The sequence below is a fragment of the Hyperoodon ampullatus genome (assembly GCF_949752795.1).
Source record: "Hyperoodon ampullatus genome assembly, chromosome: 1".
In the NCBI taxonomy this organism is placed as follows: domain Eukaryota; kingdom Metazoa; phylum Chordata; class Mammalia; order Artiodactyla; family Ziphiidae; genus Hyperoodon; species Hyperoodon ampullatus.
In genome coordinates, this window is record NC_136914.1 from 184,651,444 (window position 1) to 184,723,532 (window position 72,089).

Sequence of the window (72,089 nt, forward strand, 5' to 3'; positions counted from 1 at the left end):
TCAAATACATAAAAATGAAGATGAAAAGGATCAAAATAATGTATATAATCAGTCCTTGGTTCAGAAAGCATTCATGTTACTTTTTGCCATCTATTTCAGAATAGTACTTTAGAGGAGCTAACAATTAGTCATGTTTTCAATTCTAAATCTTCATAATAAAACTCACCTCTCTGCTCAGCCTGCCTATGACATCTCCTGGAGAGACACACAGCAATAGCTCAGTAGTATCCAGTAAAATCTACACAGGGAGGCAATGAAGTACAGAGACCCTGGGATGGAGCTGAATGCACCTGGGTCCAGCCCTGTCACTAACAGCGTGACCTTGGGCATCTCTCCCTACTTTAGTCCTATTTAAAATGTGGAAATGACGGTCTTAGCCTCAAAACATTATGGAGCCAACTGAATGAAAGCTTATATAGTAAATGCTGTTATTAAATACATACATAGAGTTTAAGTCTATCCACACTGGGAATAATTGAAATATTTACCCCCTTTGGGGACTATGTTATAGGTAAAAGCCAAACTTACTCCTTGTAAGTTCGTAAGTATGAAATGCTGTACACGTAAAATGTTTATTAGAGTGTCCAACAATGAGTATATGCACAGTAAATGTTAGCCAATAGTCACTAATGATCTGGGGCTTAAAAACACTATTAAAAAAAGAAACAATTCAAAAGAAGAAATGATTAGTTTGCAAGATTTGTAACTTTTAGGTTATAAGTGAGGGGGCATCAAAAGGGAAGTAGAAGAAGTCTTACACTCAGAAAATTACAGAGAATAATTCTCTGTGTTACTTGGGAGCTTTAACATGCATGTAAGAGAAAGCTCACCTCAACTTGTCTCAAAAACAATTAAAACACATAACTGGAGGTCCAAGAGTTAAGACAGCTCCGGAACTGGTTGACCCAGGGACTCTCTGATGCCATGAAGTTCTAAGTTTCTATCTTTCTGCCACAGCGTTAGCTCCATCTCCTCCTCATGACTGCAGTCTGGTTGCTTGTAAAAACTAAAACTACAGGCTTCTTCATTCTCACCTAAAGGAGGGTGCACTATTCCAACAAACACTTCTGGTCTCCTGCCCCAGAAAGCATGGCCAAGCGAGAGCTAGTGTCAATCCACAGCAAGAACTGGAATGGGTCCTCAGCTTCATCCCAAATGGTAGAAAACAGAAAAGGGGAAAAATTCAAGAGATAATGTGGGCAATAACAAATGCCAAATAGTTAACCACTGGGTCTGCTGTCTCCCTGAGTGGGTTTTTCAGGATGTAAACAACGGATAGCTAATTAACTGTGTCCATTACACACATCCGCTGATTCTTTGAAACACATTCACCACATCCAAGGGGACAAATTTTGCCCAGAGGATGGTCAGTGAGCTATTCTGTCAGAAACCATTTGCTGATCTATTTAAATATCCACAGAGATTAACTGGCTTCTCATGTGATCCCTTTTAGTCCACTGTTTCTGTGCTGGGTACCATGAAAATCCAGTTTGATTATTCCATTGGGCTCAAAATGGAGATATGGCCCAGAAGGCCATGGACTTGCTCTGCCTGAGACTGATATAGGGTCAGGAGGCCCAGTGCTGACCCAGGCCTGGGCTGTACTCCATCTTTTGTACTTCCTCAAATTAGCAGTCCTGATTTCATAAATTACACAGTTTTCTCAGTTCATCCAAAATTCTGACAAAACATTTTTTTTCCAAGCCTGGTTTATTTCCAAAGGTGAAAAAGTCTAAATTATAAAACATTGCCAACGTCTCAACAAAAGTAAACAAGGGAGAATTAGGTGAAAAATCATGGAAGTTTATAAAAACTCCTACACAGAATGAAGAATCCCCAAGGGCAATTTGTCTGGTTTAAATTAATAACTTATGCTATGATTAAAACACCATTTGTACGAATCCTTCAGTGACTCCACATAATGAGAAAGGTCAAAGCTTGACCGCATGCGTTTATGGTTTGGGGCCCTGCTCACATTCTTTCATTTAGAACGAGAGGTCTCCTAACTTTGCCTGGATGCTGTGTGCTATCAGCACAGAAGCATGTACCTCCTGGATTCTCAGGAACCTCGAACTCCACTTCTAGCCTGGAGTGATAATAGCTATGGCCCCTGCACCTTTTTATTTAAAATTCACAAAAACAATATAAATATCTGCAAGATATAAATAAAGAGCTGAAGATAGAGTGAGGTATTTCTTAAATGACAGGCAGAATCACTCAGACAATCAGGGCTTAGAGGAAACATTAATTTAAACCAGAAGCATTTACTACTCTCTTGGGAACAATGAAGGGTCATTGTCACATCTGTTTAGTGGCATCTATTTACCTTTTCAATCACTGCACTCAGTGGCCCTCAGAGAAGAGTTTTACAACTTCTCAAGATTGTGTTTTCTGGCATCCATCCGGGAGATCACAAGGTTACTTTGTTTCCACCTTAGTAACAGGGTGAATAATGTTAACAGATTTTTTTGTTGTTGAGCTATCCTTGCATGCCTTCGTCAGAATGCACTATTCTTTCTTTAAGAACATTGTTTGGGGACTTCCTTGGCAGTCCAGTGGTTAAAGACTTTGCCTTCCAATGCAGGGGATTTGGGTTCAATCCCTGGTTGGGGAGCTAAGATCCCACATGCCTTGTAGCCAGAAAAAACAAAACACAGAATGAAAGCAATATTGTAACAAATTCAATAAAGACTTTAAAAATGGTCCATGTTATTAAAAAAAATCATTGTTTGATTTGTTAACATTTCAACTGAGATTTTGCACCTTTGTTTATGAGTGAGATTAACCTATACATTTTCCTTTTAATGCTGTTCTTTAGTCTAATGTAGGATCAGGATTATGTTCACTGTTTAGAAAAAGATGAGGACTGCTTCATTTTTTTTCTGTATTCTGGAACAGATTAAACTACAGAAATTATCCATCCCTTGAAAGATAGTGACTATTTTAGCAGTATATTTTGGACCACTTTTTCAATTTCTTCCATTATTTGGGGGGAATTTTTGGACCCTTCTTGAATCAAATTTAGCAACTTAGTTTCCCAGAATTTGTTCTTTCCATCTAGATTGTTTAAAAGCTTTTATAAAGGATTTCTTCTTTTTATTTTTTTATTATTATTTTTTTATTTCTTTTGGCCATGCCGCACGGCTTGCAGCAGAAGCACACAGTCCTAACCACTAAAACACCAGGGAATTCCCATGGACTTCTTCTTTTTAAAAACACCTTAACTTGGGACTTCCCTGGTGGTCCAGTGGTTAAGACTGTCCTCCCAATGCAGGGGGCCCGGGTTCAATCCCTAGTCAGGAAACGAGATCCCACATGCCCACATGCCGCAACTAAGACCTGGAGCAGCCAAATAAATAAATAAATAAATAAATATTAAAATACCTCACCTTTCATGAATCACACTGAGTTTCTCATTCTTCAGTGCTAATATTATTGGTTTTCTCTTTTTCTCTTGACTACTGTCAAGTTGGCCTATTTTGGTATTTTCAAAGAATCATCTTTTTTCTTTCATTTCTCAATCTTCATTAATTTGTGAGTTATTGTTGTTTAATGAGTCCTTCCTACTACTGTATTTTGTTAAATTTGGAGGTTTTTTTTTTTTTTTTTTTTTTGCGGTACACGGGCCTCTCACTGTTGTGGCCTCTCCCGTTGCGGAGCACAGGCTCCAGACATGCAGGCTCAGCGGCCATGGCTCACAGGCCCAGCCGTTCCGCGGCATGTGGGGTCTTCCCAGACCGGGGCACGAACCCATGTCCCCTGCATCGGCTGGCGGACTCTCAACCACTGCGCCACCAGGGAAGCCCCTACATTTGTTTTTTATTTTATTTTACTTTATTCTTTTACCTCCTTGACTTTTTGCCTTATTTTTTCTTGTCTAATAAATACAATTAAAGGCAGGGGGACTTCCTTGGCAGTTCAGTGGTTAGGACTCCACACTTCCACTGCAGGGAGCATGGGTTCGATCCCTGGTCAGGGAACTAAGATCCCACATGCCGTGTAACATGGCCAAAATAAATAAATACATACATACATAAGTAAAAACTAAAAATAAAAATAAAGGCAGGAACACTCTTCTGAGTTACATTTGGACACAACATGTCATGCTGTTGGTAGTTTTCACTTTTAAATACTCTGTACTTTCTAATTGATATTCTCTATAGTCAAGAGTTGTTTAGAGGTGTGGCCAGGATGGCAGAGTAGAAAAACCCTGAGTTCACCTCCTACAAGCACACCAAAATCACAACTGTTCACAGAGCTACTATTTATGAGAACAATCTGAAGACTAACAGAAAAGATTTTCCACAGTTAAAGATATAAAAAAGGAACTATAACTAGAAGAGTAAAGGGGGCAGAGATGTGGTATAGTCAAGAATCATACCCCTGGGTGGGTGACGCACCTATGGGAGATAATCACAATTGCACAGGTTCTCCCCAAGTAGCAAAGAGTCTAAGCCTCATGTCAGGTTCCCCAAGCCTGGGGCTCCTACACCACAATACGAGCCCCCAGAATGTCTGGATTTGAAGACCCACAGGACTTGTATATGAGAGAGCCAGAGGGCTATAGGAAACAGAGACTTTGCTCCCAAAGGGCACACACAAAAATCTCACACACCAAATCCCAGTGCAGAGGCAGTAATTTAAAAGGTGCCTGGGTCAGATCCACTTGCTGATCTTGGAGAGCCTCTCGGAGAGGCAGGAGACAACTGGGACACCCCCTGTGGATACATGGTGGCAGCCATTTGGGGGAACCTATTCTACCACAAGGATACTGGTGTTGACAAGGGCCATTTTGGAGTCTTCTCTCTAGCCTATTAGCACCAGAGGGCCAGCACCAGTCCCAGAATCCCCAGGCCAAGGAGCCAGCCTCTCAGGGACCTGGCCCCTTCTACCAGTGGGCCAGCACCAGCCCTGGGACCCCAGAGCCCTGCAGCTAGCCACCCCAAGAGCTGGTCCCATTCACCAGCAGGCCAGCACTAGCCTGGGGCTCCCCAAGTCCCACAGCCAACCACCCTGGGACAAGGACCCTCCCACCAGTGGACCAGCACCAGCCCCAGGATCCCCTTGGCCCTGCAGCAAGCCACCCTGGGACCTAGCCCTGTCCATCAGTGGGCCAGCAGCCACCACACAAGACAAGGCCTGGCAAGCAACCGAGCCAGGGGCCAGCCCCACCTACCAGTACACCAACAGTAGTTGGCCCCACCATAACAGAAGGGACCACACAGCCCACATGGGGGAACTGCTAGAGAATACGGCTCTGGTAACCAGACTGGAGTATGCTGCTGAGCCCCATAAGAAGTCTCCTAAATAAGGCCACTTCTCCAAGATCAGGAAACATAACCAACCCACCTAATATACAGTAATAAACCCAGAGAATTAGGCAAAATGAGGCAACAGAGGAATATGCTCCAAAGGAAAGAACAAGATAAAACCTCAGAAGAAGAACTATGGGAAGTGGAGATAAGAAATCTACCCAAAAAGAGTTCAAGGTAATGATCATAAAGATGCCCAACAAACTTGGGAGAAGAGTGGATGAACAGAGAGAAGTTTAACAAAGAGTTAGAAAATAGAAGGTAGATACATATATACAATGGAATACTACTCAGCCATAAAAAAGAATGAAATAATGCCATTTGCTGCAACACGGATGCAACTAGAGATTAGCATACTAAGTGAAGTAAGTCAGTAAGACAAATAGTATATGATATCACTTTATGTGGAATCTAAAATATGGCACAACAACTACTGAAGCCCGCGCACCTAGAGCCCATGCTCCGCAACAAGAGAAGCCACCACAATGAGAAGCCCACGCACTGCAACGAAGAGTAGCCCCCACTAGCTGCAGCTAGAGAAAGCCCGCGTGCAGCAACGAAGACCCAACGCAGCCAAAAATAAATAAATAAATTTATTTAAAAATAATAAAATAAAATAAAATATGGCACAAATGAACTTATTTACAAAACAGAAACAGATTCATAAACATAGAGAACAGACTTGTGGTTGCCAAGGGGGAAGAGGGGAGGGAAGAGGGATGGACTCAGAGTTTGGGGTTGGAAGACGCAAACTATTACATTTACAATGGATAAACAACAAGGTCCTAATGTACAGCACAGGGAACTATATTCAATATCCTGTGATAAACCATAATGGAAAAGAATATAAAAAAGAACGTCTCTATGTGTATAACTGATTCACTTTGCTGTACAGCAGAGATTGGCACAACATTGTAAACCACCTATACTTCAATAAAAAAAAAAGAAAAGAAAGAAAAGAAAAGAAAAGAGAAAGAAGAACCAAAGAGAGCTGATGAATACAATAACGGAAATCAAAAATACACAAGAAGGGGCTTCCCTGGTGGCGCAGTGGTTGGGAGTCCGCCTGCCGATGCAGGGGACGTGGGTTCGTGCCCCGGTCTGGGGGGATCCCGCGTGCCGCGGAGCGGCTGGGCCCGTGAGCCGTGGCCGCTGGGCCTGCGCGTCTGGAGCCTGTGCTCCGCAGCGGGAGAGGCCGCAGCGGTGGGAGGCCCGCGTACCGAAAAAAAAAAAAAATACACGAGAAGGTATTAAGTAGGTTAGATGATACAGAGATCAGCAAACTGGAAAACAGTAGTGGAAATCACTCAAGCAGAACAGAAAAAAGAAAAAGGAATTTTAGAAAATGAAGATCATTTAAGAGACCTCTGGGACAACATCAAGCATACTAATATTCACATTATAGGGGCCCCAAAAGGAGAAGAGATAGAGAAAGAGGCAGAGAACTTATCTGAAGAAATAATAGCTAAAAAATCCCAAAACCTGGGAAAGAGAACAGACATCCAGGTCCAGGAAACACAGAGAGTCCCAAACAAGGTGAACCCAAAGGGGTCCTCACCAAGACACATTATAACTAAAATGGCAAAAATTAAAGATACAGAGAGAAGCTTAAAAGTAGCAAGAGAAAAGCAACTAGTTACATACACAGGAATTCCCATAAAACTGTCCCCTGACTTTTCAGCAGAAACATCGCAGGCCAGAAGGGAGTGCCACAATACATTCAAAGTGATGAAAGAAACAACCTACAACCAAGGATACTCTACCCAGCAAGGCTTTCATTCAGATTTGAAGGAGAAAGAAAGAGTTTTACAGACAAGAAAAAAACTAAAAGAGCTCAACACCACTAAAGCAGCTTAACAAGAAATGTTAAAGGGACTTCTCTACGTGGAAAGAGAAGGCCACAACTAAAAATATATAAATTACAAAAGAACAAATTTTATTGGTAAAGGCAAACATAGGATAACCTTAATAGTTAGTAGGAAGGTTAAAGGACAAAGTAGTAAGATCATCTACATAATAATTAAGGGACACACAATACCCAGAAATGAACCCATACTCATATGGTCAATTATTCTATGACACAGGAGAAAGAATATACAATGGGGAAAAGGCAGCCTCTTCAATAAATGGTGTTGGGAAAACTGGACAGCCACATGCAGAAAAAAACCGAAGTGGACTACTTTCTCACACCATCTACAAAAATAAACTCAAAATTAATTAAAGACTCAAATGTAAGGTCTGAAAACATAAAACTTCTAGAAGAAAACATAGGTAGTGCACTCTGTGACACTGGTCTTAGTAATATTTTTTTTGGATATGTCTCCTCAGGTAAGGGAAATAAAAGGAAAAATAAACAAATTGGACCATATGAAACCTTTGAATAGCAACATTTTATCAACAACAAAATGTGCTGATAAAGAACGTGGCACTGGAAAAGAACATGCGTGTATCTTGTTTATTAAATATTATAGTAAATCAATAATATTAATTATATTATTCAAACTATTTGACTTCTTACATATTTGTTGTCACTATTCTGGCAATTTTCTGAAAGATGTGCAAAAATACTCATGATTAATGCACCTTAATAGGTTTTTCAACTTTTGCAATATGAACAATGGCCCCGATAATTATAAAAATGCAAAAAAAGTTAAATAAGATGGATTTATAGATGGACAGTAGAAAGATTGATAAGTTTTAATAAAGCAAATACAGCAAAATGTTCATTGTAGATTCTAGATGGTTTATATACAGGTGTTCACTGTATAATTCTTTCAACTTTTCTGTTTGAACATTTTCATAATAAAATGTTCAAAAGAAACAAAATTTTAAAACCAACTTCACGAATGTGTGCTTTAAGAATGGCCACCAGCTAAAGTCCTCAAAGCAAGTTAACTTGTCTTCATCACCCACAGACATTACAGAATGAAATTGATGCAAGAAAATGTAACATCACTGTCTTGCAATATAAACACTCAAACTCTGGACAGGGACATGTAAAAGTATGAGATTAGATCATTCCCTAACACCATACACAAAAATAAGCTCAAAATGGATTAAAGACCTAAATGTAAGGCCAGAAACTATCAAATTCTTAGAGGAAAACATAGGCAGAACACTCTATGACATAAATCACAGCAAGATCCTTTTGGACCCACCTCCTAGAGAAATGGAAATAAAAACAAAGATAAACAAATGGGACCTAATGAAACTCAAAAGCTTTTGCACAGCAAAGGAAACCATAAACAAGACCAAAAGACAACCCTCAGAATGGGAGAAAATTTTTGCAAATGAAGCAACTGACAAAGGATTAATCTCCAAAATTTATAAACAGCTCATGCAGCTCAATAGCAAAAAAACAAACAACCCAATCCAAAAATGGGCAGAAGACTTAAATAGGCATTTCTCCAAAGAAGATATACAGACTGCCAACAAACACATGAAAGAATGCTCAACATTATTAATCATTAGAGAAATGCAAATCAAAACTACAATGAGATATCATCTCACACCAGTCAGAATGGCCATCATCAAGAAATCTAGAAACAATAAATGCTGGAGAGGGTGTGGAGAAAAGGGAACACTCTTGCACTGCTGGTGGGAATGTGAATTGGTACAGCCACTATGGAGAACAGTATGGAGGTTCCTTAAAAAAATAAAAATAGAACTACCATATGATCCAGCAATCCCACTACTAGGCATATACCCTGAGAAAACCATAATTCAAAAAGAGACATGTACCAAAATGTTCATTGCAGCTCTATTCACAATAGCCCGGAGCTGGAAACAACCTAAGTGTCCATCATCGGATGAATGGATAAAGAAGATGTGGCACATATATACAATGGAATATTACTCAGCCATAAAAAGAAATGAAACTGAGCTATTTGTAATGAGGTGGATAGACCTAGAGTCTGTCATACAGAGTGAAGTAAGTCTGAAAGAGAAAGACAAATACCATATGCTAACACATATATATGGAATTAAAAAAAAAATGTCATGAAGAACCTAGGGGTAAAATGGGAATAAAGACACAGACCTACTTGAGAATGGACTTGAGGATATGGGGAGGGGGAAGGGTAAGCTGTGACAAAGCGAAAGTGAGGCATGGACATATATACAGTACCAAACGTAAGGTAGATAGATAGTGGGAAGCAGCCGCAGAGCACAGGGAGATCAGCTCGGTGCTTTGTGACCGCCTGGAGGGGTGGGATGGGGAGGGTGGGAGGGAGGGAGATGCATGAGGGAAGGGATGTGGGAACAGATGTATATGTATGACTGATTCACTTTGTTATAAAGCAGAAACTAATAAAAAAATAAAATTAAAAAAAACCACTCAACCTTAAAATCTAGCTAGAATAACATCAGCAATTAACACTTATTTAATGTTTACTCTGTGCCAGAACATGTATTATCTCATTTTTATCTTCACGACAGCCCCATGAGGTAATAACTAATATCACCATTTTATAGGTGAGAAAACTGAGGCTCATAAAAGTGAAGGAGGTTTTCTAAGTCTGGACAGCCTATCAGTGGCAGAGCCAGGATTCACACTCAGATCCATGTGACTCTATGACCAACATCGTTCAGCCATAGACTCTGAAGACCTGCTGTGTCAATACAGCAGCCACTAGCTACAAGCAGCTGCTGAGCACCAGAAATGGAATAAGTCTGAATTGACATGTGCTCAGAGTATAAAAGACACACCAGCTTTCTAAGACTTGGAACAGAAAAAAGAAAATAAAATATTTCTGATCATTTTTAATGTTATGTGTTGAAATAATATTTTGTATATATTGGGTTAAACAAAACGTTATTTTTTTAATTTTTTTTTTAGTATATTTATTTTATTTATTTATTTTTGGCTGCATAGGATCTTTGTTGCTATGTGCGGGCTTTCTCTAGTCGCAGCGAGCGGGGGCTACTCTTCGTTGCAGTGCGTGGGCTTCTCATTGCGGTGGCTTAGGCACACAGGCTTCAGTAGTTGTGGTAGGTGGGCTCAGTAGTTGTGGCTCACAGGCTCTAGAGCGCAGGCTCAGTAGCTGTGGCGCACGGGCTTAGTTGCTCCGCGGCATGTGGGATCTTCCCAGACCAGGGCTCGAACCGTGTCCCCTGCATTGGCAGGAGGATTCATAACCACTGCACCACCAGGGAAGCCCCAAAAACATATTTTTTTAATTAATTTTAACTACTAGAAATTTTTAATTGTATATGTAGCTCACATTAAATTTCTACTGGACAGTGCTAGTCTAGACCCATCTGACTCTGAAATGAATTGTTTTGTGTTTCTTTCCTCTGATTTAAGTCAACAGCCTCCTTGTGACAAAAATAATACAAAAGGAGGGAGTGAAAAGAATCACCTTAAGAGCACGTTGTGCCAGCCTGAACCCCAAGGAAGGGGGACAGTGTTGTCATATGAGGGACAGTGGAGGCAAGCATGTTTGGACTGGCAGGCAGGTGACATGGAAGGACTTGTTTTACCTACAGGAGGGGTTCTCGTGTGAAGATCAAATAGACCAGCATACATGAGGCATCTCCTACATTACAAAACATCACCCAGTGTGGAATTTGCTGGTTACTGAATGCCTGCTACATGCAAGCTTCTCTAATGTTGGCTGGATTCACAGAGGCTCACAGTTGTTTAGTAACATTGACTTCCCCTCCCTGCTCATCACCACCTCCACTGCACTGAAGTGTGAAAAGAAGAAAGAGTAGAACCCCAGAGCACATAAGATAAGGCAATGCCTCCATTGATACATCTGGCCCCTTGGCTCCGGAGCCCCAGCACACTGTGCCCCGTGCCCCGTCTCAGAAATCTGAGCTCAGAAATCTGAGGCCAGCACTGGGACAGAGGACACATGAAGGGAAGTAACAGCCTTAGGTATATTGGTGCCAGATTGTGCATTTCTTTGGAGTCTATCCTGAAGGAAATAGGAAACCACTGAAGGTGCAGCAATGAGAGGCAAATTAACATCGGATGGCAAGAGGAACACCATCATGGAATTTAATTGAAAAAGACTGAAAACTTTGCTAGTTTTCCAGGAGTGTATGCCAAATGTGACACTTTAGCAAGACGGGAGACTGCTGCACACCGCCAGAAAGGGCCTCCGGTGAGACTGCTAAATCCTTCCTCTAGATGTTGAATTTCACCATAACCCCATTTCTAACATCCTTTCCATTTCTAAAATTCCCTGACCCCCTCATGCTGTAATGTCGTGGTTGTTTTTTGTTCATTTTTCCCTCATGTTTCTGAAGAAGAACAAATGATAGAATATTTACTGATTATATGTAAGCCACAGAATATACACACAGGTGAGTATATTATAATTAAAATAACCATCTAAATGCACACTAAATATTTCTGTTCCAATTATATATCATATAGAAAATAGCATTACTTCCATTCTATGTTTCAAATTAAATGAAATTGTCCAAAATATTGCGGCTGTCATGGTTGTCATGCTAAACAAAATTGGGTTTTTTTAAATCTCTTTTTTTTTAATTGAAGCATAGTTGCTTTACAATGTCATGTTAGTTTCAGGTGTGGAGCACAGTGATTCAGTTATATTGGGTTGGCCAAAAAGGTCATTCGCGTTTTTCCATAACATCTTACGGAAACATCTTACATACATATATATTCTTTTTCAGATTCTTTCCATTATAGGTTATTACATAGAGTATAGTTCCCTGTGCTATACAAAAACTAAATTGGCTTTAATGAAATCAAATAGCCAAGACTGGAATGATGGTATATGTCACGTCCTCTAACCTAAGTCCTTGAAACCATCCTAATTAAGTTGCCAAAGTGGTTTTCCAGACTTGTAGATTGTCGTCTTTATCACTATTTCCTCACCACCACATTCATGGTAGAAGGCATTCACGGGGTGTAAGGAGTTCTGCTGGGTGCCTTTCATAATGACTTTCCAACACAACTCTGAAAAGTGGGTCTTAATGGGCCCTCATTGCACTGATAGGAAAACTCAAGTTCAGAGACTTTTGCCCAGCCTAAAATGGTATCTCTCCAGATCCCATGCCACCTCTTAAGACCTCCACATAGACACCCAAGTATCAAGAGTTTTCATATGCCCCTACCCTCACCCTGAATTCTCTCAAGACTAAAAACACTCTGCTCCTTCCACCATTCCCCACGATTCTGAATCCTTTCTTGATCCCAGTCATCTTCCAGTGAGCTTTCCCCACTCACATCCCACCCTCCACACCAATTTCTACTATTCTTGATCTAATTGGCATCCACTTCATATCTTTACCCAATTTATTGACAAGAACAAGGAGCAGAACACAAGGCAGCACAGCACGTGTATCCAGCTGTGGAGTGTGGAATTCCTAGGTTCCAGGGTCAGTTCTGCCACCTACTAACGCTGTGATTAGAATCACGTTACAGAAAACAGCCAGGCCTCAGTTTCCCCACTTGTAAAGTAGAAAATTCTCTGTGCTCCCTCCCAGAAAAGTGGGGATACAGGAAGGGTTCAACTAAGAAAAAAAGCCAAATAGGGCAGAGGCAAGAAGTGACCTTGTCTGGAGAGAAGACAAGTTAAATTCCAGTGCACTAGAGGAAAGGTAGTATAGTATAGTGTTAAAAACATAGACTCTCAAGCCAACACCCTGGGTTCAACACCTATGGCTGCCTTGGTTTCCTCTTCTATTTAACAAGGAGAATAAGAGTATCTACCTCACTTAAAGAAGCTGCCTCATGGATCCTGACCAGGAGCCCCATTAAGACAATACCCAACATTTTTCAGATAATTTGTTAGTGGAGGAGGTACCTATAGTTCAAACACAAGCTTCAGTACTTGGGAAGGCTTGCTTCTTAAGGATTCGTTTATCTATCAGTCAAAAAATATATGTTGAGCACCTGCAATGTGCCAGATATTATTCTAAGCCAATGCACAAAACATGCCTAAACTCATGCAGTTTACATCCCAGGAAGAATAAGCAGTAGATAACAAATATGCAAATCATACACTGTGCCCGACGGGATAAGTAAGTACTATAGTGTAAGAAACAGAGCAGCACAAAGGGAGTGGGGAGATAAGCTGAGTATTAAGGAGAGTCAATTCAAGCTAGACCTCATTGAGAAAATAACATCTGAGCAAAAGTTTGAAGGAGAACATCTGGGAAGGAATATTCCAGCCAGAGTTACCCTGCAGTGTGAATGTTCTCGATAGATATGTGCCTGGTGCCCCAGAGGGATAGCAAGGAGGCCAAGGAGGACAGATTGGAATGAGGGAGGGATAGAAGGTCAGAGAGATACAGGTGCCAGACTGTGCAGGGACCTGAGGACAACTGGACGAATTTTAGCCTCTGCTCTAAGTGAGCTGAGAGGCAGTGCAGGATTTTGAACAGAAGAGGGCCTTGAGCACTCTGACATTTTAAAAGGATCATTCCAGTTGCTCCATTGAGAGTAGGCTACAATACAGCAAGGGTGAAGGAGGGGAATCTTTAGGGGAATCTCAGAATAATCCTTAGGAATGAAGTAGCAGTCAGTGTCTTGGACTAAGTGACAGCAGAGAAGGAGGTAAGTGGTTGGATTCTGGACTTTTGTTTTGCATTTTTATTGTGGTAAAATACACATACCATAAAATTTACCATCTTAACCTTTTTAAGTGTACAGTTCAGTGGTATTAAAAACATTCATATAAAATACTGTTGTGCAACTATCACCACCATCTATTCCCAAACTCTTTTCATCTGAAATTTGGACATCTTTTTAAAGTGAAAAGAGCCAGACTTCCTGACGGATGGCAGATATTTGATCAGATATTATAAGCATATCTTTTTTGAACAGAACGTGGCCCAGGAAGTCAACCACTGGGCTGTGGAAATTACTTTCTCTACATTGATCTGTTGAAGATGTTTCTACAGGGAACCCAGGGGCTGCAAGTTTAGTTTTTTTGACCTTTGTCTATATCCAACACTACCCCATTATCCAGAAGGTCACAAAAGATTTCCCTTACACATTGGTGGAAATCAGCTGGGAGTTTAGGCAGGGTTAGGATATCAATAGATGCTCAAATTGTCACCAAAGGAGTTCGAAAGGCTGGAAGCCTTCTGCTAGGTCCAGGGGTCATAGCTGGTGCATGGACAGAGAGGGATACTGAAGCAAAAATGAATCTTTGCAACTAGGGCTCCACTGACTGGGGCCAGGCCTGGGGCTGAGAGAAGATCACTTTTCCCCAAAGCACTGCACCATCTGGATAGGGTGCTATGGCCTAGAATAGGCATCCATAACCACCAACTCCCAGGGTTCTCAAGAACTCACTGTGCCATCAGCAGCCCCTGGGTCTTCCACTCCATCCTGGCCCTAGCTCACCCTCTGCTTAGGTATGCATATTCCAAAATATCGTGATAGTTTGGAGCCAATGCAAGTCCCAAAGGACTAATCCAGGGGTTGGCAACACTTTTCTGTAAAGGGCCAGAGAGTAAATATTTTAGGCTTTGTGGCATCTGTCACAACTTCTCAGCTCTGCTGTTGTAGGTCAGAAGCAGCTACAGTCAATATGTAAGCAAATGAGCATGGCCGTGTCCCAACAAAGTTTCATTTGTGGACACTGAAATTTGAATTTTGTATAGCTTTCATATGTCTCAAAATATTATTTTCTTTTGATTTTTCTTCCAACCATTTATAAATATATATATTTTTTAATAAATTTATTTTATTTTATTTATTTTTGGCTGCATTGGGTCTTCGTTGCCACACGTGGGCTTTCTCTAGTTGTGGCGAGCAGAGGCTACTCTTCATTGCGGTGCATGGGCTTCTCATTGCGGTGGCTTCTCCTGTTGTGGAGCATGGGCTCTGGCACACGGACTTCAGTAGTTGCGGCACATGGGCTCAGTAGTTGTGGCACACAGGCTTAGTTGCTCCATGGCATGTGGGATCTTCCCGGACCAGGGCTCGAACCCGTGTCCCCTGCATTGGCAGGCGGATTCTTAACCACTGCGCCACCTGGGAAATCCCCATTTATAAATATAAAAACCATTCCTGCCTTTCTGGCCAAACAAAAACAGACAGTGGCTGGACTGGCCCACCAGCCATAGTTTGAGGACCTCTGGACTAAATCATGTGTCTTAGAAGAGCCCTCATGGCCACCAGGACAGTCCTGAGTGCCAGGCGTCACTGCCCAGTGCCCCAGCTGGCTGCAGTGGAAGGGAGGTCCCTGCACCCTGCTCCCTCAGGTGCAGCCCAGCTGGGCACCAAGGTCTGACGTCATGCTCAGCGTGGCCATCTTTCTGCAGTGGCACCAGCTCAGTCAGATGTGCCAAGGGCAGGTCTGCTGCTAACTCAGAGATGCCGCACAAGTGACAACAAGGCACCTGCTCTTCATGACACTTCCCTGCCACCTGCTGGAAAACTGTTATAATGATAAACAGATCCACCCAGACTATGAATTAGCATAGTGCTCACCTGAAGTTCTGAAATGATCATTTGCTCAATTTAAGCAGTGGCCCTGGGTTTGGGAAATATAGAAGGGGAAGCAACTAACTCACAGGAGTCCCAGAAATGTCACACAAACAACAAAAAGATCTCTCTTCCACAACTTCCTAGTATTTGGGGGAGGGGAGGCGGAAGGAAGGAAGGAGGAGATCTCATCTCTGTTCTCATCCAGTCTCTGAAGGATTCACCTATGCTGAAGGTGTTCTACAAACAGAAAGCCTTTCTCAGGTAAATGGGAGTCCCACCAACTTGCCTCAAGAGACCCTGGAGAGACAGAGAGGGGAAGAGGTCATCAGCACCTGCCCACTCGAGCATGTGGCATGACAGCCCTTCTAAGCCGCAGTCAGTCCACACAGCACTGTGGTTCTATTAATTCTGAAAGGACTCAGAGCTGCGAGCCAGAACTTGAGTGAGGTTCAGCTTTTCCGCTATGACCTTGGGCCAAAAACTGGTCTCCTCCTGCCTTGGTTTCTCTGTTCCTTTGATGAGAACACTACAAGATGTTGCTACGCCATAGAGGTTGTGTGACAGTGAAATGAACACCTTTTGCACAGCATTACAATTAGAATGTGCAATCCCCTGACCAAAAGGCTGCAGTGAGAACAGGAGGTGAAAGAAAAAGGGCTGGTTCTACTCATGTAAAGTATAATAGGAAAACCATGAAACACTAGAAGATAGTCGATAACACAGCTCCAGGCTTTCAGGACTTAGCAACAAATCCCCGGGTGTCAAAATGAAAAAGGAAAAGGGTCAGAGAATGAGATCATGGGATATTTTCAAAGACTATAAGGTCCACCATCTCCAATTTAAAACCAAAACCTTTGCTATTTACTCTAGGGAAGCAGGGAAAAAAGAAACAGGGGGTGATCTGTTTCTCCCTGCCCCCAAGTCTCCTGACATTTCCAGCACTCCCAGCCAGGTTGAGAATCCAGTTCACCAGTTCCCACAGCAAAACAGGTGTGGGCACAGCAAAGGCTTGGGAAGCCTAAGGTGCACGTCAGCTGGAACTCAGGGGACCTGGGATGCAAAGAGCCCCTTGTCAGGCTAGGAGTGGGGGTCGAGCATGAAGTGCAAACATCAGACCCAGATCTGGTTACGAAACTGTCCAAGGAAGAGCCAGCGGATCCCAGTGTTATGACAGCTGCACAGGGGCAGCTCGGCACCAGGACGCTTGTGTAGAGACAATGGGTCCTTTGTGGGCGCAAGGTGGGCGTGGGGAGTGCGGCGTGGGGAGTGCAGTGTGGGGGTGAGGGGGGCTCCTCAGCACACTCTAGGACCCCCAGAGGGGAATGCTGCATGGGAAGGGCTGAGTTCTATGGCTAACCCAACCCTGTGTCCCCCATGAACTGACAAGACCCTCGATCAGCTTTAAAAACCAGTTTCCATCTCCTCATCTCATGACTAAACTTCCATGTGGAAGCTTCTAGCCAGGAACAAGAGGTATCTCTGGGAAAGCATGCTGTGGAGACTGCCTTCTTCAAGCACAGAAGGGCACCTGACATAACACCTCTGGCACAGAAAACACAGGCCAATGTTCGAATCCATTCTGACCCAAATTAGGAAGGCAGGAGCCCCCCCGGCTCACCCACCAGCACTTTCTACAACTACCTCAGAAGGCTCCAGAGCGGGACTCTCAGGCCCTCCTCCCCTTCCCTTCGCCACGCTCCCATCCATCCCACAGGAGTCCCACGAGCGGGTCCACAAGGCACAGCTGCCCTTGTCCTCCGTGCAGGCACGGCTCTCCTCAGGGAGTGGGCGCTGGGCCCGGTGCTGCTCACCGAAGCCACAGGCACAGAATCCTCTCCACTCCACGCCCCACCACAATCGGAGCTCAGACTGTAGCTTTTAGCGGGGATTTCCTGAAGACCTGGGGGTGAGCTAAGGGAAGTGTAACAGAGGATAATTTAGGAACAGGCCTCAGATCTGTCCAGGAAGCCCCTGACTGACTAACTGCTTACCTCACTGGAGACAAGCATGGCACGGCCAGAGGTGACTACCTACCAGCATTAGTAAGGCCTCCATCTGACACTTCTATGGAATATTTCTCAATTTGTTCAGAACTCAGATATTTGGGTGTTTATTTACTGAACCTGTTCAGAGACCCCAACACATCCCAAGTCCCAAGTCCCACCCTAGGATCCACTATTTCTCAGAATGATTGACAACAAAGACCTATTCCCTTTAAGAGAAAGCCCCTCTACTCAGGAAGTGGTCAGGTCTTGGGGTCTTGACCTGACAACACCCCATGAAGCACAGAGCATGGAGTACAGATATGGATGATGATGCTGGCCTGCCACCTCTCTTCTCTGCAGTGTTCCTTCTGGCCCAAGGCCCTTTCTCTTCCCCAGACAGGTAGACACAGACTCACCCGATGCTTTGGGGAAAAGGGGTCACTGTGGAATCAGAAAATAAAGAAGATACATCTTTACTTTCTCATTTCAAAAAGTACCATCCAGGTATGAGACCAAAGACTTGAAAGGGGATGAAATAGAAAAATACAGAGGTTTGTCATCCACCACCACTACCATCCTCATTCACAACATACCAATATATGTGAAGTTAGAAGCTAATATGTATCATCTAATGCATGTATCAGTGTGTCTCTGTATGTGTGTCTCTGTGTGTCTGTCTGTGTGTGTGAGTGTGTGTGCACCCTCCAGGCTGGGTAGAGGAAGGAACTGTTGGGAGAGGAAGCATGGGGCTTAGGCCCAGCACCAAGGCCATGCTCTCTCCCCCTCCCACCTCAGGCTGAGTACATGAGGGCTGGGGGATGGACAAACAGTGGACTCTACCTTGAAGTCTGAGAGTCTGATCTAGAATTGAGACCAGGCAACAGCCTGGAACACACAGCAGCGAGCCTCTTAGATAGGCCTGTGTCTCAGGGAGTAGCGGGTCTGGGTGTACCTAAGCAATAGAGGACCCATAACAGCCCCACCTGTCCCCCACCTGAAAAGCATGGGAGGGCATCTCTAAGTTCCCAACAGCCCAAGTGGGACCTGGAAGTTAAATAACCCAGGTGGATCTACTCAGTCTTGAAACTGGAATGTGGGAAACTGCATCAAAGGAAACCACTTGGACAGTCTCCAGTGAGGCCCTGCCTAGAGATTCTGCTACTATCTCAGCAGATCTCTGTCCCAGGGAGCCCAGGGATCACAGATGCCACTCCTGGAGCCCTACCTGGTCCTTCTGCAGATGGCCCCAGAGGACATGAAACATACACTGGGAACAGGCAGAGGTCAGCAGAGGCCCAGGAAAGACTAAGGCCTTAGAAGGGGCCAGCCGCCCCATGCTACCAGGTATGCAGTGGTATCCAGCCCTGTTCTCCCTACCTAGAATCAACCCAAGGGTGAGGTAAGGGGGAGCCAGCCAGTTTTAAACCTAAAATGGCTGAGCCATCACTAACTCAGCAGAATTAACCAAGAAGTGGTTGACTTATCTTTATCAGGCATAAATGAAAAGAAATTAGACTGGAATTATGGAAAATACTGTTACATTTCCTACCTACCCAAATCTAACTGGGAGCTCTGAACCACTACAAAGGCATTTCCCTCAATCTGCGAGTCTGTTTAACCAACACCCTCAGTCTCCACCGAGGGTCTGCATCAGGTGGAATCCACCTCCCCTGCCGCTCCCCACCGCCCGACCCCAGTTGCGGTCGGTTGTCACACCAGTGTGATGAAAGTCCAAAGCAAGGTGAGAAAGCAAGCTCCATCGGTTCCACTTGATTGTAACATATGCTGTTGCATTTTAAAAGGATTCCTTCAGGATGGGATGATCCCGTTTGGAGTGGAAGTTAGTAAGCTTCAGATTATAAACAAAAACCAAGCCTTCCAAACTTTTCAACGATTTTGCAGCGTAAAGCCTGGTGCAGTCAGGAAAGAGCGTGCCCGCACTGCCCCCTGCTGGAAGCTTCCAGCAGCGACGCGCCTCGGTCCGCTGCGGGCCCTCCTGCAGCGGTCAGCGAGTGCTCAGAGCCTGCCTGGCGTCCGCGCTTCCAGGGCTAATATACCTGTCTTCATAAAACACTCGCTAGGCGACCTTGCAAGTCACATCGTTCTTAATTCTTGTAAATCACTGCGTGACAGACGCTGACTTGGACGCAGCGAGCTCCCCTAGGACCTCCAAAGGGCCTGCGGACCACGAGATGCCCAGAGGGCAGACCAACCTGCAAACTGTGGGCCCCAAATCTGAGCCAAGAGGCTGCTCAAGGAGGTGACGTGTGTCCCTATGTGGCGACTCGTGGTCTACTGCTGCTGGGGTCTCCTGTGGCTGTCCCCTCTGCCATCCACTGGCATATGAGTAGAAGAGCCTTCCATGGCAGAGGAGGGGGTCTGATGTGACTTCTGAGCCCCAGGAAGTCTTTGCGACCAGCTTACCGAGGGGATCCAAAATCTCTAAATGGTCAGGAGTACCTCTGAAGGACCTCCGGAGGGGAGGGGCAGCAGCTGAAGCTGCCCAATAAAAGAGAATAGTGTAAAATTATCCTAATCAGGAAAAGAAAAACCCTTTAGAACAACACACAACATTAAATTTCAAATTTGAAACACCCTATATGTCCAACAGTGTGGGAATGGTTATGTTACAATTAATAATATCCATTTAACTGCGGGGACAATTTTTATTTACTATTATGACAACTTTGTGCCTTTCAAATGCATCCAAAAAACCCCAGAAATGTTCACAGTGATTTTCTCTGATAGAATTAGTAACAAATTCTTCCTCTTTTTATTTTTCTGTATTCTTATATTACAAGTTGTATTGTTCTTATCCCAAAACATCTTTTCTTTAAAAAAGAAAGAACATTTGGAAACAAGAGAGGATATATCAAAGAACAAGTTTCCCAAGAAGACAAGCAGGCTAGAGTGCTTGACCGTCCATCTGCTTCCAAGAGAAGTGTCAGGTGGCCCCATGAGGGCTGCTTTGGCAGCAGTGGCACAGAAGTGCTAGGGGCTCAGACCTAATGTGATCACTTCCTCAAAACAGGACCGAATTCTGTCTGCTGTGGAAAGGGCTGTGCATGAGAAGAGGACAGCAAATACCTGAAAGGAGAGCCTGAGAAGTGGCAGAGCCTGAAAAGGGATGTACAGGGGACAGTGGTCAGAGGTATGAACTTGGGCCTGGACCAGGGGGGCTGGTGGCTCCACTTCCTGCCTTTGGGGCCATAGACAAGCTCATCACCATGGCTCCCCTGACTAACCCCCTCTCTCAGGAGGGTAATAACGGTTACCTCCCTCCAAAATTGTGGAGAGGGTACACAAATCGACACTCATATAGCACTTGGAAGAGGGTCCACACACAGAGCAAGCACCCAGAAAGTGTTAGATGACTGTGTTTATTTGCAGGCACCTCTGAGGAACTTTGGAACAAGCTGGGGGTGTGCCATTTAAGAAAATCAGGGACTTCCCTGGTGGCGCAGTGGTTAAGAATCCGCCTGCCAGGAAGATCCCACATGCCGCGGAGCAACTAAGCCCGTGTGCCACAACTACTGAGCCTGCGCTCTAGAGCCTGCAAGCTACAAATACTGAGCTCGCGTGCCACAACTACTGAAGACCTCACGCCTAGAGCCCGTGCTCTACAACAAAAGAAGCCACTGCAATGAGAAGGCCGTGCACCGCAACAGAGTAGCCCCTGCTTGCTGCAACTAGAAAAAGCCCACGTGCAGCAACAAAGACCCAACGCAGCCAAAAAATATAAATAAACTTATTTATTTAAAAAAAAAGAAAAGAAAAGCATTAGCCTCTGCCGTGTCCTTTAGGTGCATCACAGAAGTTGTGGCTTGCCTTTGCCTTCACAACTTCTGTGATGGCAAGTCTGTACACAGTGGTAACGAAAAAAAAAATTATTTTTACTCTTTTTTGTTATTGCAGTAAAATATACATAACATAAAATTTACCATTTTAACCATTTTTAGATATACAGCTCAGTGGCATGAAATACATTCACATTGTTGTGCAACCATCAGCACTATCCGTCTCCAGAACTGTTTCATCATCCCAAACCAAAACTCTGTACCCATTGAACAATAACTTCCCACTCTCCCCTCCCTGCAGCTACTGGCAACCACCATTCAAATTTCTGTCTCTATGAATCTGACTACTCCAGGTACCTCACATAAGTGAAATCATACAATATTTATCCTTCTGTGACTGGCTATTTCACTTAGCATAATGTCTTCCAGGTTTTTATCTATGTTGCAGCATGTATTAGAACTCTTTCCTGTTTAAGGCTGAATAATATTCCATTGCAGGTATATAAACATTTTGTTTATCCATTCATCCGTGGATGGACATTTGGGTTGTTTCTCCTTTTGGCAATCGTGAATAATGCTGCTATAAACATTGATATTCAAATCCCTGTTCAAGTCCATGCTTTGATTCTTTTGCATATATACCCAGAGGTGGAACTGCTATATTTAATTTTTTGAGGAGCTGCCATACTGTTTCCATAGTGGCAGTGCCATTTTACATTCCCACCAACAATGCACAAGGGTTCCAATTTCTCCACATCCTCACCAAAACACTTGAGATAAATATATATATAACGGCCATCCTATTGGATGTGAATTAATATCTCAATGTGGTTTTGATTTTATTTTCCCTAATGATTAGTGATGTGAGCATCTTTTATGTGCTTATTGGCCATCTGTATACCATCTTCGGAGAAATGTCTATTCAAGCCCTTTGCCCATTTTAATAGAAATATTTTATGAAGGCTAATTTATTAGTTTTTAATGATTAGTGGGTTTTGTGCCCTACCTAAGAAAACTCTGCCTACTCCAAAATCACAAAAATAATCTCCTATGTAATCTTCTAGAGGCTTTATGGTCCTAGTTTTTATTTTTAGGGCTATGATTCATCTTAATTTTTGTGTACGTAGTAAGATAGGGGTTGAGTTTCTTTTTTTTCAGTATGATTAGTCAGTGTTTGAACGCTACTTGTTAGACCTTCTTTTCCAATTGGGTTGGTTTGGTACCTTTGTAGAAAACCAGTTGACTGTTTGTGTGAGTCTATTTCTTGACTCTCTATTCTGTCCCACTGGTTTGCCTATTCTTGTGCCAATAAGCACTGTCCTTATTACTTAGTTCATAATAATTCTTGAAATCAGGTTAGGTAAGTTCTCTAACTTTGTTCCTCTTTTTAAAGATTGTTTTAGCTATTCTAGATTCTTTGCCATTCTCTATAAATTTTAGAATCAGCTGTCTATGTCTAAAAAAGTCTTGTTGGGACTTCCAATAAGTCTATAAATCCATTTCAGGAGAAATGCCACCTTAAATAAATCTTATAATCCATAAACATCATATACCTCTCCACTTATTTAGGTCTGCCTTAATTTTTCTCAGCAATATTTTACAGCTTTTAGCATAGAGATCTTGTTTGTATTTTGTTAAATTTCTTCCTAGATATTTGATGTTTTTGACACTATTACAGAAAGTACTTTTATTTCATTTTCTAATTCTTCATTGCCATTATGTATGAATACAATTAATTATTTATTGACTGTGTCCTGTGACCATACAAAATTCAAGTAGTTTTCTACTGGTTTTATTTTTATATTCCATAGGATTTTCTACATACACAACCATGACAGTGACTAATGACAGTTTCACCACTTTTTTTCCAATCTGTATGCTTTGGCTACTCTGGGGGTTAGAATGAAGATGGGAGGCATTGGGATTACTGAACAAATATTCATGTATTCCCTTACTAAATATTCCTTGAGAATCTGCTACATGTATGACACTGCTCAGTAATGAGGAGGGTTCACAGATGCACTGGGTCAAGATCTTGCTCTCGTAGTCAAGAGGAGACATGTATATAATTATTGCTAATGCGGCATAGAAAGGTACGAGGATCATAAACTGCATACTGACAGCGCCGTGGGAGGTCTAAGGGAGAGAGACTAGTTCTAGGACCACTGGGTAACATGAAACCCTTACACACAGAGACAGTCTTATGTTTTCAAAAAGTGAAACATTACTACCAGAATTAACCTTTGCAGCTCCATGGCGCAGGCAAGATCATTGTCATTATTTGAGTCATTTAAAGTGATCTCCCCAAAGTCGCAGAAGGATGGGTTTATGCCAGGTGTATGATTTCTATATTTGTACAATTTCCACCATGGGGCCAAAGATGGCCCTTGGAAGTTATTTAATGATAAAAAAAAAAAATCTTTGGGCTGGAAAGGAACTTTGACAAACGTCTTCTCTAATTTAACGCTACTATTCTGGAAGGATTGCTTGCCCTCTTGGGGCATGGACAAGTTAGGGGCCAGTTAATTCTGCCCTTCTGAGTTTCCGAAGCACTTTCAACACAAAGAAGAGAGGCAAAGTCCCTCACTCTCCAGTGCTCCTGGAGTGGACTTTAACAGCAACCTGAGCTAGCATTTTCTTCCTGTTCAGAAATCCATTATTTTTTTTCCTGGAAACTATATGAATTTACCAATTCATGCTATAAATTCCATGTCTTTTTCTTTTCCCTCCAGGGCCCTAGGATCTTCATTTTGATGTTCCCTCCAAAACAAGGTGGGCAAACCCGAATCTCTTTGATCTCTTCTGAAACTAACACTTAAGCTTCAAGCAGACTGGCTCCTCCTCCATCCCACCCCCACCACCACCAACCACCCCCCCACCCCAGGACTGCTGCTAAAATAAACAGCCCAGAACTCATCCAGGACTTCCCAGGAAAGAAAAGGGAAGGAAAAAGAAATTTTAAAGTTACTGTGCCCTCTGGTGGTCATAAGTGAAACCAAAGACACCAAAATATCTATTAAATTTCCCAAAAGTACTTGAGTTACAATTAATCATAATATTTGCTTATAATTTTACAAAATAAAGTATATCTTTGCCACACTCTTTCTTGTTTTAATTTATTTATTTGTTTTCCAAATGCCTTCTTAATTATAGTATTGCTTGTACATATTGATCTGCTTTTCTTGATCAGATTTTTTAGTGAGTTGTGTTTTTTGAGGTTTATAATTTTCAGCTTTTGTGTTTTCTAATTTATTTCTCCTTTTATTAATAGTATTTTTGTCTTATACATCTCTGAATCACCCTTTCCAAGAAATATAAATTGAATGTTTTCTTTTTTTCTTTATTGATGATAAAACACTTTCTGTGAATTTTCTTTTGAGTATTGCTTTGATAAATATTACAGAATTTTATATGTAGTGTTGTCATTTAATAAATAGTATGTTGCTATATTCTTTAGTTTCCCACTTTAGCCAATTATTATTTAAGAAAGAATTGAGCAAGTTTTAAGTGGCACAATTTTGTGTAACTATAGAAACATTCATTGTTAGTAATTTTGCTAAATTGGGAAAGGGGTTATTGCCTGTAAGCCTTCATTTTTTATAATGTATTGATTCCCTTCATATCATAATGAATTATAATACTTTGTAAAGATTTCAAACTCTGGAAAGGCTCTAGACTCTATCAATTAATTCTATTTTATTGTTTTGTAATCTATACCTATCTTTTGACTTAATATAAACTGATAATGGTAAATTCAAGTTTCTAAAGAGCATAGCTTGTCAAATATTCCTTAACTCTAAATGTTATGTCTTTATGTCAACTATAACAAAATTCATAAAGTTTTTAAAACAGTGTATTTAATATTGATCGTAATTTTTGTTAAATGCTGCATATATATATATATAGTCACTTGTTGTTGACCAAAAAAATGCTTTTTAATATTAGTATTAATGTCAGTGCCTCTGTTCAGATTTGATAAAGCCTTTCTGGGTTACTTTGTTCCAGGTGCAGTCAATGCACATCCCATGAAGACAGCCCAGTGAGTTGCAAGGAATAAGGGCGCTTGGAGTCAGACCTGGGCAGAATCCCAGATTGCCCACTTAATAGTTGTGAGGCACTGGGCACGAGATAGACACCTCTCTAAGGTGGAGGAAATGGCAATCCCTGCTACATCAGATTGCTGTTAGGATTAAATTTTATGTAATAAACATAAATGTCTGCACAAACACATCTATTCCTAAGAGCATCAGACTTGGAACTGTTCCCAAGTCCATTCTTGGGCACTTCTGTGTATTCACTATGACTTAGTATTTATCAGGTACCTAAAATGCACAATGAATTGTATTTTTTAGACAAACCAACATTTAGGAACCTATCCTGGAAATCCAGAAGAAGAAAAAAAACTCATATGATGGAGAGGGAAGAGTGGAAGAGTTAGAGCCAATAAATAGTTAGGAGTAAAACGAGGAGGGCAAGTGTTTGACAGAACATGGGAGGGGAGAGGGAATTCTTCACCCTCAGAGGACACATACTGTAGACTCTGGCAATCCAAGCCCAACTTTTTATTCTTCCTTGTCTGTCTGTCTTTAGATGAGTGAATGTATTCCCATCTGCTTCCATCTTTTACTACGGTTAAGCAGGAAGACAACCCAGTTTTGATGCTATGGTTGTCATCCTAAAACAGTATTGGCCTCATTTTTAACACATCTAAAACTAGCAATAAACACACCAAACTTTATTTGCTCTTTAAGGAAGTGCTAAGACTTTAATGATTTGGGGCTTCTCTCAGCCCACTTTCCCATCCCTTCCTATTCTTTTACTATTCAGTCTGTGATCATAAATGCTGGTTTAAAATGATACTGTCTTCTCTCCGTGTGTGTGTGTGTGTGTGTGTGTGTGTGTGTGGTGTTGCATCCATTTCTCTTGGTCCATCAGATTTGTTCGTAATATATCCTCTCTCCTACTGGGGGTTACTGATTTGTTTTAATCCCACATTCCTTCAAGTAACTTTGAAGAGCTTTTTACCTCCCAATAAGACAGATGGTTCTGCTTTGCTGTTTTCTGTTGGGTTCCCCAGAAAGTACACCCTGAGACAAAGACTTGAGGGCAAGTCGTTTGGGAAGCACAATCAGGCAGTAGGAAAATGAACCAGAGACAGAAGGAAAAAATCAATCCAGTGTGCATGAAAGGGTGGGTTACCACTGTGGGCAAGTGGGACGCAAGCCCACTGGGGCCCTCTGAAAGAACATGGAACACACTTCAGAACTGTCCTGCTGAGAACGGGGCAAGATGAGCTATTTCTCCATGAATTCCTAGTCCTCACTGGTTGAGGTGGCTCCCGAAAGCATTAATCCCCTTGAGGCCTGCCACACTCAGAGGGCCAGGCTAATTCCTGTGGCCAAACAAAGTCCTCAGGCAAGGAACTCAAGTTTTTGAGGTGAGAGTCCTCCACACATGGAAACATTGTCCACTGAAGCTTAAGGTGAGCTCAGGAGAAATGAGAGGGGCACCAACAGCATCTGCTAAATATGTTTATTTTATAAAGTCTCACAAAGAGCGTCAGGGGCTCTGCCAAGTGAATGTATTTGAGAGTGACTGCGTCACAGTGCTGCTTCACAGGCATCTTTGGAGCCTCTGCCATGAGAACCACATGTGAATACGAACGAGGTCCCAAAATTATAGCAACCTCTCCTTTAGTTGTAGAAAGATTACAGAAAAATATTGTGTCACTAATTTATCAGCGAGCACTTTTAAATGGAAAATATTTTCCAATTAAATATTTTAAAGTTTTATCACTGAGGACAGTTCTAAAAATGTTATTCAGAAAAACACAGGAAAATAGTGCCCAGCAGCTTATTTTATGGGTTAAAAACAACTCATTTCAACTCCTAGTCCAACACATTTTATTTTTAAAGCATTCTAGTTAATAAACTGGCAGGTTCAAACTCAAATACTGGGAAAGTCATAAATAAAAGTTTCCCAACATTTGAAATGCTAAGACTACAGTATTTTTTAAAACTTGGAACTTTTAAACAGTTGGAAGGATTTCAGAAATAAAAAGGGCAAAAGCACAAAAAGTGATGTTAGTATGTGTCCACTGACATATTTGCATATATTTAAACTTTTAAAATGACAAATATGTTCCAAAATGTCATAACATAAACCATCTCCTCAGTTAAAGTCTATTTTCATAGTGCTCTGAAAACAGCAGTCTTTGAAAATGTGAAGCATCAGTTCAGCATTCACCCTATAATTTATCTTTTCTCTTTTTAAGTAAGCACTGGGACTTCTGTCTTCAGAAACTTCATAACCATCAAGGTAAACTTGAGTGCCTGAAAAATACTCTGCACTTGGAGGTACCTGGCTCCCATAATGAAAAGACACGCTCAACTCAATTCTGTTAGATTTGAATATTTGGAAAGATACTCTTGTTGCCAAACTATGTGCCACCATCCCCTCCACTGGAATTATATAAATGTACGTAGCACTAAGATGGAAATTTCTAAAAGAAAACAAGTCTACAAAGCTGTTCTTCAGTCCTGAGGAACTTAGATAGTGGTAAAACACACATGACATTTTTTAAAGTTCCATAGTCTAGACAGATACATGTGTGGCCTCCAATAAAAGGCTGCCACAGGTCATGATCAGAGTCTTTCAAGATAGTGGTTCTATGCTGGGTTTAATCTCCACTGTATTTAGAAGAACTCTAATATTTGTTATAAACCCTCATTAAAAGTGAGATAACTTCAGGTCTGAAACTGACCAGTTCTATTCTGTTGTATTCTCACAAATGAAACACACTGAAATATAAGGAAGGAAACTTTAGTTGAAATGTATCTGCTAAATATAAAATGACACCTTACTGGTAATAATCTCTTGTCTTGGGAGAAGATTTTTTTTTTTTTTTTAATTTTTGGCTGCGTTGGGTCTTCATTGCTGCACACGGGCTTTCTCTAGTTGCGGCGAGCGGAGGCCACTCCTCATTGCGGTGTGCAGGCTTCTCATTGCAGTGGCCTCTCCCATTGCGGAGCACGGGCTCTAGGCACACAGGCCTCAGTAGTTGTGGCTCGCGGGCCCCAGAGCACAGGTTCAGCAGTTGTGGCGCACCAGCCCAGTTGCTCTGCAGCATGTGGGATCCTCCCGGACCAGGGTTCGAACCCGCATCCCCTGCACTGGCAGGAGGATTCTTAACCACTGCGCCACCAGGGAAGCCCCGAGAAGAATGATTTTTATCTTCAAGTGCAAAGACTCGTGGGTTTCAGATTCAACTTTTAAAGTCATTGCAAATTAGGCCAATTGCAAAGCTGGGGGAATAGTCAACAAAACCACCCTCACTTCTGACATCAATTTCAAGCTTGGGGGGTCTCCCCAAACCACCTTCAGCTTTGATAACTTGCTAGAAAGACTCACAGAACTCACTGAAAGCTGTTGTGCTCAGGGTTATGGTTTTTTTTACAGGGAAAGGATAGAAACTAAAATCAGCCACAGGAAGAAGCTCATAGGGCAGAGTTGGGGGAAAGCACCAAACATGGAGCTTCTGGTTGTCTTCTCGCCATGGAGTCAGGTCAGCAATGCTTGCCAAATATTAATGTGTGATCATATGCACAGAGTACTGCCGGCCAGGGAAGCTCCCTAGAGCCTTGGTGTCCAGAGTGTTTACTGGGCTCCATCACATAGACATGATGAATCATGCATGTGGCTGGACTTAATCTCCAGTCTCTTTTTTTTTTTTTTACAAGGAGAACACCAAACGTACTTTATTAGCACAAAAAAGCAGCCGTAACAAGGCACAGCAAGTGGAAACATACATTATCAGTCAAAGGGTTAGTGTTGCATACAAATATAGCTTTTCTTTTTTGTGGCCTTGGCAATAGCCATTGGGATGTAAAAGAACTTTCTGTAGCAGCAGGTAAGGAAACTAAGGAGCACTCACCAGTGGTACAGAGCACGTTAACAAAAAGACAGAAGAATGGATTCGACTACTTTAGTGCAAAATGTCCAGGACGGAACTGTAAATTCAGTCCAATACTAAGAAGCAAACACTAGAACTTGGTATTACTTCCAAAATAGCTCACTCAAGTAGTATTGCATACTATTCTCTGGAGGTCGACTAGTAGATACCACATGACCTAAAGCCCCCACCCTACATCACACTGCTACTACCTGGAGTGTCCACATCCCAACCCTAAGACTATCTAATGTGGCAGCCTGCACCCTAAATCACATTTTTAGACTATCCAGTATGACCCAAGGCCCCGGATGAAGATACTCCTATCAAGCATGACATTCCAAGGGCTGAGAGATCACCTCCCAGAAACCAAAGACAAGTGTCAGACCTCTTTTGGGCAAGGGTAAATTATTTACTACACAGTAAAATCAGGTGTATGATTACTACAATTGTGTATTTTATATTTCAAAAAATGTCTGACTAATCCAAAACACTTTTGAAGCTTTTAAAGCCTTTTACAACCATCAACTGTATTTTTTACATACTTTAAAATAAAAATCATTACTCCTTTTTTTTTACTTCAGTTATACCAAATAAAAATAAAGCTAATTTTTTAAGTTTTGCTTGGAAAGGAAAATGAATAAGAAGGAAAAAAGACAGTGAGGCAGACAATTTGTATGTCCCTACATTTATCTTGCATTTTAATATTATCATTACCAACAGATTTTATTTTTTTCTCTAAAATAAGGAAATGCCACAAATAGGAGGAATTTAAGGAGACACAACATCTATGTGTAATGTGGGATCCTGGACTGGATCCAGGAACAGAAAATGAACAGTAGGGGGAAAACTGATGAAACTTAAATAAGGTCAGTCACTTACTGTTAAGTTGTACCACTGCATATTATACCAGTGTTAATTTCCTGGTTTTGACTATCATAATTCTGTGAGCTATTAGTATTGGGAAAGCTGAGTGAAAGATGAATGTGAAAACTCTGTCTAGTTTTTGCAGCTTTTCTGTAAGTCTAAAATTATTTCAAAATAAAAAGTTAGAAGAAAAAGGTTTAAAATGATCTATCTCTGCTTATTCAAGGATTCTCTTAAACAATCATTTTAATCTTTTTGGAGGTTGACCAACTCTTTAATGAAAAGTATGTACTATCTGCCCTAAAAAGCCTCCAAGTCCACTTTTGCCATTTTGCATGTTCACAGACCCACATGGAGCCCATCCATGGGCCCCAGATGAAGAGCCCTGGCTTGAAAGACCACAGCTCAGGACCTGGGTGCGGTAGTCAGTAACATCCAACAAATAACCTGAGCAGGAACAACTTCTAGCTCCCACCTGCAGTCACATTCATGCTTGGGACTTCCTACAAAATGGGAGGCCTTGCTACAAAATGGGCTGTGCTCCCCCATGACATTTCCTCAGAAGGTCATTATGAAAGGACAACACTCACCCACACAACAAAAGGCACCTCCTCTTTCTGGGCCAAGCAGCCCCTACATATATCTTAAAGGGACCTTAAGGCAGCCCCATTAAATGATACCAAACAGAATAATCAGCTCTGGGCATGAGAAGCTCAGCAGGAAATGATGGCCGGGCCCATAGCCCTGGAAATAGAAGAAAATATATACTAAGTGTGGGGCATCAGTCCCCACCCCCCAAACTTTCCTTCCCATCTTCTGGTTTATAAGCAACTCCCTCAAGATGCTAAATGAAGAAAGGCACAGCTAGTTACATGGTAGAAATAAATGGCAAGAATTTAAAAACAGCTGAAGCCTGCATAAATAGATCCCTTAAGGATAAATAATTTATATTTGAATAGTTGAGGGAATTTTGAGATTACAAAAGCTAAGACGCATACACTAGGCATTATTAAGCCCAAATTACTAGTATCCTGAATTTATAAATCAGGTAAGAATAGTGAGATCAAACGCAAGACATAATTGTGCAAAGAGACAGAAATAGCTGCAGAGAACAAGACTGGCTTGTCCAAGGAGAGGCCAAGATGACTTCCAGCCCTGAGAAATAGCTGGCAAGTCAAGAGACACTTGTAGGCTCTAGCCGAGGGATCAACAACCTTTCCAGAGAATTGCACTAAAGCACAGACCACTTTCTTTCTGGTAGGTCCAGCTACTCGAGCATGGCCACTGAGCAGGGGGGTGCTGAAAGAAAGCCAGCTTTCTCCCAAGCACTGGTCTCCATGCTGGACATAGTACAATGGTTTTGAGGGACGGGAAGACTGGTTAGTTCAGTGAATGTACAGAGTAGTGGGATGGGATGGGGGTTCATAAAACACAGTTCTTAAGAGATGACTAAAGGGGCTTACATTTCTGATGGGGGGAGTAAACACAGACTTGAGGCATAATGGAAATTATTCTGATAAACTCTTCCAGGAGGGCAGATCCTCATTCTACCACTCTAGATCCAAAGACTCTGTTGAGATTATGGCAGAAAATGAAGCCCCTGAGCATCATGCCATCTCATGCAAGCTTCTGGGGCAGCCCCTCCCTTCAAAGGAACCAAGAGTCCTTTCCAAGTCAGTAATTCACTTTAGAATTTACTGCAGAATTCTGCAGCTTTCATTCCACATTTAGGATTCAGTTACCTCATTTTTTCTTTTCCTGAGGAAAAAAACTGTGGAAGTCAAATGTACATTTTTAGGACTTTTTGAAACATATTAGCAAATGTCTAATCAGAATGACTGTCTCAATTTACACATGGATGAAAACGTCCATTTCCCTAGTCCCCATTGCAATATTTTACCATTCACTAGCTAGGGAAAAATTTTCTTTGTTTCAATTAGCACTTTTAAAAAATTAGTAAGTCTAAGTACTTTTCCTTAATTCTATTTTTTGTGTGTGTGAGTTGCTATCCTTTGCCAAATTTCCATTGAAATATTTTCTTTCTCTTATTGATTTGTATGGTCTCTTTAAATATGACAGTTATTAATATTTTCCTAGCTTGTCATGTGTTAACTTCAGTTAACGGTGGTTTTGACATAGAAGTATTGGATTTTAATGCAATCAAATCCAGCAATCTTATTCTTTATTGTTTCTGCCTTTGTTATTACCATGGTTAGGAAAACCCTTCCTAGGCCAAAATTATAAAATTATTAAACCATACATTCTTCTGGGCCTTTTATGGATCTGGGTTTTACATGTAATCCACCTGGAGACTATCTTGGCATAGGAGTTACATAAACATTTACCTTTATTTTTTTGCCAAATGGTTCGCCTCTTGTCATAACAAGTTATTGAATTATCTATCCTTCTGTGATGTTCTGAAATGCATGTGAAGTAAAGTATTAGTTCTTTGGCAATTTTTCAAATTGACATTCCTGACACCCTCGCCCAGCTCCCCTCCTTCCTGCTGAGTGTGTGTTAAGATGCAGGCAGTGGTTGAGGACTGGGCCCCACGTAGGATCTGGGTAAAGACTGCTAAGTGTCTGTCAAGGGAGGGTGGGTGGGTCTCATCTGGGTCTCATCAACCCCATTCCTAACTGCTTTCTCCTCCACTTTCCATTCAATGTGTCCACTTCCCTGAGACACCTTAAGATTTGTTGAAAAAGGTGACAACATTCCCCCTTTACAGTTACCTTCTCCCACCAAAGCTTTGTCTTCTACTTTCACAATGGGAACTGAAACGTCCTAACAACCACAGCTGATCCTGACCCCAACAGAACTGATAGGACTTCTAGGTGCATGGTGTTGTTTATCAGCAGGGGAAATGACTTCGGGCCCTGGGGTGAAACACTCAGCCTTACTGACACAGCCTTGGGAGAGAAGGGAGCAGAGATACTCGTACAGCACCACCCAATCAGGTGCAAGGACTGGCCTTTGCTTGGTGCCACCTGGGCTTTGAAAATTGTCTGTGGCTGCTGTAAAAGGAAAGAAAGAGCAGTGACTGTGCCCGTCCCTTAATGCCCTACCCCTTTCTCTTTCTGAATCTGGAACAAATAATGAAGGAGGCACCACAGGGAGCCCTGCATTTGTGCTGAGGGGCCTTTCAGGAGTGGGGCCTTCAGGGCAGTTTCCCCTGCACACTCAGGGGCTTCTCTGTAAGACAGCTGTTGGCCCAGGTTATGAGAAAGAGCGTTCATTTTGCCTTCTCAACTAGACTGTCAGCTCCCTTTCTAGGAGAAGAGAGTGTATCTTGTTGACATCTGTGTCCCCAAAACCCAGCACAGTACCTGACATTTAAAATGGGCTCAGGACATAAAGGTTCAACAAACTTAAGTACCGATGTGCTGTTAGTAATAACAGACACTTAGGAATCAACTTATAACTTACACTTTGTACACTGTGTGAAATTTTTAAATGTTTTGTTTTGTTTAACAGGTGGCTTTGGTGTAGAGGACAAGGACATAGCAAGCGGAAACATTGCTTGTGAAACTCCTCATTCAATAGGATAGACTAGTCTCTGAGTGGGAGCTCTGGAGCAGGGAGCCTGGAGAGAAGTACACTGAGGAGAGCTCCAGGTTGAAGGAAAACAAAGGTGATTCCAAGGGGGAGGAAGGAAGCCCAAGAAGCCTAAGCCCCCAGGAACTTTAATGCCAGTCTTCCTTGACCAAATTCCCTCTCAGAGGCCAGGATCCTATAAAAATGCATTTGAAGGTGGCTTGAGGCATTTAGAGAGCCTTTAACTCATGGATGTTCAAAATCAACCTTTGTCCCCTCCCAGTATCATACAACAGGGCCAAGGATTTGACTTGTGGCTCTTCAGAGAAGCCCCATGAAAAACAGTTCTTGCCCCCTGAACTGAGCGATTTTCAGGGCTTAAAATTTCTCAATGCTTCAGACACACAGTCAGTTAAGAAAAACAATCTAATTTATTACCCTAGAAAATACTGTTTTCTCTCCATAATTCATGGAGTACATACAGAACGATTTTTTCTGGGTTCACTCACATACCTGCCTTTGCTCTGAAGCAATAGGATAGCGAAGTGGCCTGGCCTGGACCCTGGCCCTTTCAAGAAGCCTTCACCTGGCCCCTGTAGCTGTCACCTGAGCCTATCCTGGGCTCTCCACCAGGTAAGAAGCCTGTCCAGAATCCTGTAGCTAGTCAATTTGCTTGTTGGCTCCAGACTGCTGTGATGGAGCCAACAAGCAAATTCAGGACAATTCCAAACCTGATCTCTTACCCATTATTTAGGGTGCAAATTCTTACTGATGGGATCGGTAAGGCATAGCTCTCCTCTCCAGGCTCTCGAAATTTTCCTGTGGTTTTCCAAGTCCTCTTTTCCCACAGACTTCACTTGAAATATTTGCTCCTTGTCTCAGAACTCTAATCACACATTCAGTTTCTGCTCATGCAGCGGCTCAACGCAAAACCCCTCAACACCCGAGGCTTTATCAACTGATTTCTTCCCAACACTTTGCTTCAGAACCCTGGATTCCCCATTTCCTGGCTCAGCGGACGGCTTCACCAACCTGCCATCCCACGCCTGGCTAATCTGAGTGGCCGTTTGGTGCTCTCGGCCCCCGCTCTACATCCGCGAACAAGTCGGCGTCTCTGGCTCGGGGCCAGACAGGAGGGACCTGAGCGCCCAGCGCGCACCGAGACCCGCAGAGCCCGAGCGTCCGGTCGCATCGCCGAACTACAGTTCCCACAGTGCTCGGGGAAGCCGGGGCCGCCGAAGTGCGGCCCACCCCCGCCCCCCGGCTCAGGCTCGCGCGGAGCCTCCTGGGAGTTGTAGTCCGGGCCGCTCGCGCCGGCGCTGCTGAGGGCTCGTAGTCGGCCTTTGTCTGTCTGCGGGCGCGCGCCGCTGCGGTGAGTGAGGCCGCCGGCCGGGTTCGTACGCCCGGGCGAGGCGGGGCCCCGCCTGCAGGCCGCGGTCCCCGAGCCCCCTGCGGCCCTGAGTAGGCCTGGCCAGCTTGGACTCCCCAGGGCAGCCAGCTGCGAGGGGAGAGGTTTGCGGCCCGCAGGAAAAGGTCCAGCTGGACCATAGAAAGGGGTGCTGAGGCCCAGCGCGCAAGGCCGGCCCGGGGGTTTGGGGGTGGGGGCAGACCTGAGGCGGGAAGGGAGAGTCTGTCGGGAGGAGCAGGGGTCCCTCCGCCGCACAGCACGGCCGGGTGTGGAGCAAGGCCCTGCACCCCAAGACGCGGGAGGGGGAGACCACAGGCAGGTGTGCCCCAGGGCCCACGGGGAGGGTTTCAGAAGATGCACAGGAGAAAGTGCAGTCTCTCTGAGGTGGGTGAAAGGGAGAAAGGACAAACTTCGTTGGGTGGAGAATAAGAAAGGACAAAGTGGATTCAGGTGTGCAGAGAAAATAATCACCCCTCCCCAGAATCTCCTAATCCTGAAACTATCCCTCAAGAAAGCAACTATCCTAGTCCTCTGCTGTGGACTCCCAACTTTAGGCCTTAAATCTGTAGGTCATGTCAGAGGCCCTTCACATTTGGTTCTTTTATTCTCCCAAGAGCTACTTGATAATACAGTGTTATCAGACTATTTAGTAAGTGAGGAAATAGGGCTGTTTGGTTACTTGCCCAGTGTCATTTACGGGGAGAGAAGGGTAATCCAAGTCTCTCATGGCCTAATTCTGAGCTCTTTCCACAGGATATAATGGCCTTTCTGATAGGAAAAGCAATATTTTCTACCATAAAGTGACTTTCTCCAAAATCTTCAGGAAATTGATTCCTCAGATTTGTGGAATCTAGGGAGAAAAACACGACAACTTCCCTTTATTAATCAAGGAGGTTCCTGAGACACAGCTGAGCTGTTTCTTGTTGAATATCTCACAACATGTGGAGAGGCACAGCTGTAAGTGCTGCCCACGTGTTCTGCCCAAACTATTTGCTGGACTAACCAGAGACAGAGTCCAACCTCAGGTAGCAGGTACCCATATACTTCCCACTGACTCTTGGTGGATGTGCGGCTGAGCAGTAACACCTTCCACTTCCAAGTGAATGGTGTTGTAGTGTCCTGACACTCTGATAGGGCATCGTTTTGTGGCCTGTACTGCAAATTGGAGCCGAGTCCTCCAAATAAAGAGTTTAAATGCCTCTCCAGTCATCACAACATGTAGCAGAAAGGGCAGTTGTCAAGAAGACCAGGTGTTTGGGTTAACAAAGAATTGTAGTATCACACTGCTATTTCATTAAATCAGGAGGCCAGCATTTTCATGGGACATAGTAGAGGGAAACAAAGGTTATACATTGAACCACTGCATAAAGTGTAAGTATTCGGTAATTAGGGTCCTGAAATAAGAATATCCCCGCCAAAATACAAAAGGATAATATGGAACAAGAGGATTCCTAGGATCTGTAAGAATAGTAAGGTCTGGTCAAGCTCTGTTCCATTCTATTTCATTTTATAAGAATTCTCACCAGCTTTTTAGTGATGAGGAAGTAGAGAATTGTCTGGACATAGGCTTTGGATCCAAAAAGTCTTGGATTTGAGCCTTTGCCTCACCTTGACTCCTTACTGGCTCTGGGAATAGGGGCAAGTTACCGTAATTGGTGTGCCTTGGGCTTGGTTTTGGAGTCTGAAGTAGGTCTTTTTTTCCCCCAAGAATTGGCAAGTATTTGTATTTCCTCAGAACTGGTATTCTCATACCTTGAAGAGTCTGGAGCCTCCTAAGAAGTGCCAAAAGGAAATATGAAATCTCTTGTTCTGTCCTAATAACCTAGAGGGGACTGGAGAGGAGAGCTGGAGCCATTTCAATCATAGAACCAATCATGATGGCTGAAATTTTTTTTATATTCTGAATTCCTTTGGAGGCTTGGAGTATAAAATAGCAGGCTCTTAGGTAGGGGAAGGAAGTGGACGATTCCAATCACATGCTAAGGCTAAGCTAAGGTACAAATAGGAAGGACCATTATCTTGGCACTGGCAAGAAGAGATACTTGTTTGCTTTATGTCTTCTCTGCTTTCCCACCTCCTGCTTCCTCCTGGACTCATTTATAAGTGGTCATGGTACCTTTTGGTTCATTTTGCAGTTACATTGTAGGTGACTGACATTACATCAGGCAATCAGGATTTCCTCCATTCACTCATACCCCAAACTGGAGCTCCTGTTGACTTTATTCTCCTCACTTACCAATTCTCTTGTCCTTTCCTGTTTGTTTTTGTTGTTCTGTTTTGTTTTTGTTTGTTTTTCCCTCCCCAGGTACTCAAGAACAGCCCATGGAAGAATCATATGAAGAGGTGGTGATTAAGGTCATAGAGCAGGAGTGGACATGTTTGGATTTCCAACAGCTACTCTGCTGGACTGTCATGGAAGATATGCCCAGAATGTAGCATTTTTCAGTGAGTCAGTTGATTGCTGGGATGCCCTCAACTCAAAATAATCAGTGTCCCTGTTCTCAGCACTAGTCAACAGGCTGAGGATGCAGAGAAGACGTTCCTTTGGTGGAGCTCACCGTTTCTAGGGATTACAGGGAAAGCCTACAAACTGGAGTTAGAAATAGTAGAAACAGAGCAGAACAGTCTTGATATGGAGGTAGTCTCTGAGAGAATGAGCAGTTTTAAATCTCAGCACAATCATTGAATAACAAGTTGAAATCTCCCTAGGATGACTCCAAGAAAACTGTTATTAGTGATGAATGGACCCATATTTAAAGTGTAGTAGAAGGCTCATATGCAGGGCAATACTGGACAGTACTGTCAATATCTGCATAGGAAGTGTTGAGAATAACTTCCAAACCAAAATAGACTTCAGTTCTACCATAGCTTAGCAGATTGAAATAGCATGGATTTTAAAGGGAAAAATTCCTTGGGTCAGATTCTGTGATAGCCCTGACTTGATCTGTGGTATCACACAAGTTATTTAACTTTCTTGAGCTCCAGCCTCTTCATTTATAAAATGGGACAATAAGCTCTATCTTGCAGGGTGCAGGGATTAGAATTAATAGATGTAAAGTACCAAGGATTCTGCTACATATATTCTGATATCATGGAGCTTACTCCACTGTTAGGAGAGCAGACTAGAGCAGAAGTGGATTTCTCATGAAACTAATGAAACAAGGTTCAGGATCTTTCTCTTACACTGGTCTCTTCAAGGCCTTATCCCTACTTTTTTTTTTTTTTTTTTTTTTTTTTTTATTTTTGCGGTACGCGGGCCTCTCACTGTTGTGGCCTCTCCCGTTGCGGAGCACAGGCTCCGGATGTGCAGGCTCAGCGGCCATGGCTCATGGGCCCAGCCTCTCCGCGGCATGTGGGATCTTCCCAGACCGGGGCGCGAACCCGTGTCCCCTGCATCGGCAGGCGGACTCTCAACCACTGCGCCACCAGGGAAGCCCTATCCCTACTTTTATATTGTTTCTTAATGGAATCCATCCAAAATTTAAAGCTTTAGTCCCTACACAACCTGGATCCACACCTGTTTTGGTGTCAGAACTTGGGTATGGCACTAATTTAATCGTATATAGTTTTCTTAATTTTTCTGAGCCTGTTTTCTTATCTGTAAAATGGGAATAACCATGTCTATACACAATACTATTTGGGAGGCTAAATTAAACTAAATTTAGAGGGAGTACACTGCTATGGAGCATGCCTGAATCCCAAGTCTATGCTTACCTAGCTGCACAATCTTTGACAACCTCCCTATACTTTCACTTCCTTAACTGTAGCAATAGATTGTTTTCAGGATTAAATTATCTATGCAAAGTTTATAGTATAATATCTGGCACACTATAAGCACTCAAAGCATTGTTTCTTTTTCCCCTGTTCTTCTCACTCAGCATATTGGTGCCTCTTACATGACTTCCCTCTCATTTTACCAGATGTGATGACAGAAGCCCACCACAAATATGATCACTCTGAGGCCACAGGATCCTCAAGCTGGGATTTCCAGAATTCTTTCAGAAGAGAGAAGCTGGAACAAAAATCCCCAGATTCTAAGACACTACAGGAAGATTCACCTGGAGTGAGACAGAGGGTCTATGAGTGCCAGGAATGTGGAAAATCCTTCAGGCAAAAGGGTAGTCTAACGTTACATGAGAGAATCCACACTGGTCAGAAGCCCTTTGAGTGTACCCACTGTGGAAAAAGCTTTAGGGCCAAAGGCAATCTTGTTACACATCAACGAATACACACAGGAGAGAAGCCCTATCAGTGCAAGGAGTGTGGGAAAAGCTTTAGTCAACGAGGTAGTCTGGCCGTTCATGAAAGACTCCACACTGGACAGAAACCCTATGAGTGTGCTATTTGTCAGAGAAGCTTCAGGAATCAAAGTAACCTCGCTGTTCACAGAAGAGTTCATAGTGGTGAGAAGCCCTATAGATGTGATCAGTGTGGAAAAGCCTTCAGTCAGAAAGGAAGCTTAATTGTTCATATCAGAGTCCACACAGGCCTGAAACCCTATGCCTGCGCACAATGCAGGAAGAGTTTCCACACCAGAGGGAATTGTATCCTGCATGGCAAAATCCACACAGGAGAGACACCTTATCTGTGTGGCCAGTGTGGGAAAAGCTTCACTCAGAGAGGGAGTCTGGCTGTGCACCAGCGAAGCTGCTCACAAAGGCTCACCCTATAACCACTCTCATCAAAGGAAGTTCTCTTTATGAATTAACAGCATAAAATCCCCTGAGATTAAACAACCTATTCAATTTTACGGAATGAATGGAGACTCCTTCAGAAAGACCATCACTGGGTAGAGCAAACTGACTTTTCTCCCTTCCCCCAAATGAATATCAAAAATAAATGTCTTGTTTATTATCGTTATCACGTATGATTCATAATTTGTCCACTTATTTTGACCTAATTTCCCAAGGTACCTCCATTAATCTAGTACACAATTGGAGATTTATGTAGCAGATACAGATTTTAAATTTGCAATTGACACCATCAGCCTGTTTAAAAAAGTCAGCCCCTTACCAATCCCAAGACTATTTTCTTCTCTACATATTCAAATTAATCTTGTTTTGCATTCAAGACCACTAGGCAGAATTCGAGGCAAATCTAATAATCCTTATATTATCTGAATGGTAGTCTCAACAGCATATTCTAAGAAATCACCCATGTTCATAGCAGAGGCCCTAGCCTTTCCTTACAAAAATAGGATCCTTTCCAAGCCTGCACTGTGGTTTACTTCAGTCTTCCACTCCTAACTAGGATAGAGATAATTTACCTATAGCCAAAGAGCAGACAACTATCTACAATAGTTGACACAATGACTCTCACTCCCTTTTGGCAACAGTAGCAATATCTCAGAGTTAGAGTCAGCTAGTAAGGGCATAAGTGTCCTCATTACTGAGCTCAAATTTGTAGTCAATAATGAAGTTCCAGTCCTCCAACAACACAATCCTCTTCCTCCTACACAGCTACATGCATGCACATACAGAAGGAATTTGGAAAGTAATAGTTTTTTACCTCTAGTGGATGAGATTTCAGGAATAGTGGAGAGGAGAAGTTGGTTTTGAGGGGGAATTTCCAATTTTTTTAACTTTAGCCATCCCTAAATTTTCATTCTGAGCTTTTATGTAATTAAAATGATGAATGATGTAGATAGAGTGGTTTTCTTGATAAGATACCATTCCATTCTTTCTTTACCCTATAAGCTGTAGGTTCCTATAGACTATAGGCTCCCTCTAGTAGATCCTATAGGCTCCTTAATCCAAGAAGCTTAACAGAGAATCTTGAGAGAGAGGTAAATTTTATCAAAGATCTTTGGGCATAGAAACACTTTAGAAACACTATGAGTTTGAATAATAATACAATAATACTTCTAAAGATACCCTGATAATATTTTTTTATAAATTTATTTATTAGTTTGTTCTTTATTTTTGGCTGAGTTGGGTCTTCAATGCTGCATGCGGGCTTCCTCTAGTTGCAGCAAGCGGGGGTACTCATTGCGATCTGTGGGCTTCTCATTGTGGTGGCTTCTCTTGTTGTGGAACACGGGCTCTAGGCACGTGAGCTCAGTAGTTGTGGTTTGTGGGCTCTAGAGCACAGGCTCAGTAGTTGTGGCACACGGGCTTAGTTGCTCCACAGCATGTGGGATCTTCCCGGACCAGGGATTGAACCCATGTCCCCTGCATTGGCAGGTGGATTCTTAACCACTGCACCACCAGGGAAGCCCTACCCTGATAATATTTGAAGATGCATACCAGAATGTTCACATCATCCTCATTTATAATAGTCATAAACTGGAAATAACCCAAATGTCCAATAACAGGGAAGGTAATAAACTGTGGTAGAGTCATATAATAAAATACAACTCAGCAATAAAAAATAACAACTGATACATGCAATAACCTGGATGGGGCTTCCCTGGTGGCACAGTGGTTGAAAGTCCGCCTGCCAATGCAGGGGACACAGGTTTGTGCCCCGGTCCAGGAAGATCCCACATGCCATGGAGCGGCTGGGCTTGTGAGCCATGGCCGCTGAGGCTGCGCGTCCGGAGCCTGTGCTCCGCAACGGGAGAGGCCACAACAGTGAGAGGCCCGCATACTGCAAAAAATAAATAAATAAATAACCTGGATGAATTTCAAAGATTTGTGTTGAGTGAAAGAACCCAAACACACACACACACACACACACACACACACACACACACAAATATAGTACATAATTCCATTTATATAACTTCACAGAACAGGAAAAACTAATCTGCAGTAAATGACGTCAAACAGTGGTTGCCTCTATGGAAGCGGGGGAGGGAACTGACTTGAAAGAAGCACAAGGAAACTTTACAGAGAGAAAAAAATGTTCTCTTCCTTTCTTCAGGTGGTAGATGCATGGGTCTATACAACTGTCAAAACTGATTGAACTCAACACTTAAAATCTATGCTTGTTATATGTAAAGTACATTTTATATATAAAGTATAGTATATGCAAAGTTTAAATAACAAGGAGGTAGTTTTAAAATATTGCCCACAAGTTCTTCGACACTCATCATGTGTTCTATGTCACCTCCCCTTGAATCTGGGTAGGCTTGTGTTTGCTTCAAACAATGAAACATGGTAGAAGTGATGCTACATGACTTCCAAGAATAGGTCCAAAAAACACTTTAAAAGTCTGAAAAGTTTCTGCATGATTCTCAGGACACCTGCCCTGGAGAAAACCAGCTGCCAAGTAAAAAATCCAACTATCTCAAGGCCACTCTGCTGGACAAACAGCATGTAAGTGTTCCAGTTGACAGGTTCACCTGAGCTCCCAACAGATAGCATCAACTCTCAGCCATATGAGTGAACCATTGTAGATGCACAGCCCAGTAGAACCTTCAGATAACTATAGGCCCAGATGACATCTGATGAAAACTATGAGAAACCCACAAGTTAGAACTGCCTTCCCAAATTCCTAACACACAATATCATGAGAAAAGTTAAAGGTTATGACTTTATACTACTAAATTTTCAGGTTGCTTGCTATACAACAGTCTTAGTTAGAATATATATACATTTTAAGGATAAGCTATTTTCAAAAAACATGAAAAATCTGGGGAGCAACTTGATATTAACTCTGAATAAATAAAAACAGGAAATTAGGATTTATGGTTCACAAGAAAGCTTAAGGTATAAAAATAAACATTCCCTTTGACAAAATAGGAGGCAAGGTATAGATTAGTTAAGCCAGATGCAATCCAAGTTACAAAGTAAAGTAGATGTGGGTCTCCATCAGTCCTGGACTATGAAAAATGTGTGTGTGTGTGTGTATCTTAGAATCCTGGTTCTGCAGAAAAGAATCCATAAATAAAGAGCAAATAGATCAGAAAACATAAAGTATCTTTAAAAATATAATTCCTATTTTCTATATGTATATTATTAAATTTCTTTAAAGATTGTTGGCTGCTTATATTAAAATAATAACAAAACAGAGTTCTGGTTCCAGATGGCAAAGTAGGAAGATCCTGAACTCACTTCCTCCCATGGACACACAGAATCTACATCTACATACAGAACAATTTCCTTGGGGGGTGGGGGGCGCCTAAAAACTAGCTGAGCAACTCCTACACACTGGGCAAATTAAAAAAAACAAAAACAAACAAAAAAAAAACACTGAAGCAGGTAGAAGAGGCTGAGACACAATCTCACCATAAACCCACTGCCAGCAAGGCAACTCTCAATTGGGAGTGAACTCAAAACCTGGAGCTTCTCCCTGAGGAGTGAAGGGCTTGAACCCCATATCAGGCACCCCAACATTTAAGACCTGCACCTGAGAGACAAACCCCCTAAAACATCTAGCTTTGAAAACCAATAGGGCTTGCATTCATGAGACCCACAAGGCTATAAAGAAATGAGAAATTAAAAAAAAAAAAGAAATGAGAAATGGCTCTTAAATGGCTCACATGCTTAGATTGATTCACACCAGGGTCCAGCACAGAAGCAGCCAACTGAGAGGTGCCCAGATTTTATGTGAAAGAGGCATATTTGCTTATGTTAAAGTGTCAGCCTAAGGAGCAGGCATCTAACTTAATACACATATAGGAGTCTACTGGGGTGATCTCAGGGATGGAAGCTGGCAGGTGCCATCTTCGTGCTCTCCCTCTACCATGCTCCAGCTCACCGGTAACTCCTGAAAAGGAATGTATACCCTCCTCTGGAACACCAATTCTTCCAGCTGAGGCCCATGGGACAAATCTAGGTTGTCTGGTTCTGGTGACAAATGGGGCTTGCACTTCAGGGTCCCACGGGTCTCCAACCAAAGGAGAAAGAGTTCTTAAGCAGCTACCACCCCCAGAGCACAAGAGGCAACAGACCAAGGTACCCAGTCTTTCTGTGAAAGAGGCATATTAGCTTATCTTCATAGCTGTGGCCTGAGTGGCAAACTTCTATCTAAACACACATGTAAGGGCAAACTTTAATCCTCTCCAGAGACCTCAGAGGTCAGGCACTATTTTTATGCTCTCCCTCTGCCATAATTCACAGTGCCAGTGTCTTCTGGAGAGGAGCTTATACATGTGTCTGATACCCCAATTTATGTGCGTGCTACCCAGGGGACATTCCTTGATCACCTTGCTCTGGTGGCCAGCAGGGCTTTGTTCATGGGTCCCAGGTGACTGTAACAAATGGAGAGACAATTATTGGCCAGCTACCATCCCCAAAGCACTGCACAGAAAGCAGACTAAAAAACACACCCCAGTCTTTCTGTGAAAGAGGCTGATATGCTTGAGCTTCAGCCTGAGGTGCAGGTTTCTGTTTGGCAAACATCCAAGGATGGAGGCCAAAGGATGCCATGTTTGTGCTCTACCTCTGCCCTGCTATAGGTTGCTGTATCTCCCAGAAAGGAACTTGTACATTCAGCTAGCACTCCAACTTTTGAGACTGTTGCAAAGGGGACAACTCTAAATTGCCTGGCTATAATGGGCAGACAGTCCCAAAAGACTGTATATAGTTGTATACTTTAAAAGTTGCTGTCTGAGAGTCTAACTTCTAATCAGCTTGCATGTAGGAGCTAACTGAGATCCTCCCCTTTGGAACACTGACAGGTAATGTCACATCCTCTACTACTGAGAGTCACTAAAGTAAAGTCTGCTTAGAGAATCACAAAAGTTGGAGAAAAAACCAATAGCTAAGGCAGGGTTGAACAATAAAATGCACCTACTACACAAGGCCTTCAAGACTGGGAGAGACAGCTGTTTTATCTAACACATAGAAAGTAACACAGACACTCAAGGAAAATGAAGAAAGAGAGGAATATGTTCCAAATGAAAAAAAAAGATAAAACTTCAGAAAAAGTCCTTAATGAAATGGAGACAAGGGATTTACCTAATTAAGAGCTCAAAATAATGGTCATAAGGATATAAAGATGTTCACTGAACTTGAAAGAAGAACGGATAAACACAGTGAGAATTTCAACAGAGAGGTAAAAAAAAATGTAAGAAAGTATCAAATAGAAGTTACAGAGCTAAAGAATACAGTAATTGAACTAAAAAATACACTAGAGGGGTTCAACAGCAGACTAAATGAAGCAGAAGAAAGGATCCGTGAACTTGAAGACAGGACAATGCAACTCACCCAATCAGAGCAGGAAAAAAAAAAAAAGAATGAATAAAAGGGAAGATAGCTTAAGGGACTTATGAGACAACATCAAGTGAACCAACATTCATACTGTAGGAGTCCTAGAAGGAGAAGAGAGAAAGAAAAGGGCAGAAAACTTATGTGAAGATACAATGGCTGAACACATTCCTAACCTAAGGAAGGAACAGATATCCATATTCAGGAAGTCCAGAGAGTTCCAAATAAGATGCACCAAGAGAGACACACACAAAGACACATTAAAATTTAAATGTCAAAAGTTAAAGACAGGGGCTTCCCTGGTGGTGCAGTGGTTGAGAGTCAGCCTGCTGATGCAGGGGACATGGGTTCGTGCCCCGGTCTGGGAAGATCCCACATGTCACGGAGCGGCTGGGCCCGTGAGCCATGGTCGCTGAGCCTGCGCGTCTGGAGCCTGTGCTCCACAACGGGAGAGGCCACAACATTGAGAGGTCCATGTACCACAAAAAAAAAAAAAAAAAGTTAAAGACAAGGAGAGAATCTTAAAAGCAGCAAGAACAAAATGAGTTGGTACATACAAAGGACCCCCCATAACACTATGAGCAGATTTTTCAGCAGAGACTTTGAAGGCAGAAGGGAATGGCATAACATATTTAAAGTCTGGAAAAGAAACTGCCAACTGAGGATACCCTAATTTGCAATGTTGTCTTTCAGAATTGAGGAGAGATAGAGTTTTCCAGACAAGCAAAAGCTAAAGGAGTGCATAACTACTAAACTGGCCTTACAAGAAATGTTAAAGGGACTTCTTTAAGCTAAAAAGAAAGGGTGCTAATTAGTACAGGAAAACATATGAAAGTATAAATCTCAATGATAAAGGTAAATACATAGTAAAATGTAAAATAATCAAATGCTGTCCATTAATCACTTAGAAAGCTAGTATAAAGGTTAAAAGACAAAAGTAGCAAAAATAACTATAACTACAACAATTAGTTAAGAAATATGCAAGATTAAAAAATTTAAATATGACATCAAAAACAAAATGGGGCTGGGGACAGTAAAAATGCAGAGCTTTAGAATGCATTCAAACATAAATTGTTATCAACGTAGAATAGACTGTTATAAATAAAAGTTGTTATATATAAGCCTCATGGTAACCACAAAACAAAAACCTATAGTAGTACACAAAAGATAAATGAAAGGAATCTAAACATACCACTAAAGAAAATAATCAAATCACAGAAGAAGAGAGCAAGAGAAGAAGAAAAACAATTACAAAACAGCCAGAAAATAATTAACAAAATGGCAGTAAGTACATACTTATCATTAATTACTTTAAACGTAAACGGACTAAATTTGCCAATGAAAAGACATAGAGTGACTAAATGGATTTTTTTTAAAAGACCTATGATATACTGCCAACAAGAGACTCACATCACACTGAAGATCAAAGCATAGAAAAAGATATTCCATGCAAATGGAAACCAAAAGAAAGCTGGGGTAGCTATATTATATAACACAAAACAGACTTGACTGTAATAAGAGACAAAGAAGGGCATTACACAGTGGTAAAGGGATCAATTCACAAGACAATATAACATCTGTAAACACTTAGGTACCCAACATAGGAGCACCTAAAATATGTAGCAAATATTAACTGATCTAAAAGGAGAAAGAAACAGCAGTACAATAACAGTAGGAGGCTTTAATATCCCACCATCATCAATGGATAGGTCATCCAGACAGAAAATCAATAAGGAAGCATCAGCCTTTAATGGCACATGAAACCAAATGAACTTAACAGACATATATAGAACATGCAATCCAACAGCAGCGAAATACACATTTTTCTCAAACGCACATGAAACACTCTCCAGGGCAGATCACATGTTAGACCACAAAACAAGTCCTAATAAATTGTAAAAGACAGAAATGTCAAGCATCTTTTCCAATCACAATGGTATGAAACAAAAACAAACAAAAAAATCAGTTACAAAAATAAAACTGGAAAATTCACAAATATGTCTTGATTAAACATCTATGGAGTGAAATCAACATCATTAATCATATTAACAAATAAAACATAAAAATTATAGGATCATCTCAATAGATGCAGAAAAAGCATTTGACAAAATTCAACATCCTTTTATGATAAAAACTCTACAAAGTGGGTATAGAGGGAACAGAGTTCAGCATAATAAAGACCATATATGAAATTCCACAGTTAACATCACACTCAATGGTGAAGAACTGAAAGCTTTTCCTCTAAGATCAAGAACAAGACAAGGGTGCTCACTCTCACCACCTTTATTTAACATATTGGAAGTCCTAGCCAGAGAAATTAGGCAAGAAAAGTAAATAACAGGCATCTAAATGTGAAAGGAAGGAAGAAAACTGTAACTACTTACAGATGACATAATATTATATGTAGAAAACCCTAAATACTCCACCAAAAAACATGTTAGAATTAATTTTAAAATTCAGTAAAGTTGCAGGATACAAAATCAATATACAAAAAAATTTGTTGCACTTCTGTACGCTACTAATAAACTATCAGAGAAATTAAGAAAACAATCCGGGCTTCCCTGGTGGCGCAGTGGTTGAGAGTCGGCCTGCCGATGCAGGGGACGCAGGTTCGTGCCCCGGTCCGGGAAGATCCCACATGCCACGGAGCGGCTGGGCCTGTGAGCCATGGCCACTGAGCCTGCACATCCAGAGTCTGTGCTCTGCAGAGGGAGAGGCCACAACAGTGAGAGGCCCGCATACCGCAAAAAAAAAAAAAAGAAAAAAAGAAAAGAACCCATTTACAATTGCATAAAAAAAATACCAAGGAATAAATTTAACCAAGGAGGTGAAAAAACTATACCATGAAAACTATAACACTTTGATGAATGAAACTGAAGACAACACAAATAAATGAAAAAATACATCATGCTCATAGATTGGAAGAATTAATATTTTTTAAAGAGCCATGTTACCCCAAGCAATGTACAGATTCAATGCAATCCCTATCAAACTTCCAATGGCATTTTTCACAAAAATAGTACAAACAATCCTAAAAACTATATTGAACCACAAAAGACTCCAACTAGCCAAAGAAATCTTGAGAAGAACACCAAAGCTGGAGGCACCACATTCTCTGATTTCAAACTATATTTTAAAACTATAGTAATCAATGATATAGATGAAAATACTATACAATAAAAACAGACACATCAATCAATGGAACAGAATAGAGAATCCAGAAATAAATCCACACATGTGGTCAACTAATTTATGACAAAGGAGCCAGGAATAACATACAATGGGGATAAGAAAGTCTATTCAATAAATGCTGCTGGCAAACTGGACAACCACATGCAAAACAATAAAACTGGACCACTAGATTATACCACTCACAAAAATTTAATTCAAAATAGATGAAAGAATTGAACTTAAGACCTGAAATTATTATATTCCTAGAAGAAAACATAGGTGGTAAGCTCCTGACATTGGTCCTGGGGATGATTTTTTTGGATCTGACACCAAAAACAAAGGCAACAGAAGCAAAAATAAACAAGTGGGACTACATCAAAATAAAAAGTTTCTGCATAGCAAAGGAAACCATCAACAAAGTGAAAAGTCAACCTACTGAACAGGAAAAAATATTTTCCAACTATATATCTGATAAGGGGTTAACATCCAAAATATATAAAGAACTCTTACAACTCAACAGCAAAAAAAAAAAAAAAAAAAAATCCAACTTAAAAATGGGCAAAGGATCTGAATAGACATTTTTCAAGAAGACATACAGATGGCCAACTGGAACATGAAAAGGTGTTCAGCATCACTAATCATCAGGGAAATGCAAATCAAAACTACAATGAGATATCACTTCATGCCTCTTAGAATGGCTATTAGCAAAAAGGCAGGAAATAACAAGTGTTGGCAAGCATGTGGAGAAAAGGCAACCCTCATACATTGTTTGGTGGGAATGTAAATTGGTGCAACCACTATGCAAAACAGTATGGAGATTCCTCAAAAAAATAAGAATGGAACTGCCCTATGATCCAGCTATTCCACATTTGGTTATTTATCCAAAGAATATGAAAACACTAATTCAAAAAGATATATGCACGCCTATGTTCATCACAGCATTATATTACAATAGCCAAGATATGGAAAAAACCTAAGTTCCATCAACAGATGAATGGATGAAGATGTGGTATATATAAACAATGGAATACTATTCAGTCATTTAAAAAAAGATGAAATCTTGCGATTTGCAACATGGATGGACCTTGAGAGTATTACGCTAGGTGAAATAAGCCAGATGGAGTAAGACAAATACTGTATAATTTCACTCATATTATGGAATATAGAAAATGAACAAACCAAACCAAACAAAAGCAAACATATAGATGCCAAGAACAGAGCAGTGGTTATCAGAGGGGAAGGAATGGGAAGAGAGGGCTAAATGGGTAAGGGAGGGGCAACTTGATGATGACAGATGGAAACTAAATTTTTGGTGGTGAGCATGCTGCAATGTATACATAAGTGGAAATGTAATGTTGTATACATGAAACATACAGTGTTATAAACGAATATTACCTAAAAGAAATAAATATATTTTTGCTCGAGAAAATCAGGTAAACATGAGTAAGGACTGCGTACTAAAAGATGCCAAAGTGTGAAGAAAATAGAAGTAGAATTGCCGTACAACCAAGAAACTCCACTTCTGGATATTTATCCAAGAAAAACAAAAACACTTACTTGAAAAGATATATGCATTCCTATGTTCATTGTAGCAGTATTTAAAATAGCCAAAATATGGAAACAACTTAAATGTCCATTAATAGAAGAATGGATAAAGAAGATGTGATACACACACACACATGTATACACAATGGAATATTATTCAGCCATAAAAAAGAAACACGACTTGACATTTGTGACAACATGGATGAACCTAAAGAGTATTATGCTAAATAAAACAAATCAGATAGAAAAAAAATTACCAAATGATTTCACTTATATATGGCATCTAAAACACAAAATAAATGAACAAACAAAACAAAACAGAAACAAACAAAAAAAAACTGGTGGTTGCCAAAGGGCAGAAAATTGGGGAGTGAGCAAAATAGATGAAGGGGATTGAGGGGTACAAACTTCCAGTTATAAAACAAATAAGCCATGGGAATGTAATGTACAGCATAGGGAATATAGTCAATAATATTGTAAAAACTTGTATAACTACAGATGATAATTAAACTTATCGTAATGACCAATCAAAATGCTTCTAGACAACTAGGGCACCTATCAGGCGCTGGTGCGGGACCTTAGACACATAAGGGGACAGGAGGAACCCCCAAGTGATCAACTAGGACGTGGGGTGAGGAAGGGGGAAGCAGAAATGGAGGCCAGACAGGACAGGTGCCCTTGAGGGGTGGCTGGGGGAGAGGAGGGGTTCCCACGCTAGGGAGGGACCCACCCATGGTGAGAAGATCAGCGGAAATGAAGAGAGACCCTCACTAGGAGGGTCCGGAACAGGCCAGAATTTCCCCACCCACTCGGGCCCCAGGAGCCTGCTGAGGCACCCCCTGGCAGCACCAAGCCTAGGTCCTGCCTCCTGCCTAAGCCCCGCCCCCCAGAGCCAAGGTCTCTTCTGCCTTTCATTTTTTTTTTGCTCTTGTAGTTCAGTTTTACCTTGTTATTTCATTTATATTTTTATTTTTTCTAATAAATATTTTATATTTCTAACTTTATTTTTTATTCTTTGTTATTCTTCTGCTCCTTTTTGTTTGTTCCCTCCCCTTTTTTTTCAACACCATGTGGCTTGCAGGATCTTGACTCCCAGGCCGGGGGTCAAGTCTGAGCTCCTGTGGTGGGAGTGTTGAGTCCGAACCACTGGACTAACAGAGAATCTCAGACCCCAGGGAATATTAATCGGAGTGAGGTCTCCCAGAGGTCCTCATCTCAGCACCAAGACCCAGGTTTACCTAATTGCCTGCAAACTCCAGTGCTGGATGCCTCAGGCCAAACAACCTCTAAGACAGGAACACAGATATACCCATAAAAAAAAAAATTAAGATGACAAAAAAATATGTTACAGATGAAGGTGCAAGGTAAAAACCTATAAGGCCAAATAAATGAAGAGGAAATAGGCAACGTACCTGAAAACGAATTCAGAGTAATGATAGTAAAGATGATCCAAAATCTCAGAAATAAAATGGAGGCACGGAGGGAGAAAATACAAGAAATGTTTGAGAAAGACCTAGAAGAACTAAAGAACAAACAAACAGTAATGAACAACACAAAAACTGAAATGAAAAATACTCTAGAAGTAATCAGTACCAGACTAACTGAGGCAGAAGAACGAATAAGTAAGCTGGAAGATAGAATGGTGGAAATAACTGCCAAGGAGCAGAATTAAGAAAAAATAATGAAAAGAATTGAGGACAGTCCCAGAGACCTCTGGGACAACATTAAATGCACAAACATTCAAATTATAGGGGTCACAAAAGAAAAGAAAGAGAAAGGACCTGAAAAAATATTTGAAGAGATTATAGTCAAAAACTTCCCTATCAAGGGAAAGGAAACAGCCACCCAAGTCCAGGAATCGCAGAGAGTCCCATACAGGATAAACCCTAGGAGAAACACAACAAGACACATATTAATCAAACTAACAAATTTAAATTCAAAGGAAAAACATTAAAAGCAGCAAGGAAAAAGTGACAAATAAGATACAAGGGAATCCCCATAAGTTTAACAGCTGATCTTTAAGCAGAAACTCTGCAGGACAGAAGGGAGTGCAGGATATATTTAAAGTGATGAAAGGGAAAAACCTAAAACCAAGATTACTCTATCCAGTAAGGATCTCATTCAGATTTGACAAAGAAATACAGACAAGCAAAAGCTAACAGAATTCAGCACCACCAACTCAGCCTTACAACAAATGCTAAAGGAACTTCTCTAGGCAGGAAACACAAGAGAAGAAAAAGACCCAAAAAAAACAAACCTAAAACAATTAAGAAAATGGTAACAGGAACATACATATCGATAATCACCTTGAACATAAATAGATTAAATGCTCCAGGCAAAAGACACAGACTGGCTGAATGGATACAAAAACAAGACCCATATATATGCTGTCTACAAGAGACCCACTTCAGACCTAGGGACACATACAGACTGAAAGTGAGGAGATGGAAAAAGATATTCCATACAAATGGAAATCAAAAGAAAGCTGGAGTAGCAATACTCATATCAGATAAAATAGACTTTAAAATAAAGAATGTTATAGGAGACAAGGACACTATATAATGATCAAGGGATCAATCCAAAAAAGAAGATATGACAATTATAAATACTTATGCACCCAACATAGGAGTACCTCAATATATAAGGCAAATGCTAGCAGCCATAAAAGGGGAAATCAACAGTAACACAATAATCGTGGGGGAGGGATTAACACCCCACTTACACCAATGGACAGATCATCAAGACAGAAAATAAATAAGGAAATACAAGCTTTAAATGAGACAAAAGGCCACATAGACTTAACTGATATTAATAGGACATTCCACCTGAAAGTGGCAGAATACACTTTCTTCTCAAGTGCACACAGAACTATCTCCAAGATAGATCACATTTTGGGTCACAAATCAAGCATTGGAAGATCAGGAACAAGACAAGGATGTCCACTCTTGCCACTATTATTCAACGTAGTTTTGGAAGTCCTAGCCATGGCAATCAGAGAAGAAAAAGAAATAAAAAGAATACAAATTGGAAAAGAAGAAGTAAAACTGTCACTGTTTGCAGATGACACGACACTATACATAGAAAATACTAAAAAAAAAAAAAAAGAAAATACTAAAGATGACACCGAAAAACTACTAGAGCTAATCAATTAATTTGGTAAAGTTGCAGGGTACAAAATTAATACCCAAAAATCTCTTGCATTGGGACCTCCCTGGGGGGTCCAGTGGTTAAGAATCCACCGTCCAATGCAGGGGACATGGGTTCAATCCCTGGTTGGGGAACTAAGATCCCACATGCCACAGGGCACCTAAGCCTGCACGTTGCAACTACTGAGCCAGTGTGCCTCAATTAGAGAGCCCGTGTGCTGTAAATTACTGAGCCCATGTGCTCTGGAGACTGTGCACCACAAGAAAGAAGCCTGCGCATTGCAACAAAGAGCCCATGTGCCACAATAAAGAGCCTGCACACTGCAACTAAGACCCGACACAGCCAAAAATAAAAATATATATATATATATTAAAAAAAAGAAATCTCTTCCGTTCCTATACACTAACGATAGATCAGAAACAGAAATTAAGGAAACAATCCCATTTTCCATTGCAACAAAAAGAATAAAATACCTATGAATAAACCTACCTAAGGAGGCAAAAGACCTGTACACAGAAAACTATAAAACACTGAGGAAAGAAATCAAAGATGACACAAACAGATTTAGAGATATACCATGTTCTTGGATTGGAATAGTCAATATTGTGAAAATGACTATACTACCCAAAGCAATCTACAGATTCAATGCAGTCCCTATCAAATTACCAATGGCATTTTTCACAAAATTAGAACAAAAAATTTTACAATTTGTATGGATACACAAAAGACCCCAAATAGCCAAAGCAATCTTGAGAAAGAAAAATGGAGCTGGAGGAATCAGGCTCCCCAACTTCGGACTATATCACAAAGCTACAGTAATCAAGACAGTATGGTACTGACATAAAAAAAGAAATATAGATCAATGGTACAGGCTAGAAAGCCCAGAGATAAACCCTTGCACCTATGGTCAATGGAAAAAAGACAGTCTCTTCAATAAGTGGTGCTGGGAAAACTGGACAGCTACATGTAAAAGAATGAAATTAGAATACTACCTAACACCATACACAAAAATAAACTCAAAATGGATTAAAGACGTAAATGGAAGACCGGATACTATAAAACTCTTAGAGGAAAACATAGAAAGAAAGCTCTTTGACAGAAATCACAGCAATATCTTTTTTGACCCACCTCCTAGGGTAATGGAAATAAAAACAAAAATAAACAAATGGGACCTAATGAAATATAAAAGCTTTTGCACAGCAAAGGGTATCATAAACAAGACAAAAAGACAACCCTCAGAATGGGAGAAAATATTTGCAAACAAAGCAATGGACACAGGATTAATCTCCAAAATATACAAGCAGCTCATGCAGCTCAATATCAAAAAAAACAAACAACCCAATCAAAAAATGGAAGACCTAAATAGACATTTCTCCAAAGAAGACACACAAATGGCCAATAAACACATGAAAAGATGCTCAACGTCACTAATTATTAGAGAAATGCAAATCAAAACTACAATGAGGTATCACCTCACACCAGTTAGAATGGGCTTCATCAGAAAATCTACAAACAACAAATGCTGGAGAGGGTGTGGAGAAAAGGGAACCCTCTTGCACTGTTGGTGGGAATGTAAACTGATTCAGCCACTATGGAGAACAGTATGGAGGTTCCTTAAAAAACTAAAAATAGAATTACCATATGATCCAGCAGTCCCATTACTGGGCATATACCCAGAGAAAACTACAATTCAAAAAGACACATGTACCCCAATGTTCACTGCAGCACTATTTACAATAGCCAGGTCATGGAAGCAACCTAAATGCCCATCGACAGACAGATGAATGGATAAAGATGTGGTAAATATATACAATGGAATATTACTCAGCTATAAAAAGAAATGAAATTGGGTCATTTGAGACGTGAATGAATCTAGAGACTGTCATAGAGAGTGAAGTAAGTCAGAAAGAGCAAAACAAATATCGTATATTAACGCATATATGTGGAACCTAGAAATATGGTACAGATGAACCAGTTTGCAGGGCAGAAATTGAGACACAGGTGTAGAGAACAAACGTATGGACATCAAGGGGGGAAAGCCGCGGGGGGTGTGGGTGGTGGTGTGATGATTTGGGCGATTGGGATTGACATGTATACACTGATGTGTATAAAATTGATGACTAATAAGAACCTGCTGTATAAAAAAATAGAAAAAACTTATTTATTAAAAAAAAGAATTGTAATTCAGGAACTGCAACCATGGCAAGCCATGTGCAAAATATATATATATATATATATCAGCTCTATAGTGAGGTATCTCAAGATTATGTTTCTTTTTTTTTTTTTTTTTTGTCTTTCTTTCTGAGATGGAAAGCCATTGAAAGGTTTTAAGCAGAGGAGTGACATGTCCCCTCTAATTTTTTTAAATTTATTTATTTATTTATTTATTTAGTTTCTGCTTTATAACAAAGTGAATCAGTCATACATATACATCTGTTCCCCTATCCCTTCCCTCTTGCATCTCCCTCCCTCCCACCCTCCCTATCCCACCTCTCCAGGCGGTCACAAAGCACCGAGCTGATCTCCCTGAGCTATGCGGCTGCTTCCCACTATCTATCTACCTTACGTTTGGTACCGTATATATGTCCATGCCGCTCTTTCGCTTTGTCACAGCTTACCCTTCCCCCTCCCCATATCCTCAAGTCCATTCTCAAGTAAGTCTGTGTCTTTATTCCTGTTTTACCCCTAGGTTCTTCATGACATTTTTTTTTCTTAAATTCCATATATATGTGTTAGCATACGGTATTTCAAGATTATATTTCTAATCAGGACATTTCCACTGAACTCCCATGACAGTCACCTCGTCTCTCAACCAATAATCCCTAGAAACTGCTGATCTGTTCTTCATTCCTATAGTTTGCTTTTTGAGAATGTCATATAAATGGAATCATGCAGTATATAACCTTTCCACAGTGGCTTCTTTCATCCAATATAATGCCTTCGAGATTCTCCCAAGCTGCTGTGTGGATCAACAGTTCCTTCCTTTTTATTTATTTTTTAATATTTATTTGGTTGTGCCAGGTCTTAGTTGTGGCATGCAAACTCTTAGTTGCAGCATGCATGTGGGATCTAGTTCCCTGACCAGGGATCAAACCCAGGCCCCCTGCATTGGGAGTGGGGAGTCTCAACCACTGCACCAGCAGGGAAGTCCCCTAGTTTCTTCCTTTTATATTACTTTTATATTGCATGGATTTACCAGTTTATAATTCACCTGTTGAAGGACATCTGGATTGTTTCCAGTTTTTTTACTACTATAAATAAAGCTGCTACTAATAGTGTTGCACAGGTTTTTATGTAAGTATAAATTTCTTTTTTCTAAGGCAGATACATAGGACTGGGGTTGCCATGCTTAACTTTATAAGAAAAAATTTTATATGTTACATTTTTATTGGAGTGTAGTTGCTTTACAATATTGTGTTAGCTTATACTGTACAGCAAAGTCAATCAGCTATACGTATACATACATCCCCTCTTTTTTGGATTTCCTTCTCATTTAGGTCACCACAGAGCATTGACTAGAGTTCCCTATGCTATACGGTAGGTTCTCATAAGTTATCTATTTTATAAATAGTATCAATAGTGTATATATGTCAATCCCAATCTCCCCATTCATCCCACCCTTTTTTCCCCCTTGGTATCCATACCTATGTTCTCTACGTCTGTGTCTCTATTTCTGCTTTGTAAATAAGATTGTCAATACCAAATTTTTCAGATTCCACATATATGTTAATATACAATATCTGTTTTTCTCTTTCTGACTAATTGACAAATAATTTTCCAGAGTGGCCATATCATCCTGCATTCCTACCAGCACCATAAGAGTTTTGGTTTCTCTGTATTCTCATCAGCACCTGGTATCATTAGCATATTTTTTTATTTTGGTTGTTCTACTAATTGTGTAGTGATCTCGTTATTTTAATTTCCATTTCCCTAATGGCTAATAACATTGAACAACTTTTCATGTACATGCTTACCATCTTTATATTCTCCTTGGTGAAAACTCCTTTGTATGAATATCTTTTACCCATTTTTAAATTGGGTTGCTTGGGTTTCATTTTGTTTTGTTCAGTTTGGGGTTTTTTGTTTTGGTCTTGGTTTTTTTTTTTTTTTTTTTTTTTTGGCCATGCCATGCAGCTTGCAGGATCTTAGTTCCTCAACCAGGAATTGAACCTGTGCTGTTTGGCAGTGAAAGCGCAGGGTCCTAACCCCCAGGGGTTAGGAGGTCAGGGCCCCCAGGGAATTCCCTTGTTTTCTTCAGCTTTAAAATTCATTTTGTATTCTGCATATAAGCCCTTTAGCAGATATGTGATATTCTCCCACCTATAGGTTGTCTTTTCATTTTTCTTGCCTAGAGCAAAAGTTGTTAATTTGGATGAAGTGCAATTTATAAAATTTTTTCTGGCATGGATTGTGCTTTTGGTGTCATGTCTAAGAAGTCTAACCCAAAATCATGAAGATTTTCTCCTATACTTCCAGAAGTTTTATAGTTTTGTGCTTTACATTCAGATCCATAATCCTTTCTAATTTGTTTAAGATGTGAGGTTTAGGTCAAGGATTTTTTTTTTTTAATGAAATGTCCAACGGCTCCCATATCAATTGTTGAAAGGGCTATGCTTTCTGTAATGAATTGCTTTTGCACCTTTGTAAAAAAGAAATTAATTGGGGCTTCCCTGGTGGCGCAGTGGTTGAGAGTCCACCTGCCGATGCAGGGGACATGGGTTCGTGCCCCAGTTCAGGAAGATCCCACATGCCGCGGAGCGGCTGGGCCCATGAGCCATGGCTGCTGAGCCTGCACGTCTGGAGCCTGTGCTCCGCAACGGAGAGGCCACAACAGTGAGAGGCCCATGTACTGCAAAAAAAAAGAAAAAGAAATTGGCTGTATTTGTGTGGATCTATTTCTAAATTCTCTACTGTTCCACTGATCTGTTTCTATGTCTTCACCACACAGTCTTAATTACTGCATCTTTAGAGTAACTCTTAAGTTGTATAATGTAAGTACTCCAAGTTTCTTCTTCTTCGTTTTTTTTTTTTTTTGAAAACTGTTTTAACTATTCTTAGTTACTTTGCCCTTTCATATAAATTTTAGGATCAACTTATCTACATCTACAAAAGAAGCCTGCTAGATTTTTTTTTGTTTGTTTGTATTTTGTTAAATCTATAGATCATTTTCTCAAGAACTGACATCTTGGTTATGTTGACTGTTCCCATCCACGACCATTTATTTAGGTCTTCTTTCATTTCTTTCATCAGCATTTTATAGTTCTGTGTACAGACCCTGTACATCTTTCTTAGATTTATACTTAAGAATTTTTTATTAATTTTTATTGGAGTATGGTTGCTTTACAATGTCAGGTTAGCCTGCACTACACAACAAAATGAATCAGCCATACATGTACAGATATCTCCTCCCTATACGTAAGAATTTTTTTAAGCTGTTGTATATTGTATTTTAAGTTCAGCTTTCAATTATATATTGCTAGTATACAGAAATTGAGATGATCTTTGTGTGTTGACTTTGTATCCTATAACCTTGTTAAACTCACTTATTATTTCTAGCAATTGTTTTGGTTTTTTCTTTTGTTTTTGTAGATTCCTTAGGATTTTCTACATATTCAATCATATCATCTGCATATAGGGACAGTTACATTCCTTCCTTTCCAATTTCCTTTTCTTGCTTTGTTGGACTGGTTAAAACTGCCAGTACTATGTTGATTAACTGTGGTGAGAGCAAACATCCTTACCTTGTTTCAATCTTAGAAGAAAAGAATTAATTCTTTCACCATTAAGTATGATGCCAACTCTAGGGGGTTTGTAGTTGCCCTTTATTACCTTGAGACAGTTCCCTTCTCTTCCTAGTTTTCTGAAAACTTTTGTTATGACTGGATGTTATATTGTCAAGTGCTTTTTCTGAATCAATTGGTATGATCACGTGGTTTTTCTTCTTCAACCTTTAATCTTCTTTAATGTAGATTACATTGTCTGATTTTCAAATCTGGAACCAGCCTTAAATTCTTCAGATAAACCCCCCTTGGTCACAGTGTATTATTCTTTCTATATTCTTCTGGATTTGATTTGCTAATATTCTGTTGAGGATATTTTGCTTCTATGCTCATGAGAAATATTGCTAAGTTTTATTCTATTGTCCTGTCTTGTCTTAATTTGGATAAATGCCACACTTTTAAAATAGAAAAATCTTTGAAAAATAGTTATTTTAAAAATTCAATAATTACTATTACCATTTTGTAAGATTTTATTATTTTTCATATGCTAAATTAGGTTACCTCAAGAAGATAAGCCAGTACCCAGGCTATGTTCATGGTGCGTGACCACTTGCTTCCACTGAACTGTGTACATGATGTAGGTAATGGTAGAGCATGCTCTTCTGGGACTTTTAACCAACTCAGTCAGATACATTTTATATATTCATATGCACACACGTTATACATACATATATGTATGTGTGAATATATGTATGTATATATATATATTTATATAAATAAATAGATATACACACACACACACACACACACCAAAAAAAAAAAAAAAGGACAATAATTATCCCTAACATGGTACCAGCTAACATTTACCTTAGGCTTACTATGAACCTGGCATTCAGTTAAGCATTTTGAAACAGTTTCTCCTTTAAGCTAAGCCAAGAAAGGTGTTTTGTTTTCTTTTGTTTTATCTACACAAGGTAGATACCTTGATAGGCTACATAACTTGAAATGGTCTTACAAAGTAAACAGAAGTGAGCTACATTTTGCACCCTGACTTCAAAGCTTATGTTCCTAATTGCTGTCACACAGTTTTTAGATACTATTCTGTAATCTATTTTCACTCAACATATCTACTCCATCTTTTTTACTGGCTGTATCATATTCCAGTGGTTAACTGTATTTTCCAATATGGGCACAACAATGTCTCTCTCTTCTAACGTGCTCTTCTTGCAATGTGATTCTAACACTCCTCCCATGATGAAGTGTGGTTTGTGTTCCCTCCCCCTTTGAATTTGGGTCAGTTTGACTATAGAGGAAGTAACAGTTATTTCAAGGTTAGTTCACAACAGATAATATTGGTTCTCTGCCTGATTCCCTTGGAATACTCTCTTGGAATCTTGGCCATCATGCTGTGAGGAAGCGCAAGCAGCCACATGAAAAGACCATGTGTAGGCATTCCTGCAAACAGCCTTAGCTGAGATCCCAGCCAATAGCATCTACCACCAAATTTGTGAAAACGTCTTGATATCACCATCAACCAATTAAAAATATTATGTGAACCCCAAATGTGGGTCACAGATGTAACTTTAAATTTTCTAGCAGCCACATCAATTTAAGTAATGTAAATATATTTAATTTAACCCAACATATCCAAAATATATATAAATATATATATTTATATAAATAAATTTGACATGTAATCAATCATTTTAAAATTGAGATATTAGTTTCTCTTTGTCATACTAAGTCTTTGAAATCTGGTATATGTTTTTACAGTTACAGCACTTCTCAATTCAGACTAGCCTCTTTTCAGCTGCTCAATAGCCACTTCAGGCTACTGTGCTGTGGCTGCTTCAGATTATTCCACCAACTATCAATTCCAGCCTAGAGTTTTCCCAGCAGAGACACAATCATAGAGTTATAAAGTTGCTCCTTGGGCTTCCCTGGTGGCGCAGTGGTTGAGAGTCCGCCTGCCAGTGCAGGGGACATGGGTTCGTGCCCCTAGTCCGGGAGGATCCCACATGCCGTGAAGCGGCTGGGCCCGTGAGCCGTGGCCGCTGAGCCTGCGCGTCCGGAGCCTGTGCTCCGCAACGGGAGAGGCCACAACAGTGAGAGGCCCGCATACCTCAAAAAAAAAAAAAAAAAAAAAGTTGTTCCTGCTATACTCTTTCTGAATTCTTTCCCCCATACACATATACACACACACCATGCAGAATGTGGGATCTTAATTCCCCAACCAGGGATAAAATCCTACATTGGAAGGCAGAGTCTTAATCACTGGACCGCTGGGAAACAACCTTTCTGAGTTCTTGATCCACAAAATCTATGGGTCTAACAAAATGATAACTAAGTTTGGGGTTGTTTATTATGCATCAATAGTAACTAGGATACCAGGCTATGAAAATCCTATAAACATTTCCCTACTTGGCTGTTTTTTCCATCCCTTTCCAGGATTTTATTACAAATAACGCTATGATGAGCAATACAATCTCTTTAAGCTAGTCTAATTATTTCCTTAAATAGTTTGAGAGTGGTTTTTCTGGGTCAATGGGAACATATATTTAGTAGACTTTCATTCATATTGTGAAACTGGTATCCAAAGAAGATTAACCAGTTTTCACACTAACAATAATGCACATATGCCCAACTGTGCTTCTTCTGATTTATTTTGGCCCTTTTCTGGGTTCTTGAGTTGAATGCTTAGTTCCTTTCTTTTCTATTCCTCTATAATATTGCTATATTTTATATTTTAAACTACCAGTGATATATTTTTATTGTAAAAGATCCAAGTAATGTGTAAACTATATAAAAGGGGTACCATTATTGAACGACTTGGCTTTTTTTTCCCCACTTAATGTCTTAGACATCTTTCCCTGTCAGTTCATAAAGTTTAACTCATTAAATGTTAAATGATTAATTAAATGACTGCATGACAGCCCGAAGAATGTATGGGCTGTATTTTAAACATTGCCCTGGTGATAAGATATTTCAGTGACTTCAACTTTTCATTACTATAATTATCTAAAGACCATTTTACTATTTATACAATTTTAGAAATAGAAATGTTAGGTCAAAGAGTAAAAGCTCTTTAAAAGTTGGTGGATATAGTAAAATTTATGCTTCTAGCCATCACACTGTTAATTCAGAATTCTTTCAACATGTTAAGTGTGCCTGTTTTCTTGCACCCTCAAAAGCACCAAAGGGACTTCCCTGGTGGAGAATCTGCCTTCCAATGCGGGTTCAATCCCTGGTTGGGAAACTGAGTCCACATGCCATGGGGTTACTGAGGCCATGCCTCAACTAGAGAGCCCACGTGCTGCAAATCATAGAGCCCATGCACTCTGGAGCCTGTGGGCCACAACTAGAGAGAGAAAACCTGCACTCCACAACTAGAGAGAAGCCCACACGCCACAATGAAAGATCCCATAGGCTGCAACAAAGACCCGACACAGCCAAAAAAAAAATTTTTTTTAAAACCACCAAATATCTTATTAATTTTTGCCCAATAGGCAAAAAAAATTGTGATCATTTTAATTCACATCTCTCTAAAGCCGGTCATCTCTTTTTAAATTTGACCATTTGGGGGTTGTTTTTGACAACTGTACAATCATATGCCACACAACTTCTCCCCTGAGATTTTTATATTTTTCTTATGGATTTTTAAGAACTCTTTAGATATTCTAAGTATTATTTGTTACATACAATGGTGGTAATATTGTCTCCAAGTCTGCTTCTTTGTATTTTAACACTGTGAAGCCACTGGTCATACAAAATTTTTTTATATTTATGTGTTTTTTTATGGCTTCTGAAGTTTCTAATTTAGAAAGACAACTATGTTAAATGATAGAAGATACATGAATGTATGCTTGATTAAATATTTCAAAAAACACAGCCAAAGTCAAAATTTCACTTCATCAAATCAATATCACAGTCTTCTCAAAGATAACTGTTTTGGCCTTTATTTTTCCAGATCTCTTTCTATATATATGTGTGTGTGTGTGTGTGTGTGTGTGTGTGCACGCGTGAGCGCGCGCATGTGCACGCATGTATATATTAAGAAAAATGTCTTCATTTTTTAAAATATAAATAAGACCATAATATATAAAAGCAACTTGTTTTTAAAGTTTATTTACAACGTTGTGTTACTTTCAGGTGTACAACAATGTGATTCATTCATCATATAAATACATATTCTTCTTCAGATTCTTTTCCATTATAAGTTATTACAAGATATTGAATATACCAGTATTCACTGTGCTGTACAATAGGTCCTTGTTGTTTATCTATTTTATATATAGTAGTGTGTACCTGCTAATCCCAAATTCCCAATTTATCTCCCCCTCATCCCCACCTCAGCTATCCCCTTTGGTAACCATAGGTTTGTTTTCTATGCCTGTGAGTCTGTTTCTGCTTTGTACATAAGTTCATTTGTATCATTCTTTTAGATTCCACAAATAAGTGATATCATATGATATTTGTCTTTCTCTTACTTCACTAAATATGATAATCTCTAGATCCATCCATGTTGCTGTAAATGGCATTATTTCATTTTTATGGCTGGGTAATATTCCATCATATATACGTGTATCTACATACCACCTCTTCTTTATCCATTCATCTGTCAGTGGACACTTAAGTGGCTTCCATGTCTTGGCTACTGTAAATAATGCTGCAATGAATATTAGGGTGCATGTATCTTTTTAAATTAGGGACTGCTGGATCATATGGTATCTGTTTTTAGTTTTTAAGGAGTCTCCATACTGTTCTCCATAGTGACTGTATCAATTTAACTTCCCACCAACAGTGTAGGAGGGTTCCCTTTTCTCCACACCCTCTCTAGCATTTATTGTAGATTTCTTGATCGTGGCCATTCTGACCAGTGTGAGGAGATACCTCATTGCAGTTTTGATTTGCATTTCTCTAATAATTAGCAATACTGAGCATCTTTTCATGTGCCTATTGGCCATCTGAATGTCTTCTCTGGAGAAATGTCTATTTAGGTTTTCTGCCCATTTTTTAATTGGGATTTCATTTTTATTCTTTTTAATTGAGCTGTATGAGCTGTTTGTATATCATGGAAATTAAGCCCTTCTCAGTCACATTGTTTGCAAATATTTTCTCCTGGTCCACAGGTTGTCTTTTTGTTTCGTTTATGGTTTCCTTTGCTGTGCAAAGTTTGATTACGTCCCATTTGTTTGTTTTTGCTTTTATTTCTTTTTCCTCGGGAGACTGACCTAAGAAAACACTGCTATGACTTATGTCAGAGAATGTTTTGCCTATGTTCTCTTCTAGGAGTTATATGGTGTCTTACATTTAAGTCTTTAAGCCATTTTGAATTTATTTTGTGTACGGTGTGAGAGCATGTTCTAACTTCATTGATTTATTACATGTAGCTGTCCAGCTTTCCCAACACCACTTGCTGAACAGACTGTCTTTTCTCCATTGTATATTCTCACCTCCTTTGTCGAAGATTAATTGCCCATAGGTGTTTGGGTTTATTTCTGGGCTCTCTATTCTGTTCCATTGAGCCATGTGTCTGTTTTTGTGCCAATACAATGCTGTTTTGATTACTGTAGCTTTGTAGTGTTGTCTGAAGTCTGGGAGGGTTAGGCCTCTAGCTATGTTCTTTTTTCTCAGGATTGCTTTCACAATTCTGGGTCTTTTGTGGTTCCATGTAAATTTTAGGATTACCTGTTCTAGTTCTGTGAAAAATGTCATGGGTAATTTGATAGAGATCACATTAAATCTGTAGATTGCTTTGGGTAGTATGGCCATTTTTACAATATTAATTCTTTGCAATTTGCTTTTTTACCTTATCAAGGTATCATGGAGATATACCTATGGTTGTATATAGAGCTCTCCCTCATTCTTTTCACTTGCTACATAGTAACATTTAGGTTCTTGCTACATTTAAGTTCTTCAAATATTTCTCTAGTACAAACCATACGACAATGAACATCCTCACAAGTGAGAAGTTTTCCAGGAGAGAGGGTCACAGAATATATTCATTAAGTGTATAATTTGTTGAATGTCTCCTCCTTGATGGTCAAAAAGGAATAAACTATCTCTGCATGATTTACCAAACTAACTACCTTTGATGGCTCTTTCTTTGTTATGAATTTTCTTATGTTGTTTGAGGCTTGAATTCTGAGGAAAAGCCTTCCCACATTCATTACATTCATAAGGTTTTTCTCCTGTATGGATTTTCTGATGTTCAGCAAGGCCAGAGCTATGCCTGAAGGATTTCTCACATTTCTTACAGCGATAGGGCTTTTCTCCAGTAAGAATTCTCTGATGTTCAATAAGGGCTGAGCTCTTGTTAAAGGCTTTCCCACAGTCATTACATTGAAGTAATGGGGTTTATTGATGGGGTTTATTTCCACTATGAGTTTTCTGATGTCCAGCAAAGGATGAGCTATACCTGAAAGATTTTCCACATTTACTTCAGAGATAAGGTTTCTCTCCTGTATGCATTCTTTGATGACTAATAAGACTTGAGCTTTTCCTAAATAAAGCATTTTCCACATTCATTACACTGATACAGTTTCTCACCAGTATGTATTCCCTGATGTTACAAGAGAGCTGAGTTATCCCTGAAAGTTTTCCCACATTCATTACATTTAAATGGCTTCTCTCCACTATGTATTTTCACATAAGGAGCAAGGCCTGAATTCTGAGCAAAGGCTTTCCCACAATCATTATATTTGTAGGGTTTCTAACCAGTATGAAGTCTCTGGTGACTTAAGAGAATAGAATTATTTCTGAAAGTTTTCCACATTCATTGCATTTATGGAGTTTCTCTCTAGAACAAATTTTCTGATGATTAACAAATGTTGAGTGCTTGAGGAAATTTCCCACATTTAACACATCTGAAACATTTCTTGCCTATGTAAATTTTATGATGACTTAAAAGGGATGAGCTGCTCATAAAGGCTATCCCACATTCTTTACATTTAGGGGGTTTCTCACCAGTATGATTTCACTGGTGGCTAATAAAGGAGGAATTATATTTGAAGACTTTCCCACGTTCCTCGCATTTATAGTGTGTCTTCTCTATGCAACTTCTGCGTTCCCAATCCAGGCCTCTTTCCATCGTGACACTTTTTGTTTGTTCTCCCAAATCAGATCTCTCAGAAGTATTTTGCTGTAGGGCTGACATCTTTGTTTCAAATATGTACTCCTGAACTGAAAAAAATTTTTTTAATTCAAATGTTCTCTATGTTGAAATACTGAAAATGAGAGCTGCACATGGATAACATTCTATTCTATACAACTAAAGGTTATGTAAAATTAATTCATCCCACTTGTGATTCTTGCTAACAAAAGATGGCAAGACTAAAGATGGGAGAAGTAAATAGGATCTAAGGAAATAGAAGTTATAAATATTGTGTTTAAAGAATGCAAGGAGCACCTAAGAAGTTAGTAAGCTAGGAAGGTAATACAGGAAACACCAAAAAAGAAAAAAAGATAAAAATTTAAGGATAAACACAACTTTGGGGAGAAAACCAAGTACCACAAAGCAAGCCAGGATTACTAGAACAGACTCCTATAGGGAGGTACATTTGAGAACATTGTAATATAACACTGTACATCTCCAAGAATTAGAGAATAACATTCTTCTGTGAGAATTTAGCAGAGAACCAACATTTAATGGTTCAGAGATAAAGATATACACACACACATACACATATATTTATATTTTTATTTTTATATACATTTATATTTATTAGCCTGAAGAGAAATTCCATTCATCAGATTATTTTTTTAATAATAGACTAAGACTTATTTTTTTAATGCAAAATTGGAGGTGAAGTCTGGTAATAAACAGCCCAGATCCTTCAAATGGCCCTTGATGGGATATGTATTTAATGTGTAATGATTAAGCTAGAGAAAATTTCAAGATTCTGATTGTAAAGGTAAGTGGAAGCAAATCAGTCATATGAAGAGAAAGGCACTCTTATGGATTCATGTTCTGTGACAAAGGTAACTTTGCAGAGCAGCAGTGAAAAGGAGACTACACTGGCATATTGGGGGGAGGGAGGAGTAAACATGAACCTTATCTCATACCATGCACAAAAATCAATTCTAAAAGGATGGCAAATCTAAATGTAAAAGACAAGCAATAAAGTTTCTAAAAGTTAACACAGAAGAGTATCTTTATAAACTTGAGGAAAGGAAAGATTTATTAAACAGTACAAAAAACACAATGACAAGAAAGGAAAAGATTAATAAAATAGAGCTCATTAAAATTAAAACCTCCTATTCATCAAAAGGCCACTATTAGTGAAAAGCAAACCACAGAGAGAAGGGCAACACCACATATATAATCAATAAAGCGTTTTTTTTTTTAATAGACACTCCAGAAAGGATGACATATAATGGCCAATAAACAGTTGAAATGTCCTCCACCTCATTAGATATCAGGGCTATGGATATTAAGACAAAATGAGGGACTTCCCTGGTAGCACAGTGGTTAAGAATCTGCCTGCCAACGCAGGGGACATGGGTTCAAGCCCGGGTCTGGGAAGATCCCACATGCTGTGAAGCAACTAAGCCCATGCACCACAACTACTGAGCCTGCGCTCTAGAGCCTGCGAGCCACAACTACTGAAGCCTGCGCGCCTAGACCCCATGCTCTGCAACAAGAGAAGCCACCGCAATGAGAAGCCCGCGCACCGCAACAAAGAGTAGACCCTGCTCTCTGCAACTAGAGAAAGCCCGCGTGCAGCAATAAAGACCCAATGCAGCCATAAATAAATAAATAAACAAATAAAGAAAAGTAAAATAAAATTCTAAAAAAAAAAGAACGACACTATGAGATACACAATACACCCAAAGAACAATTAACTTCAAAGGACTGACAATATTAAGTGTTGACAAGGATATGGAACAATGAGTACTCTCACACACTGATGATGGAAATATAAATAGGTACAAAACTTTGAAAAACTATTTAGCATTATGTACTAAAGTTGAATATATGCATATCCTATAAACTAGAAATCCCACCCCAAAAGAAATGTATCCACATATGAACCAAGCAATAACATATATGAAATGTTCATACCATTTGTAATTCTCAAAAGCTAGAAACATCCCAAATATCCAACCAAAATATGAGATAATGAAATACTCTATTGCAGTAGTTTTAAGAGCCTGGTCTCTAGATCTGTAACAACAGCATCAGCATCACCTAAGAACCTGTAGAGATTTTCAGTCCACATTTCAGACCTAATGAATAAAAAGTGCTGAGGGTGGGGCCTAGCAATTATGTTTAAACATGCATTCTAATGATCCACAGGAAGAACAATGCATGAAAATGAATGAATCTCACAAAATATTATGCATAAAAAGCCACAAAAAAAAATATATAGTTCCATTTATATAAAGTTAAAAAAACAGGCCAAAATAAATTACAGTGTTAGTTCAGGGGGAGGAGGAGAGTGTGGCTAATGATTGGAAGGGATCAGGTATGATTTAGTAGATACTGCCAGTGTTCTCTTTCTTGAGTTGAGTGCTGGTTACATGAATATTCATTTCAAAAATACCAATTTAGACCATATATATATAAAATCGACTCTTCTATATATGTGTTAAATTTTAAAAAGGTTTTAAGAAAGAAAAAGGAAGGTTAGCTTATGACTCTCTTAATACTTTGATCAGAGAAATCAAAATGCAAATTGCAAAATATCTTAAAAATAATGACAATAAAAACTACAATACAACCAAAACACTACACAAACAGAAGTTTACAGCTTTAAATATTTATATTACATAAATAAGAAGAAAAATCAATGAATCATTAATTAATCAACTATAAAAGATTAGAAAAAGTAAATAAACCTAAGGAAAAAAAAAGAAAAAGGAGTTAAAGATTAAAAAACAGAAAACAGTAACACTAGTAAATACATCTAAGAGTCTATAAAAAGTAAAACAGAGCTAATGAAGGGGGGAAAATGGAAAAAAAACAAATAAATAATGTAAGAAATCATAAGAAAGTAACCATGAATATATAGGATAAAAGTAACCATAAATGTAAAGGATATATGTAGAATCATAAAAGTCTACTTTGTTCAATATTATGCAGATAAATTTGAGAACCTTAATTACTGGATATTTTTTAGGAAAACGTAAATTACCGAAACTGTTTCAAGAGAGAGCAAAAATCTAGTTGGCCAAGTTACTACATAAGAGAGAATACTGCTAAAGAATTACCTCCCAATTCCTCTCCCCTGCTCCCTACCACAAAAAACAAGTTTAAAAAAAAATAAGAATAACAAAACAAACAAACAAAAAACACCCAAACCTTCAGGGAACCAGTTGTCATGTGAATTAAATTATAACAAAGAATGAAAATAGGAAGGATCAAAATTTTTCACAAAAATTATTACAAAATTTGAATCAAAACTCAATGAAAATGGCCCAATGAAAAAGAAAAATATAAACAAATTTCTTGTAAGTATCAATGCAAAAACTTAAATAAAACTTAAATTAGCAAAGAGTATCATCTACGGACATGTTAAAAGAATAATGTAATATGCCATGACCAAGTGGGGTTCTACTAAGAATGCCAAGTCATTAAGATAATTAAGAATAAAATGTACCATATTAACAACCAAAAGGGAAAAGACAGATGTCATCTCCATATATGTTGAAAAGGCATTTGATAAAATTCAATATCTATGCTGAATTTAAAAGAAAATTTCTTAATAAAAGATGTGGATTAAATACTTCCTTGTATAATAACATATATCTATCCCAACCCAATACCAAAATTAAAACAGAAAGAATAAAGAATAAGAAAGACTGAGTTACTACTGTTACTCTATAAAGAATCTACACAAGCATTTAGGGGGGAAATGTTCAACATAGTAAAAACAAATGCAATTACTGAAAAGCATTAAAACACACACACATACACACACACACACACAAAATTCCAGTTATAAAATAAGTCATGGCGATGTAATGTACAGCATGGCAACTCTAGTTAATAACACTGTAGTGCATATCTGTAAGTTGCTAAGAGAGTAAACCTTACAACTTCTCATCACAAGAAAAAAAATTTTTGTAACTACGTATGGTGACAGATGTTAACTAGACATATTATGGTGATCATTTCCCAATTTACAAATATTAAATCATTACATCATACACCTGAAACTAATATAATGTTACATGTCTATTATATTTCAATTTTAAAAAAGAATAGTTTAGAGGTCTAAAGGAAAAAAAAAACAGTTTAAGCAAGATTATGCATCACTGGTATTTTCCATGAAACACAATTATAAAAGTTTCCCTGAAGATGATATAGGAAAATGACAATTCACATTTTAAAAGAAGGATACACATTTTAGGTGAGAGAAATATCCATGTTTAAAGATTTAGAACTGAATGATGACATGAAGAAAGTGACATACATGAATTTATGCAAAGTACACACAGAAAAAAATGAGAGCCAAGAGCAAATGATAACAGAGAAAAGAAATAAAAGAAGACCAGAGGGAAAGGGAAGAAAGTGCTTCCCTATCAGTTTCTTTGCCAAAAATAGTAATCACCTGATAGTCAGGAAAATATGCTTATAACTGGAATCTGCCACTGCCCCACTGTATGATCAGGGATATGGATATTAAAACTAGAAAGGGTTAAATAGCCATTCGTCTAGCTAACCATAGGAGAATTTGGAAGACACTGAGAATGGACAGAAGGTAGAAACAAAGTGTAGCCTGACAAGTGCCTGAAAATGGGGAGGGAAACAACACATAAAGAGACTGATTTCAGGGTGCGAAGTCAGAGGCCTGAGGCCCTTGTGAAAGGAGCAGGAGTAGAAAGAATGAGAAAATTGGCAAGTCATTTGACATGAGGATGACATTAAAAAGAGGCAACTAGTGTCAACTGCTACAGCCCTTCTGCATGGACATGGACTCTCTAAGATGAGCCTTCTGACCAAGAACTCCCTCCTCACTGTTCTGTGTGCTGAGCTCTGGACTCACTCACCTGCATAGGTACCTGATGGAACCCCTTATACTTCCATCCATGGCTCTTCCATCCAACTGGGTTATTAGCTTGGGTTTGGAAGAGAGAAGCCCTGTTCACAGAGAAAGAAAAGGAACATGACTGTGGTTATGAGCACAAGGAGTTATCCCAAATCTCAGTCTCAACTTGGGGGTCTACACGGAGCATGGATATGTCAGGAAGGCCTAGAGGGTGGTATCAAGGACATCCAAATCACAGTCATAGAAATGAAGGAGTGGAAGTCAGTTAGAAAACCAGGCCTCTTTGAGGACAGGAAACTCCTATTGTTGGTGGCAGATGAATGGTGACATGCAAAATTTAGAGAACTGGGCTAGACTGCACACAAAGCTGACCATCTTAAACTCTGTATGGCTCTGACCTTTCTGAGTGAAAGGAGCATGAACTCCAGCCTCTAAGCCCATGGTAAAAACAAACAAACAAAAACCTCCCATTTTAAGAGTTTAAATACCCCCAAATCATTAACCCTGTGAAAATGCACAGTTGCCCAGCAGACCAATTTTGAGTTAAAGAGAAAAAAATCCTTACCCACAAACACCAGATTCCCATAGTTCTCCAGTATCACATCCCTGTACAGGGCCCGCTGAACAGCATCCGGGTGTCTCCCTTCAATCTGGGTAAAGGCCACAGCCACATCCCCAAATGTCAGTGATCCCTGCAAAATCAAACCCAATTCCGTTCACCCAGGAACCGTTGACTCCCTTGCCCCTGAGGTAGGGAGCCAGGAAGGCCTCACTGGAGAAAGAAGGCAAGACATTCAAAGTCAGCTTCTGATAGCTCAGATTGTCTATGAGGAGAAAAGTGGGACACAGTTAACGAAAGGACCAACGAGGAACGTATATGACATCCTCAGAAAGCACACTTGTTTCAGAGGAACGAAATATTAAAAGATGAGAGGCTGGAAAGTGAAGTGATTTGTGACCCCTCATACTTCAATCACACTGCCCTTCTCGTGTTCTTCCAATATGCCTATCATGCTCGTTCCTCCAGGCCTGGTGTTTGCTCATCCCTCACTTAGTAGGGATGAAGTGAAATTGCTTAAATGTCACTTCGTCAGAAAGTTCTTCTTTAATCTTCTCCCATCTTCTACTACTTTCTATCCCATGACCCA